At 45.8% G+C, this 70,810-nt stretch overlaps 5 protein-coding genes across 5 annotated transcripts; 3 read left to right on the top strand and 2 right to left on the bottom strand.

Annotated features, from left to right (window-relative positions):
• The first annotated feature begins 6,509 nt into the window (after positions 1–6,509).
• LOC124695634 (protein DGS1, mitochondrial-like) lies at positions 6,510–13,165 on the top strand. Its single transcript, XM_047228460.1, has 12 exons — positions 6,510–6,751; positions 6,835–6,949; positions 7,035–7,238; positions 7,493–7,621; positions 7,739–7,906; positions 8,589–8,783; positions 8,998–9,092; positions 10,589–10,678; positions 11,700–11,772; positions 12,354–12,452; positions 12,799–12,899; positions 12,991–13,165. Exons 1-12 carry the CDS (start codon positions 6,510–6,512, stop codon positions 13,163–13,165), a joined length of 1,686 nt encoding a protein of 561 aa, XP_047084416.1.
• A 593-nt stretch (positions 13,166–13,758) lies between these two features.
• On the bottom strand, positions 13,759–15,170 carry LOC124698378 (annexin D4-like). Its single transcript, XM_047230860.1, has 2 exons — positions 14,884–15,170; positions 13,759–14,799 (listed from the first exon to the last, which is right to left on the bottom strand). The coding sequence occupies exons 1-2, from the start codon at positions 15,050–15,052 to the stop codon at positions 13,889–13,891; spliced, it is 1,080 nt and encodes a 359-aa protein (XP_047086816.1). The 5' UTR covers positions 15,053–15,170; the 3' UTR covers positions 13,759–13,888.
• A 9,378-nt stretch (positions 15,171–24,548) lies between these two features.
• Positions 24,549–26,252, top strand: LOC124702465 (annexin D3-like). The gene is made up of 6 exons (XM_047234607.1): positions 24,549–24,718; positions 24,797–24,942; positions 25,038–25,271; positions 25,379–25,594; positions 25,767–25,853; positions 25,936–26,252. Exons 1-6 carry the CDS (start codon positions 24,643–24,645, stop codon positions 26,137–26,139), a joined length of 963 nt encoding a protein of 320 aa, XP_047090563.1. The 5' UTR covers positions 24,549–24,642; the 3' UTR covers positions 26,140–26,252.
• Positions 26,253–26,366: 114 nt separating this feature from the next.
• Positions 26,367–29,899, bottom strand: LOC124702466 (mitochondrial fission 1 protein A-like). The gene is made up of 5 exons (XM_047234608.1): positions 29,751–29,899; positions 28,738–28,867; positions 27,807–27,928; positions 27,143–27,206; positions 26,367–26,731 (listed from the first exon to the last, which is right to left on the bottom strand). The coding sequence occupies exons 1-5, from the start codon at positions 29,841–29,843 to the stop codon at positions 26,631–26,633; spliced, it is 510 nt and encodes a 169-aa protein (XP_047090564.1). The 5' UTR covers positions 29,844–29,899; the 3' UTR covers positions 26,367–26,630.
• A 3,056-nt stretch (positions 29,900–32,955) lies between these two features.
• On the top strand, positions 32,956–36,564 carry LOC124695635 (haloacid dehalogenase-like hydrolase domain-containing protein 3). The gene is made up of 6 exons (XM_047228461.1): positions 32,956–33,180; positions 33,326–33,432; positions 35,356–35,464; positions 35,548–35,709; positions 35,910–36,083; positions 36,529–36,564. Exons 1-6 carry the CDS (start codon positions 32,956–32,958, stop codon positions 36,562–36,564), a joined length of 813 nt encoding a protein of 270 aa, XP_047084417.1.
• The last annotated feature ends 34,246 nt before the right edge of the window (positions 36,565–70,810 follow it).

Consider the following 70,810-nt stretch of genomic DNA (forward strand, 5'->3'; position numbering starts at 1 on the left):
TACATTTTCCGACACTAATCTATTGACAAGATGCCACAGTGCCAGTTCCCTATTTTCTACTGTTTTGTATTTCATAAAAGTTGTACATGAAATATTCTCGGAATTGGACGAAACAAAAGCCGAAGTTCATATTTTATCGTAACGAAGACGGAGTCAAGAGGAGAGATGAAGAGGCGCCATAGGGCGGCCACACCTTCCCTTGGCTCGGCCTGGCCCCTGGCCGCGCAAAGGGTGGTGTGGGCCCCCCAGGCGTTCACCGAACTCGCCCTTTCGCCTATTTATTCACGATCTTGGGAAAAAGCTAAATACTCGAGTCTCCATCCACGAAAAGTTCCATCGCGACCGCCATCGCCGACCCTAGCTCGAGAGGGTTCTGAACCTCTTCCCGGCACCCTACCGGAGCGGGAGATCATCACTGGAGGCCTCTACATCGCCATACCCTCCTCCGATGTGATGCGTGAGTAGTTCATCTCTGGACTAGGGTCCATAGCAATAGCTAGATGGTTGTCTTCTCCAATTTATGCTTCATGTTTAGATCTTGTGAGCTGCCTATCATGATCAAGATCATCCTTATGTAATGCTACATGTTGTGTTTGCTGGGATCCGATGAATATTGAATACTATGATGAGATCGATTATATACTTGTCATATGTTATTTTTGATCTTATATGCTCTCCGTTGCTAGTAGATACTCTGGCCAAGTAAATGCTTGTGACTCCAAGAGGGAGTATTTTTGCTCGATAGTAGGTTCATGCCTCTAGTTTTTTGGAAGAGTGAAAATAACTTCTAAGATTGTAGATGTGCTGTTGCTACTAGGGAGAAAACAACAATGTTTTCTCTAAGGATAATTCTATTGTTTACTTTACACACATTGCTTAATGCGATAATCTGTTGCTTGCAACTTAATACTGGAAGGGGTTCGGACGATAACCGGAAGGTGGATTATTAGTCATAGACATAGTTGGATTACGGTATATGTATGATGTTGTAATGCCTGAATGAATCTCATAGTAATCATATATCTTGTCATGTATGGTCTGTATTCTGTCAATTGTCTAGTTGTAATTTGTTCATCCAGCATGTTATTTATCTTTATGGAGAGACACCTGTAGTGAAATGTGGACCCCGGTCCTTTCTTTTACACTGATAAAATCATCATGTTCTGTTTACTTACTGTAAGCACTCTTCTCTTTTAATTTTAGTGCAAACAAACATCTCTTTCCATATTATACATTTAATCCTTTGTTTTCAGCAAAACCGGTGAGATTGACAACCTCACTGTAAGTTGGAGCAAAGTATTTTGGTTGTGTTGTGTGCAGGTTCCACGTTGTTGCTGATGCCGGTAGTGCGTCCTGCCACAAGTCAGCTAGCAACACCTTCAGAAGTCACGCCTTTCTCCTACTGGTCAATTAAACCTTAGTTTCTTACTGAGGGAAAACTTGCTACTGTGCTCATCATACCTTTATCTTGGGGTTCCCCAACGGTGTGCAATCTGCGCTCATCACGCGGCGGCCAGCTTCGCGGCGGCGGAGCTTGTGTGCAGCGCCGGGCGCGGCGGGACGAAGAGAGATCGGGTCGCGGCGCTTGTGTTGTTGGCGTCGGCGCCACCGTTAGGGTTTGGTGTATGGGGCGGCGGCAGCAGGAGGAATGGAGTAGGGAGGGGTCGGTGGGGTGCCGGAGGGCGCGTCCATCGCCGGAAATATGTCGGCGGCTGCACGGAGGCCAGGATTGGGCGGTGGGGCGGCGACACGCGAGGGAAGTTTCAGCGCGAGGTTTCTTCACGCGTGCATCGAACGATGCGCGCGTTGCAGCCGGAGCCCAATGTTTAGCGCCTAGGATACGGCAAAACGGCCCGCACCCAAAAAAATTGCAGCGTCGCGCCGTATGCAATGTCTGCTGTAGGGACGATTTCGTGCTCCGGCGCTGCATATCGACGGTTTATATAGCGCGGCCTATATGGCGCGCCTGTTGGAGATGCTCTTAACTCTTTTTGGAATTATATTTATTATAAAGAAGTCTAAATAACCCCTAAGAATCAGGTTTGGGACGGTAACCCCCCAAGTTTAGATTGGGGCAATTTTATCCCCTAAGTATCAAATACCATGCAGTTTATCCCCTTGGATTTTTTGACAGCTGTTTTGGTCCACATGGCAAGTGGTTTTGGTCATGGTGGCATCGCATACAGCGCCACAGCGACGGCATGGCATACGCCCACGAAGATGCAACTTGCCCGCGGGTCCCTCCAGCTCACCAAGTCACCAACGCCTCCAGCTCACGAGGGCCACTCCCACAGCCGCCGCCGGGATGAACTGGATCCCGTCCATCTCGCTGTGGTGGGTGTGGGCGCAGGCGTTCTGCGTCATCTGCTTCGACCTGAAGCGCGGGCAGCCGGTGGAGGTATGCTTCCCGCCTGATGCGCTCACCCACGGCGGCCTCGACCGCCTCGTCGCATTTTCATCTTTCTCGGACGAATAAGAGGGGACGAACTCGATCATGGGCTCATGGCGGTCTTTGAGTACATAGATGACACAGTTACTCCGGTGGGTCTCCAGTGCGCGGGTGCGTGCGTGCTTCCTGAGCCAAGATGGGAGCGCGGGATACAGACACCATGCGGACCGAAAAGTTGCGACTGCTCAAGTGGCACAACACAACAGACATCTGCATAGGCGTGGCGGCTGACCCGGGCATTCCCGAAGTCGTCGTCGCCAAGCCCGAAAAGATCCTTCATCTCGTAGCCCTCCTCCATGAGTTTTGGACAGAACCAGTTGGCCTTAGGAAGAGGCACGATGAGCAAAGGATCGCATCTTCTCTTCTCTAGCTTTTCACCCGTACAGACCGGTGAGGTTCTGGGCAAGCCCCGTTTGGATCCACGTGGCTTGGCGGACGTGGAGGCCGGAGATCACTCTTCTACCATGCTTCTCCAATGGGGACATGTGGGTGCACATCTAGTCCAACACAGAAAGACTAAAGAGGGCTCACCGCCCTCCTGCTGCTCGACCCTCCATCAACTCCCAGTCTCCCACGCGCTACGCCGGATCCCTGATCTTCGTGCAACGTGCGGCGCGCCAGGGCCAATTAGTTCCGCATCATTGGGGTGCTCGCCTGGGTGGTCGGGCTGGAGCGGTGGCTGGACATCGTGCGGCGATCGCGGTGGCGCAATCCTTCCACCACCGTCCACGTGCTTTACCTTGTCCTCGTCTGGTACCCGGACTCCCGGAGCTGGTGGTGCCCACGGTGTCGCTGTACGTATTCCTGATCGGCACATGTGGTAGTCGTTTCTAGGCGCGGCGCGCACCGGCCATCGTGCAGCTATCGCAGGCCAACACGGTGGAGCGAGACGAGCTGGGAAAGGAGTTCGACACTGTACCGACGCCTGACGTCCTCCGGCTACGATACAAGAGTACGGTTGCTGGCCGGGAGGCTACAACGATTCATCGACGACGTCGCGGCGCAGGGCGAGCGGCTGAGGCATTGGTCAGCGGCCGGGTCTTCACCGTCGCTGTGGCCCTGTATGCGATGCCACCGTGGCCAAAGCCACTTGCAACGCGGACCAAAACAGCTGTCAAAACAGCCAAAGGGGTAAACTGCATGGTATTTGATACTTAGGAGTGTTAAATGCTTCAATAAGTTAGGAAGTTATTGTCCCAAACCTGATACTTACGGGAGTTATTTGGACTTCTTTCTATTTATTAGGGCATGTACAATGGTGGAGAAGGTGCGTTTTTTCTTAGTCATCCACGTCGTCTAGAGAAAGCAATAGATATAAATTGTACAACGCATTATCCATTCTTATCATCTCCAGAAATTAATGATAATTAATTTATTTATAGTAAGAAATTAATTCGCTAAGAGAAGACAAATGGTACAACGCATAAAATAGTCATCCCTTATTTTCTAAGGGATCATCCCTTAGCTAAGGGAAGACAACCTTCTCTTTCTTATTTCTCTCTCATCCAACTAAGCAAAAATCCTATGACCGTGTCGAATGGCATTTCTTGGAGAGTATGATGAGGAAGATGGGTTTTGATGAAATGTGGATTTCTTTGATTATGAAATGTTGCTCATCTGTGAAATACAGATTCAAGGTGAATGGTGTTCTCACAGAAGAGGTAATTCCTGGAAGAGGGCTTCGACAAGGAGATCCGATTTCCCCATATCTCTTTCTTATATGTGCAGAAGCTTTTTCGAGCATGCTTAATAAAGCGGAGCAGGATGGGAGTCTGGAAGGTATAAAAATTTGTCCAGGTGCACCGAGTTTCAACCATCTATTGTTTGCAGATGATTCTTTAATCCTACTGAAAGTTTCAGAGGAAAGCTCGCTTCATCTGCAAAATATTCTAAATTTATACGAGGTTTGCTCGGGGCAAACGATCAATGTGGACAAATCATCCATTGTGTTCAGTAAGAATACATCAAGGAGGGACAAAGATCAAATGATGGCTATACTGGGAGTTAGTTGTGAAGGGAGAAACAGCAAGTACTTGGGTCTTCCGGTTTTTGTGGGTAAGTCAAGAGCCAAAACCTTTGCATATATCAAGGATCGGATCTGGAAAACAATCCAAGGTTGGAAGGAAAAATGCTGACGAAAATGGGTAAGGAGATTCTTATAAAGGCTTGTGCCCAAGCAATTCCAGTGTTCGCCATGAGTTGTTTTGATATCACCAAGGGTCTATGTGATCAAATTAATAGTATGGTTGGCAGATTTTTTTGGGCAAGTCAAGACAAGGAAAATAAGATTCACTGGTTGAGTTGGGATAAGCTCACCATGGCAAAAGAGAAAGGGGGTCTTGGGTATAAGGACCTCTATACTTTCAACCTAGCTATGTTAGCCAAGCAAGCGTGGAGGTTACTTACAAACCCAGATTCCTTGTGTGCGCGTGTGATGAAAGCTCGCTATTTCCCTGTTTGTTCAATCTTTGAGGCTCAAGCACAAAGTGGAATTTCGTATGCATGGCGAAGCATCCTGAAAGGCATAGAAGTACTAAGGCAGGGGGTCATTAAACGGGTTGGTAATGGTGAAACAATAAACATCTGGCACGATCCTTGGTTACCTCGACCCTGGAGTCGTCGGCCGATCACAGCCCGTGGACAGCGAGTTGTCAACAAAGTGAGTGAGCTGATGGATCCTGCTGCTGGTACTTGGGACGAGGCCCTAGTGAAGGACATTTTCTGTGCACATGATGCACAGTTGATTTTGTCTATTCCGATTTTTGAAGATACTGTAGATGATTGGGCCTGGCATTTCGATGAGAAGGGTCTGTTCAGCGTTAAATCGGCGTACCACTTACAGAGACAACTCCTTGAAGTTCAGCTTGGACAGGTGGAGAGCTCGGATCAGTCTTCTGGTTTTCAGTGGAAGCAGATTTGGCAAGCAGAGTGTACCCCAAATATTAAGCAGTTTCTTTGGCGTATTGCTCATAATAGTCTGCCTTTTCGACTGAATTTACAACGCCGTGGGATGGATATTGATCCAGTTTGTCCATCTTGTAACCGACTGAATGAAGACGGATGCCACCTATTTTTGCGGTGCAAAGCAGCGAAAGAAATCTGGCGAAGCTTTGGGATGGAGGAAATTAGAAATGATCTGATTCAATGTAACGGACCACAGGAGATGATCAGTCATGTTTTGCAACTCACACGAAGTCAGAAGTTGTTGGTTTTGGCCTTGCTTTGGTGGCGTTGGAAGGATAGAAACAAGGTGGTTGCAGGGGAGAAGCCTAATACTAAAATCAGTCTCATTCATCTGATTAGAAATACTGCCCATGATTTTGATCAGTTCTGTACAAAAGAGCAAATGAAACAACCAAAGCCTCATCAGGTTTGGACTACTCCATTAGGGGATGAGCTTAAGCTGAATACTGATGGCAGCTTCTGTCAGGAAAATCATACAGGAGGATGGGGTTTCGTTGTCCGAAATTCGGATGGTTTTGCGATGGGTGCAGGTGCTGGGTCTCTTTTTTATGTATACGATACCCTGCACGCAGAGGCTGCTGCATGCCTGGCCGGTTTACAATGGGCGCAATCCTGGAGTATTGGTACGATCCAAGTGGAGACGGACTCTCAAAAACTTGTTGATGCCATCAAGACAAATGTTCATGATCTGTCAGTTAGTGGTCATCTCTTCAGAGAGATTAAGTTTTTAGCTCGTTTAAATTTCTCTAGCTTTTCTATTAAGTACTGCCCAAGGGCTTGTAATAAAGTTGCGGACGCTCTGGCGACGTATGGTGCAAAACTTGGACATCAATCCCCAGCTGTATGGCCGGATGATGTACCTGAGTTTGTACGAGTTTTAGTGGACAGCGATCGTGCTGTTTCCACATGTTAATGGAAGTCTGGTTTCCATCTAAAAAAAATCCTATGTGACAGTGTAAGGGAAGGCTGACGTCATCCCATTGTACATGGCCTTATGATGCCTAAGCCAACTCCCCGTCAGGGTCGGTTCGACCGCAAAAGCCCAACGAAAGCATTCAAACAGAGTACCCGCCACCATTGCCGTTCCCCTGATCCTATGGCGACCACGCCGCCGAAGCAGAACCCTAATTCAGGTGACCCGAGCGAGGCCGTTAACTCTGCTGCTGCCTCAGCTCCGGCGGCGCCCGTTCGCATATGGACCTCCCTCTTCGCCGGCCCGCCTCCGAGCAAGGATACCAGACTCCTCGCCGCCGTTTCCGACCACCATCGACGCCTCTTCCGGGGCCGCCGCAGCCGACTCCCTACTCTCCCACTACCCATCTACCGTCCCCCGATTCAGTAAGTATTTGATAGATTAGTTACGTGGCAGTTCTTCTGTGGTAATTCAAAGTTACTTTTATATGACTATACATGTTTTGCAGGGATACCGATGAGATGGCGATAGCTCGTGCCATCTTAGAAGATATTGTGCACCACACTCTGTCTAGTTTGCATACTATTCAGGAAACCTTACTCTATTGGCAGTCGAGAGCTGAGGTACCGAGTTAACCAATGATTTTTTTTTAAACTAGTACATACAGGAGTTTATCTTAATTTTTTCGCCTGGGCTGTTTTTCTCCAGGAAACAAGATTACAGAGAATGTATTTTATGGCATGTCAAAGAGGTCCCAGAGCCTTTGTTGAAGCAGCATGCGGAATGCTGTCTAGACTCAGGAGCAATACGAGTCCTTTCCCGTACCTTTTAAACTCTGCGAATTGTATGCTGACTACAAAACGTGCTCGCCTGAAAAGCATGAAACGCTGCTTGGCAGCTTTTCTTGCTGAGGTTTGTATATATCTGATGCGTCTTTTTTTTAATATAACAAAGCAACATTTATGATACAATTTTGATATTCTGCTTATGTCAGGTAGAGAGTCAACCTTGTAGTTGCTCTCTTCCAAATAAAACTCTTTTCTACTGTAGTGTAGTGAGATTCGTATGTCCAAACCCATGCTTATTCATCTCTGGAAAAATATTGCTTTTCATAAATGAATAGATATTATATACGCAAACTTAACTATTGTTTGCCTTCTCTATAGGTTTATTCAGAAGTTAGTGAACACATGGAAGGGTCACCTGAAAGTTCCGATAAATCGCTGCATACACTATTCATTCTTTTGAACAGGGCCTTCCCCAAACTGGAGGCATCACTTAGAAATGCTAGTGAGGTATGTAGTGTTTACCTTTCATGTATTTGGATGTTATAGGTAAACACATTTTCCACTTTTATATGTAATAATAATGTAATTAGTATGTTCAATAAATAATGATATGAATTTTTTCAGGGGGAAGCCGCATTATTTACACATGATGGAAACTCATCTGAACTTCTCTTTGAAAGATTGCCTGAAGTTGATGTTGAGAGTTCACAGTGGACAGAGGCCTTATCAACGGATGCTATAGGTTTGATCTACCAAAATCTAAAGAAACTAGATAGTTTTGTTTCCTCTCAGGTAACCAAGCCTCCTTTCACAGTGACACATATGATACTTCTACTTAATTCTCAGCCTCTCAGTGCAGTGATCCTTTGTAGTTACGGGGTAAACACAGACGACAGGATGGCCGGGCAGTGACAGTTCTTTAAAAGGGAGAAATGAGACTAGAAAGCAGAACAAACTTTTTTGCTCTTTATTTTCTCAATCAAATCAGGATAAACCCCTCTATTTTATGGGGATGCAATCTCTAGTAGATAGAAATAAGTAGCTAGGAAACAGATAGGTAGGCAGCTAATTCAAAACAATCTTAGCATGGGGATTGTAGCTACTGGTGCACACTCTAAGATTCTAGATTAACGTTACCTGTGTGCTCGAAGGGGTAGTAGGGGGTCAGTTTATAATAACCTGGGTTCTGACGCATGTTCGAGATTTTGTTTTGCATTTTTGTGCTTCTTGTATAAAATGTTTGTATGTATATGCTGGTCCACAAATATTATTCAACGCACACATGCTTTCTTATTATGAAGCGTGGTAGGATTATGGATTTTTTAAACCTCCCACGCCTGAGATATCAATTATAACATGTTCAAACTCAATTTTGAATCTCTCTGCATCTAACAAGTGTATGTTGCTTTGAATTCTACTATATAAAGCAATATGTTGCTTAATTTATCTGAAGTAACTTTTTCTGCAATGATAGTTTTCAGGCCTACAAAAACCAAGCAATTTGACTGTATACTGGATACCCTACACATGTGGGGCAATTGGCCTCTCTGCATGTTCTGTATGGCTTTTACGCCATAGCAACTTAATGGGAAGTTCTGATATGAACAATTGGACTCAGTGTGGGAAGGAGTTGGTCGCTAGATTTCGGGATAAGCATGTTGAGAAACCAGTAAGATATTTTCTCTCTCTATGTCCTTCATTGTTTAGTATGCACCCGCTTTATCATAATGTTCTAAATACTGTTTATTTAGTTTCTATGCGGAACTAACAGATATTAGCAAGCATTGCTAAAAACATGTCTATATTTAGTTCTTTAAATTGGAGATCAGTTGTATTATAGTACTCACATCATGATTATTTAGTTCTCTTCTGAATATCATCAGATTATTCCCCTTAAAGAGCTCTTCCAGACATTCAAACGAACAGATGAACTTGCAATGGAGCAAGAGATCCAACAAACTGACAGATCATTGCGCAGGTTATTCCCCAATGCTGCCACTCTAATGTGTCAAAATCATTGTACATATGTTTTTTCTTGCACCCAATGCATGCATTTTTGTTACAAAAAATAATACAAAGTGTTTCGCATGCCTACCCAGATAAGTATAGAATAAATCATACAATATATGATTTCACTAATGTTCCCAAGCACAAGTATCAGTTTGATTTAGGGCTTGTTATAGAGCATGTTAGGATAGCATGGATCACAAGAGCGCCACATGGATAGCACCCCTGTCCCCTGCCTCATGGGAAGGGAGGACTAAAAGAAATCAGAGACTAGGATTAGATTAATCTATTCACCAAAAAAGGGTATAATCAGACCTCTTTATATAGATGCTATGGACTCCTAAAGATAGAGATGAGTCCCTAAAGATAACAACTAATAAAAATATACTAACTCATGATACAGATCCATGATTTTGGCTGTCTCGCTTAGTTCTTCCATGGGTCACCTTGTATATGCTTATTAGTCGACTGCTGCCCGAAGACTCCATCTATCTCTTGGCTCATGCTAGATGCAGTTTACTCATAAATTTAGTTTTTTCTAAAGCAATTAAATTTAACCAGTTGCATTGCTTATGATGAGTTTTTTTTAGAAAAATAGGAATTTAATTGTGTATCCTAAAAGACTATGGAATAAACGCATTCCTGCAACTGTGTAGTTATGTTTACACTTGTCACACTGGTTAACCAACATTTACTAGTAGAAGGTACGTGCATAGCACGTGGTGTCTTGTGATCAGGCGGCAAAAAAAAAATATTACGATACATATCCCTACAAAAAAACGTGCCAAGGTTTTCTATGTCTGTAGCTGATGATTACTTCACAAAACAGCCACGAAAGATCTTGAGCAAAAATATCTCATCACCGGGTGGAGACGTGCAGGCCCATGGGTTCACGATAGCTCCAGAAGGATAAGGATAACGTCGGCCTCTTTTTGGTGTGTGTTCGTATGGAGCGAATCCAGGAAATCTCAAGTATAGAATAGCTTCAGTTTGCTATTGATAAACAGTAGTGATTCATTCTATGGAACAAATCGATGGCTAATAAGTGCTTCTACATCACGGTGGGTAGTTAACCCAAGTTCAAAAACTGGTGTACTATAGTAGTAAAGATAACTAACTTTTCAATAATGTTGGCATATGAAATTTTGGGCTGAATCTAGTTTTGGAAGCCTTACCTGTTTAGATCATTTTGTACGATTGAACAGTTGACAGCGCCTGATGTTCATTATTAAGGAATAATCTAACAGTTTGTTGGTCCTGGGATTTAAATGTTTTTATTATCTATTCCTGTCCTGCTATTATTGGTATCTGTTAATATTCTTTTGTTCGAATGATGTAATTTAGTTTAATTCGCATTTTTTAACATGCAGAACTTTATTTGCAGTTATGTTCTGAAATGCATTAGAATATCATAAATCATAATATTTTGCATTGTGTAACCCTGCTTGTTAAATGTTGGATTTTTAGGATGTTGTTTGCCTTTTGTGAAAAAAATTCACTTGAAAAGCTGCCCCAAGATGTATCAACACAAGTGCTGGTGGGGACTGCCACGAAGAGGTAAGACTGTTTGAACTTTAACTGTACATATTGTTGTGGTGTTCCTTTTCAGTTTCTGCTGCCTTTTAGAACTAAATAATTTTTGGCACTCGGGCAAAACTTGAAAATTCATGTTTTGAGGGGGCATAAACAAACCATCTGAGGTAGTTAGTTCAAGTGATGGCATAAACAAGCCATCTGAGGCAGAACTAGAAAATTCATGTTTCACTGGCAGAGGAGTTGGGTCCCATGGTGTTTGGTGGCAGAGATCTGGTAGTGTCCATGACGCTAGTGCAGAGGCAGAACGGAGAAGAGGGAGGGAGGGGAGGAAGGGAAACGTTGTGATCCCTAAAAGGAGTTTGATCTGCATTTCCGCATATTGGGATGTTGGCGGCTACTCAACATCAAGTAATAGCCAGCTGAGATAGTGTTAAAGTGAAGGAAGAAAAGAGGGATGGGAAGAAGCACACTGCTGGGCACTCGATAAACTTATTTAGATAGTTCTTTGTTGAGATATAGCGCACCATTTCCCAACAGCCTGAGCATTTGGGTAAATGTAAATTGGTCGGTGCATGCAATTTAATATGGTATCTGAGCTTAGAGATCTCAAGTTTAAGTCCTAGCCAACACAACATAAATAGAAGTTTATTTGTGGTGTGCTTCTATGCCATGTGTACTGTCTAGCCATGAGGCAACTGTTGAAGTAAGCTTAGCTTTTGGGTTAACTGGTCAGTGCATGCAATTCAATACTATTCTTTAAAACCCAAATTGACGATTTACAAAAAATGGCTACACGATACTCTCTGTGGTATTTGCTAGAACACATTTTTCTTATGGGGAACTTGTCTTTTGCAAATTGCCACAATTTTAAAGTGAGTCATAGGCTCATAGCAAAGATACAAAAACAGTGTGTTCAAGCCAATGCCACAAAGGAAAAGTTTCGTGTGGCCAGTTTTCTCTTCTTTTCACGATCCAAGTGATGAGCGAACAGGACGATTGATTGTTTCTTTGGCCATTGAACAATATATGGGGATTAATGCAGATATGTGGAGGAATCAATTCATCCAATTCAAAATGAGTTCAGTGAAGGATTAGCAAATGTCATGCTTCTGAAGGTATCTCACCTTTTTATATTTACGGTTCAAATATTTGAAGTAAACTTGCATTCTTCCATCTTTAATGTTGGACACTTCAGATCCACGAGATGAACCTTAAACTCCTTCTTCAAAGGTAAGTGTACTATTATTGCCTGACAATATGGCTTAAATTACGTACAGGTACTTTCTGGCTTGCCTAAGTTTCGACAATACTAATTGGATCGTTCTATATAGGTCAAGACTCTTACATAAGCAGCTTGGGAGATATGTTGCTACTCTTGCATCTCTACCAGCATATGGTCTCTCTCTTCTGCTACTCCGTTTAGGGCGAGCATTATTGGCTATGGATGTATGTATATGGACTTCTGTCATTATCTTCTTGATTGCGCTATCACATGTGGGGCATCTTTGACAAGAAATTTGCATGTGTCTATGACCTTGATGCTCTTTAACCTATTTGCGTATAATTTTTTTTGCAATCTGTGTTGTGGAAAAGTGTGTGTAAAAAAGTAAATAAAATAGATTGTAGGTGTAATTAAGTTAAATATGACTATTAAATATAACTAACTACTGTGGTAACTACTAAAAAATAAAAATAGGACCGAAGAGGCAGGATTGCACGGCATGAGCGGAAACTACTTCTCATTGGAATAGACCAAATGCTTATGAAGTCTCGGAAATGCATGGTCAATGGAATGGTAATTTTATCCAGATCTTGAACTGGTCTACTCTGGCCTGTTTATTTACTGTTCTCAAGATTTATTAGATTCATTCAGCCTCCTGTTTGTGTTTACTACTACTCGCTGAATATGAACATTGAGTTTCTGGTTGGTATTTGTATTTGACATGCACAAATCTTGTCATTTCACCAAATATGAGATGACCAGAATCACCCTTTCATAGATTGGACACCTCACCCCGAATATCTGAAATAAAATGTTATATTAACGAGAGAATTGTTTCCAAAATTGAATTAAAGAGGAGTATAAGAATATAGTATTCTGCGATGATAGCGATTTTTCCTGAATTTCTTACTTACCGCAGGAGAAAGAGGCAAGCTGTAATTTCGGGTTGATACTGTACAATCTGGATAGTTTATACAAAGGTGTTGAGTCGGATGCCAGACGAACAGGGGAATGGTCAAGGTGAGTCCGATTTCAAAATTTCTTCCTTTTTTCTTTCTTGATATAACTGTCGATTAACCTACATGTGAACCAAATCTGTTTTGTGTTGCAGCGTGAGAGAAGATATAGTTGTACTGACAAAGCCTCATCTGGGAATGGAAGACCAGCTGTTTGCTCTTTCACGTCTGCAGGACATGTATGCCTGCATATTCCAGTCCCCGTGCCCAGGATCTGCTTACCACCAACTGCAGCTACTCAGATCAGAGAGCGACGATATTCAAACTTGAAGCAAATCTAAGCCATCCAATCTGAAATGAGCACTCTGGGCTGATAGCTACAGTGACACTGCTGCATACGAAATCATGGAACTACTAATATTTTATGCTGCTGTACAAATGCCGCAATACTTGTCTACATATACTGTTTAGGCCACGGTGATCTGTACTAATGTGTAGATCATTTCGAGGCAGAAGCTAAAGCATGTGAAGAAGGATAAGATTGGCCTCCCAATGGAGCGGAAAACCAATGATAGTTGAGTTTCCTTTTACGGAACCTCGTCAGAATTAGGTGGAGAGTTCCAGCATTGCATTATAAGAAGAGAAAAAATAGTCTATTTAATAAGGGAAACCGGACCCGAGGAACACAGTTAATTAAGGGAAACCAACCAAAACCCCACACAACACATACGAATACGAATCAAGGCACGTTGTCCGATTAGTCGAGTTAGATTGTTCGGTCTTAATTGATGCAATCGGAGAGAAGAACTTAGATAGATCACCGCTTGCTTATCTCATTGCAGATATTGGAGATTTAGTTTCTAGGAATACACGAACTCAGAAACTTGTTGAGCTATGTTATTCAAAATGGCAAATTCCTTTATTCATGTCCGATACTGGAGATAGCAATTTCGGGGTTGAAGATAATACAAACTGTCGCTGCAAATTGCGATTAATTAAGGCAAGCAAATAGATGGTGCACGTGACTCTGGCTAGTAAGCTTGGATGGGTGGATCACTTGCCGATCATGGCAAGCAGCGCGTCTCTGTAATGGCCGTGGGTGTTCTTGGCGACGGCGTCCACGAGCTTGGCCCCGTGCTGCTTCAGGTAAGCCTCCTTGATCTCCTCCATGTCGGCGTCGGATCGGGACACGACGACCCTGGTGAGCGCCGCCTTGGCCTGCTTGTCGGCGCCGTCCTTGAACGCCTCGACGATCAGGTCGGCGAAGTACTTGGCCGGCGAGTCGAGGCACCTCACGGCCTCCCGCATGCACGGCGCCTCGCCGCCGAACTCCTCCTCGAGCGGCATGCCGCTGATCTTCTCGTAGATCCTGAAGGTGGCCCGGAGCTGCGGCTTGCTCCTGGTGGCGAGCACCCGCACCACCAGCTCGCTCTGCGGCTTGGCGCCGCCGGCCGCGGCGAGCGCGGTGGCCTCCTCCTTGGCGAGGTCCTCGCTGACGCGCGGGCCCTCGTAGCGGTACGCGGCGACGAGGCCGACGAGGAGGTGGGTCTCCTTGTCCTTGAGGCGGTACGCGACGTCCTCCTCGAGGGAGCGGTGGTAGAGCGCGTGGTAGGCGCGGCGGGCGCCGAGGAGCTCGTCGGCGGTGCGTGTGCAGGCGAGCTCGACGAGGACGGCGGCCGGGTGGTGCTTCTTGTGCAGCGCGCGGTGCGCCCAGCGCGCATCGCGCTCCCAGGGGTGCATCGCCCACAGCACCATGAGGTTCTTGAACCGGGAGAACTCCGTCTTGAGGTGCTTCACGTACTCGTCCGAGCACCGCTCGATGGTGACGTTGCTGCCGCCGGCCGCCGAGGGGGTGAAGAAGCCCGGGAAGCCCTGCCGGAACTGCGACCGCTTCTCCGGCTGCTTCCTCCATCGGCCCAGTGCCGACACCAGCGCCGTCTCCTCCACGCCCAGTCCGCCCAGACCTGCATGCAGGAGCAATCGATCGGTCAAGAAGAGACGTCGACCAGAACCAGTTAACTAATTACCGAGAATGTAGTTTCGTGTACCTGAGAAGGCCTTGGTGAGTTCCTGGTGCTCGTCGGCCATGGTGGCCTCCTTGACGACGACGCTAGTCTGCTCCCTCCTCGGTGGCCTCGAGCGCAAGGGCGGCGCCGGTGGAGCTGCGGTGCTGCTGTTGCTGCTCGCCTGTGCTGCGACTGCGAGAAACTGCTGCATCGGGGTGGCCTTTATATACGCTAGATCGCGCACCCAGGCGAGTCACCAAGGCATGGACCAAATGCTTGTTAATTTATACAAGCACTACCAGTACTATACTGCCTTCTCCATCCTTTGTAACATCTCACGCACGTCAATTACAAACTTAATTTTTTCGATCGGTTACTGTGGAGCTCAATACACGGACAAGACATGTAACGCTGCAGAAAGTTAATGGCCATGCGACCATGCCGTTTCATGGCATCGAATTCGCGCTGGCTTTTGTCGTAAAAAACAGATAAAATGGTCGGGGAGAGGCCAGCCTGGCTAGCTCGATCGCCATTGCCATGGATGGAGGTGGAGCCATTCGTGTTGCACGTTTCCTTGTCCAGTAAGCAATGGCGACTGGACAGATAGGTGTGGCCACGATGAATTTAAGTACTCCAACGACCAAGCTAAATAAATTGGTAACACGTGGATTTGCCGTTGGGAAAGCAATAATCTCGCAATGTGATCTGTTCAGATGCCACCTAATGAACTGCGACTTGTTGATGAACGAAGAACATTAAGAAAATGGAGTATGTCTCACACGACTTATTACGGGGTTAATTATTGGTTTGCCACTACATCTCACATAACACTCAGTTTTGTCACTAGAGCAGAATGGTGCTCAGTTTTGCCCGCTTCCGGCGCAGCTGCTCTGTCGAGACCAAACGGTCAGGCTTCAAACGTTTCTGTCTCGTGCCGTTACTGAAAGTGGGGCCGAATCTTACAGGTAGGACCGCACAATGACAAATTGGGTGAACACCGAACTACCCCTGCTCCCGCCACACAGCCACACACCGTTCCGCTGCTCCCGCCACCACCCGCACCCCTGTCGGCACCATCTCCGCCGCTGCGCGGCCATCCCGCGTGGACACCTGCTCCACCGCCACCGCCTCCAGCAGCACCTGCACCCACCATCTTGCGACGTAGTCGCTCGTTCCGCCACTGGGCCCCTCTACTGCTCAACGAAATGGCTAGTGGAGGCGACGACCTTGGCGAGGCAGGCGTCGGGCCGGAGACCCGCCACATCCACGACTAGGTTCCCGAGGGGTAAGCCTTGTTCCAATTGAGCTTTCTTGTGACACGCAACAGTCAATTTGACATGGAGTGCTCATTGCGTTTGATTTTGCTTTTGGTGTGCTCATTGCCTCTCTGTTTTTGGTTGGTTGGGATGGAATTGCGGTTTGCTTTCTTGGTGAACATTAGAAGGGAGCGATTCATAGTGGATGCAAAGGATCAAAAGAAATTCCAATGAGGGTTTGATTATCGGTTGCCAATGGATTGTAATTTGAGTTTTAGACAATTTGGGGAGGTAATTTGCGGCCCATATCCTTGGGGTTTGCATGATGAAGTGAAATTCAAATATTACGATGGGGGAAGTGATTGGGTGAAAGTTAGTAATGATGAAGACCTCGCTACCATGTTTGCTAAGCATTAGGAGAAAGAGCAATTTCATGTGAGGCTGCAAAATGGTGTGGTTGTGCCGGCAGTTGGACCTTCTCGGACAGATTCATGTCGTCGTAATGGAAGCTCTAGCCAGAACAATTCAGTTAGGGGAGCTTCAGTTAGTGCACAGCGACGTGGTGGCTCGTCAAACATGGGCACCGGCAGTAGGGTCCCAAGAGAAGTGGAGCCTGAATACATCGATGATGAAGAGTTGCTATATTCTGATGTTGTGCAGAATTTATGACGGCCATGTCGGGCTGAAAATCGAGATGAGTGTGACAATGAGGCTTTTGTGATTGATGATGAGGAGGTTGAGGACGAAGACCTTCCAGCTATTGAATGGGACCCTGAAAACCCTCAGATGGAAGAAGATGCCATCTTTGCATCCATGAGTGAGTGTAGAAATGCACTTGTGACATACTGCATCAAGGCAGAGCGTACATTTGAAGTTGACAAGAGCGACAGAGTATGTTACAGAGTGCACTATCCGACTGAAGATTGTCCATGGAGGATGCACGCGTCTAAAATGTGAAATAGCACGAATGTTCAAGTCAAAGTGAACCCTTTTAGGCACACATGCCTGGAATCAACCCTGAGGAAGGAAACAATCACTAGAACCAAGTCAAGATGGGTTGCTAAAGAAGTAAAACGGTGGGTGACAGAAGACCATCAAGTGGGTACAAAGGAGTTGCAGAAGAAGCTCAAAGAAAAGTTCAAGATAGAGGTACCATACAAATTGTGACTCCATCTTCTTCTCTGGGAAACATATGCACTGCCTCCCGTACAACAAGTGAAGACGCTGGTGAAGAAAGTGGTGCGGCGCAGGTTCTGCGGCAGGTGGTGCGGCCAAGATGTGTTCTCGTCAAGCTCGTCATGTTTTCTTAGCTTTACATTTTTATTTTTTTCTATGTGGTTCCGTGTCGAGTCGTGTCAAATTGTGTCACTCAACTTATCTATCTAGGGTACCTATCTATCTATCTAGGGTACCCATCTATCTATCTAAGTTATTTCCGTGTAACGGTGGAACTAAGCATCTTATGTATCGACTTTATCTAAGTTATTTTGCGTGATGATCTGGCTACCAATATTTGCATCTCATATATCTTAGTTTTCTATGATTTCGATGTAATATATGGGTGTATGAATCATGAAATCACAAACATGGATCAAAGTATGAACTTTGATGTAATATAAGTAGGGTACCCATATAAGTATGAAACAAAAAATCACAAACAGGCAATGCTTGAAATCAGAAAAATGCACCCTTTTCCCCCCGCAAAAACTATGATTTCGATGTAATATATAAAGGATGTATGAATCATGAAATCACAAACATGGATCAAAGTAAGAACTTTGATGTAATATAAGTAGGGTAGCCATATAAGTATGAAACAAAAAATCACAAACACGCAATGCTTGAAATCAGAAAAATGCACCCTTTTCCCCGCAAAAAAAGAAAGATGCACCCTTTTTTGTTTGATCATTTTTCCAACCTAAACCACAAACACGTAATGCTTGAAATAACAAAGACTCGACCCTTTTTTTGGTTAAGCAGCGTGCATAAACACAAAGTACAAACATATGCGTCCTTACGCCATAAACCAAGTCACGAACTAGAATTAACTATAGCTAGATTTCTTCCTTTTGCTTTTCAATATCTTTCCATCCACTCCACTGGTTACCAGAGCAATCCTTCACGCTACCAAACTAAGCGGTCTTGGGTTCGAGTCCCAGCCGCACCCCTTTTTGTTTGTTCATTTTTCACCCTTTTTTTAAAGACCCTTCTCATCTGCCCAAAGCCAAACCTTTGCCACTAGCGAATTTTCATCAGATTTATTTATTTCAAGCTTGCAAATTCTTGCCAAATTCAAGGTTACAAGTTCATACAATTTTAAGCTTACAAATTCATGACAAAGTCATGACAAAGTCATGCCTTTCCATACAATGTCAATATTAAACCTAGTGCGATGACAATACCACCTACAAATGCACAAATGTAATTGCAAATTTTTTATTGATCTTCGAGCTCTCTAATCTTCTGATTCATCCTCCTTAGTTCAAAAGCTACCTCTCTGTCAATGCGTGCTCCGCCCTCCGTCTCTTCTGCACTAGCTATCGCGGCGACCCGTGTCGTTTTTGGCAAGAAGGGCAACCATTCTTCGTGCTCATCTAGCAGCTGATTCATCAACGTCTGGACCAAAACATCGACCCAAACGAAGAATCATTTTATCTGTAAGCACACCAAACAGATCAACCACATTAAGCACAAAATATCCACAAAATACTGAAATTTCCCCTGTTCTTACCCCTTTCTCGCTGCTGCACACGTAGAACGGACAATTGCAGTTCTTCGATGTGCGTGAAATCCTCCGATCAACGGTCGCCCGGCACCGCGGACAGAGGAGTATCGGCATCTCCATGCGCACTGGAAGAGAGGTGGCGCGGAGCTGGAAAAAGACATGGAAAAGGGAGGTGGCGCGGGATCTGAACCGTGAGGTGCTTGTAGCACACGGCTGCGCCCTCCGCAGCTCCCGCCGTCGGCGGCGTTCCCCGTCAACAAGGCCCTCTCAGTTGCCCGTGTCGCACCTCTGCGTGTGGCCGCCTCCAACCCCGTCGATTTCTGCTCACCGCTGCGAGCTCCGCCGCGCATTCAGGCGATTTAAAATGGAAGAGCTCCAACGGTTGCCTTCTGGGTCCCACGTGAAACGGCCAGCAACGGTCCTCTTTTCAAACGCGTCTCTGCTTGGTCCCACCTGAAACAGCCGAGTCAAGGACGTTGACCTGAATGAAACGGTAAACTCACGGAACGAGTTGTGGCAAAACTGAGCACCATTCAGATCTAGTGGCAAAACTAAGTGTCGCGAGGGTTGTAGTGGCAAGCCAATAATTAACCCTATTATGAATGCATTAGAGGTTTGTTTGACTGGACACATACGGCGATGCAAGGTCGGATTCAAGCACTCAGCGGGCCGATGAAATAAGCCAGACATGGAGTTGACACCTGCTCAGGGAAGGGGGGGGGGGGCTGCGCGTGCGCCCCCCTATGCTCATGATTTTCCTTTGAACACAAGCCATAGCAGCTCCTTATTTATGTGATTTTAGTTAGATCTGCCCCCTTTATACTAAGATTGTTCCCTTATACTTCATTCCTGAGCACCTGCTATGAACTGTATATCGAATTTCAGAAAATTCTGATGAGAATCCACTCAATTACTTACAGTACGTACGTCCAGATCGACCCTGCGGTTGGTGGAATCAAAATATGTTCTTTACCACGTGTGGATGCTGCTGGCTATGCATGGTTGGCCTGCCACGTACTTACCACCCAAAGTAATTATATGTTAAATAGTAAAAGATGGCTTTTCGAAAAGAAAAGACATGTAAAGATACATGTGCATAAAGACATGCTGCAGTATGTGCGATCTATCGTTTGCGCCGGATGTAATTTTTTTACTTACCTTATTAATTGCTTCTTGAGTAAATTTGAAACCGCAGCCTTAATGTTTTCTCAACATAAGAGAAATAGAGGAGATGAAGAATCTAAAACTGCAAACCGCAACTGAAAAATGTAATTTTTTTTAGGATAGCCATGTTGCATACCGTGCTTCTAAGTTTTCACAAAATGGAAGACATGAAGCATCTTATTTTTACGTGTAATTGTGCGAGAGATATGTGGGAAGCCCTTGGACTAAAGGAAACAATACAAGAGGCAATTGTGGTGGACAGATCAGGATCTACGATCTTAGAAGAAATCCTTCGACATAATTTTCGTAAACCTCCAGTTCTAGGGTCCCTTGGCTTGAAGGAGACAATTGTTGTGGCAGCATGGTATATCTGGTGGCAAAGGAGACAGTACTGCAAGGGCGAACATGTTGTTTCGCCATCAAGGCAGCGTTCTCTATTCTCGGTTTGGCCTTGAATTATGGTGGAGCTGAATCAGGAGCGGAGCCACGAGTTGTTGGCTGGGAAAACCAGAACCGAATTGTTACAAACTTAATATTGATGCATGTTTCTTTCCTAATATTGATGCAGCGTTCAGTTGCTGCGGTGCTCCGAGATCACAAAGGAAGAGTTGTTGCTGGTAAAACTTGGATTGAAGATAATTTCTTAAATGCTACTACGTCTGAGGCAAGTGCTTTTTTGAGAGGGCTACGAGGATCTGGGATGTGCTCCAGTTATAATTAAGTCAGATTGCCTAGAAATAGTGCAAGCTTTTAATGGAGAGAGTCTTTTAATGGAGAGAGTGAGGTTTGGAGCCCTTATTCTGCTATCCTCTCTGACTGCTACCTGATGGCGCAAAGAATTGGTAACATCGTGGTGCAACATTGTCCAAGAGAAGCTAATGATGTGGCGCATACTCTGGCTAGATACTCGTTTAATTCTAGCACTATTTTTTTCTAGGACGATAATCCCCCTGGCTTTATTTTACCACCTGTAATGAAAGATGTAACATTCTACTGAACTTGGGCAGCAAGTTTTTTACGCACTCTTTTCCTTACCAGGGTACCTAAGGGGGCTGGAAGATTTTTAATGAGGCGGCCTGCTTGCTTAATATAGTGTGAATTTCAAAAAAGAAAGTTTTCACAAAATGGAACTGTGTTACTGTATCTTGTGCACCTACACAGTTTAATCCAAAAATAAGACATCGTGTTGGTTGCACACAAAAAAAAGTGTGAATAGCGTAGGTTACTATTAACTTAGGTCGTTTTCATTGCGTGGAGGTCCCCCGTGTAGTCATATTTTGGTACAAAATTTTATAGGCAGTCAAGATACAACATAACCCTTTTCTATGATTTTTTTTTCACACTTTTAAAGCTTGAAAGGATGACATGTGAGTGGAGGCATGGAAGTCAGATGTAACAAAATTCGTGAGATGTGGCGCATATGATAGATAGATGACCAGGAGACAAGAGATCTTGCATGTTCTTTATTCTTACATTTGGGTCCATGAGGGTCAGATCACACGTGACAAAAAGACCAACCGAATGCTACCTCGCATCGACTATTCCCAAGTATTTAGTTTGGGTTTTATTTTAAAATAAGGGCAAGAGGAAGGGTTTCATAAAACCATAGATTATTTTTTTTAGGAAAAACCAAAATAGAGTTTTGCAAGAATCATTTTAGGGTTTGAAAATTAGTATAATGCAAGGTGATATGATGCATGCTGGTATGCAAAAAGGAAATAACTAACATATCTAATATGTAGGTTGTAGGGTAAAACTTAGATTGAAGATAATTTCTTAAATGCTACTACGTCTGAGGCAAGTGCTTTTTTGAGAGGGCTACAACACTGGTTGAGGATCTGGGATGTGCTCCAGTTATAATTGAATCAGATTGCCTAGAAATAGTGCAAGCTTTTAATGGAGAGAGTCTTTTAATGGGGAGAGTGAGGTTTGGAGCCATTATTCTGCTATCCTCTCTGACTGCTACCTGATGGCGCAAAGAATTGGTAACATCGTGGTGCAATATTGTCCAAGAGAAGTTAATGGTGTGGCGCATACTCTGGCTAGATACTAGTTTAATTCTAGCACTACTTTTTTCTGGGACGATGATCCCCTAGCTTTATTTTACCATCTGTAATGAAAGATGTAACATTCTATTGAACTCGGGCAGCAAGTTTTTTACGCACTATTTTCCTTACCAGGGTACCTAAAGGGGCTGGAAGGTTTTTAATGAGGCGGTCTGCTTGTTTAATATAGAGTGATTCAAAAAAGAAACTTTGCACAAAATGGAAATGTGTTACTATATCTTGTGCACCTACACAGTTTAATCCAAAAATAAGACATCGTGTTGGTTGCACACACAAAAAAAGTGTGAATAGCATAGGTTACTATTAACTTAGGTCATTTTCAGTGCGTGGAGGTCAACCGTGTGGTCATAATTTGGTACAAAATTTTATAGGCACTCAAGATACAACATAACCCTTTCTATGATTTTTTTTCACACTTTTAAAGATTGAAAGGATGACATGTGAGTGGAGGCATGGAAGTCAGATGTAACAAAATTCGTGAGATGTGGCGCATATGATAGATAGATGACCAGGAGACGAGAGATCTTGCATGTTCTTTTTAATCGGATTAGTTGAGATAACTAGAAGATTAAATATCAAGAAACCACAAATCTTCCAACGAAGTTTTGGGAATTCCACGATTTCAAAAGAACCATCACTAAACCATAATTAATAGGATGAACTATTATTGTCCACCCAATATTGTGTCTAAATTGACAGTTATTCTTACCTTTGGGTCCATGAGGGTCAGATCACACGTGACAAAAAGACCAACTGAATGCTAGCTCGTATCGACTATTCCCAAGTATTTAGTTTGGGTCTTATTTTAAAATAAGGGCAAGAGGAAGGGTTTCATAAAACCATAGATTATTTTTTTAAGGAAAAACCAAAATAGAGTTTTGCAAGAATTATTTTAGGTTTTGAAAATTAGTATAATGCAAGGTGATATGATGCATGCTGGCATGCAAAAAGGAAATAACTAACTTATGTAATATGTAGGGTAAAACCTGGCATGTTACAACCGACCCTACGTACTAAGAGCATGTACAATGGGGTGATGTCAGCCTTCCCTTACGCTTGCCACGTTGGATTTTTGCTTAGTTGCCGCGAGAGAATGAAGAAAGAGAAGGTTGTCTTCCCTTAGCTAAGGGATGATCTCTTAAGACTATTTTCCCATTGTACTACTTGTCTTCCCTTAGACACATAATTTTCTACAAAAATAATTAATTATCATTTATTGCAAGGGATGGAAATAAAAGATAATGCATTGTACCCATTATATTTATCATTTTCTCTAGATGACATGGACTACTAAGAGAAGGCGTGCCTTCCCTATCGTTGTACATGCCCTAACAAAGGATCTCACCCTGAGATCCACGGTTAGGTCAGAAAAGAGTTAGGTAAACTACCGAATCTTCATGCCCCCCCCCCCCCCCCCCCCGACTTGACATGAGTCGAACCAAAACAATGGAGTCCAACATATGAATTATGTATTTGTACCGGACTCGGTTATGTTCAACTCACGTCCGGTTAGTGTGTGATGTGGCAGCATATATCCACCTTTTTATTTGTCCAATGCACTATGATATGTGAGGACTAAAATTTGAATTGTTGTATGCTGAGTTACATCGTAATATTTGGGTGGGTTGTAACAATAACAGTTTGATAGTTGTGATAAGTCAAAATAATTCTGAAGTTGTGGTTCTCCGGAACTTTGGTCTTAGTAGTCGTGGTTCCCTGATATTTACTTGACAAGATACAAAATGTGATTATTTCTTAACTTGTTAACTATAACATTCTAGTTATGTAGGGGGGGAAATTAAAGTTACAGTATTGTGTGTTACTCTTTTCCCAAATGCAACGCTTTTGTGAAATGTGCCAAATTATTTGTTTCTCCCTTTAGTTAATTCACTTTCATCTTTGCCACATCTTGTGGATTGAATTTCACTTCATTGTAGTTTTGGTGTCAATCATTTCCTATAATCCTCGTGGAGCACACACGAATATATTATTCTGCCGTGGCATGCATGCCCAGATTAATATGAAGATGAGTTCCTTTGAGAAAAAGTCCAGTCCTTTTGAAGCCGGTGGGGACGTGCGCTCCACAAATCCATCCGATGCAAACCGATAGATATTTTTTTCAAGTTAAGGATACACGAGCTGTTTTAACAAAATCAGTCCACCATATTTTGCATGTGAAGGAGCGTGGAGTGCCATCTGGCTGCTTTGACAATAGAAGGGTTCATTGATTGATTAACTAGAGCTGTAGTTTAGTTGGCACATGATCTTCTCAGGACCGTATCGTTCAACAGGCCCAATAAGGAGGAAGAAATAGATTTTTTTTCTTTGATTTGAGAAAGAGCAAGGGCAATGCACACTGGAAAAAACATGAACTGTACAGCGGGCCCGACCGTTCGATCTCGAGTCTTGTAGGGTCGCACGCTTGTACCGAGAAGAATAGCTAGCTGCAATCCCTCCCCCTTCCCTCTCAGCTGAATCATCCATTCCTTCCCTCAAAAAAAGAATCATCCATTCCCCTGTACGTTACCGAACCTTCGGGTTGCCATCCCCGAACTGAGAGCCTGAGAGCAGCTAGCACGCGCCGGGAGAGATGGCGACCATCGCCGTCCCGACGCCCCTGCCGTCCCCGGCCGCCGACGCGGAGAGCCTCAGGAATGCCATGCAAGGTAACGTGCTTCTGGTGTCGTGTTAATGGTGACTTTGTCGTGAAGGTGTCATTGATTTTGTTCCGTTTCTGCTTCAAGGTTGGGGCACCGACGAGAAGGCCCTGGTGGAGATCCTCGGCCGGCGGACCGCCGCGCAGCGCGCCGAGATACGGCGCGTCTACGCCAGCGTCTACAAGGAGTCCCTCCTCACCCGCCTCGACTCCGAGCTCTCCAGCCACTTCCAGGTACACTCCCGTCTCGCATTCACAAGCGATCGATGTAAGATCACGATCGATGATGGACTGATCTTCTTGCATTTCCTGCTCGTGGTCTAATCAAGAAAGCGATGATCCTCCTGACGACGGACCCGGCGGAGAGGGACGCTAAGCTGGTGAGGGCGGCCCTGGAGAAGAAGCGGGGCGACGACAAGGACGCGTGGGTGCTCATCGAGGCCTCCTGCGCCTCCACGCCGGACCACCTCATCGCCGTCCGCCGCGTGTACCGCTCCCTCTTCGGCTGCTCCCTGGAGGAGGACGTCGCCGCCTCCTCCGCGTTCCAGCAGCCACTCAGGACGGTAGGTGACAACGTCACATGAGAAATTCACTATTGCAACTAATTCAGAGAGAAATCAATCCTGTCTACCTGTCGCTGCTTAATTGTCCTGCTTCTTCTTGCGTGTAGCTGCTGGTGAGCCTGGTGAGATCGTACCGCTGCGCGGAGGAAGCCGTCGACGCGGACCTCGCGAGGCTGGAGGCGGCGACGCTGGCTGAGGCCATCTGGAGGAAGAAGCAGCCGCACGGGAGCGAGGTCCTCCGGATCGTGAGCACCAGGAGCAAGTCGCAGCTCGCAGCCACGTTCCAGTGCTACAAGGAGGAACATGGCAGCGACATCGAACAGGTTAATTTGTTTACCCACCACAATTATATCAGACTACAGTAGTATTTTTTCATGATACATACAGCTCATTCCACCAACAGCTAGCTTAGCAAGTCAACTGAATCAACCACCAACAGCGAGCTTAGCAAGTCAACTGAACTGAACTGAACCGCTTTGTTGTTGTCCCCTGCAGGATATCGACAACTGCAGCAGCCAGTTTGCGAGGATGCTCAAGATCGCCGTCTGGTGCCTCACATCCCCCGAGAAGCATTTCGCAGAGGTAAGAGTGACCTCGCGACAGCGCTGAAATGGAATCCATCTCATTCCTGCAAAATTCATGACACAAATTCTACATTCGTCAGGTTATCAGATATTCCATCCTAGGACTAGGAACAGACGAGGACGCGCTCACCAGGGCAATCGTGTCACGGGCTGACATCGACTTGAAGCACATCAAAGAGGAGTACAAGGTCAGGTTTAAGACGACGGTGACAAAAGATGTCGTCGGCGATTGTTCGGGGTATTACCTGGATATCTTGCTGGCCCTGGTAGGGAGCGAGGACTGAAAGAATTTCTATTTGCAAGAGGGATGTGTAAAGTTGTGGGTGTTTGTATCAAATAAAGGTCAACAGACTGTACTTATCATCTTGTGTTTGAGGAAATTGTTTTCGATGGTGAACTGCAACTTTGTTCAATGTGCAAAGACCAAATAAGTCTCATCGAGACCTCTTATCATTCCATCTGATGCTATTATCCAATTCTGAACTGTGTTATCAGGAGGCAGAACATCTCGTTCTCTCTTGACATGCATTCATCTATTCAGAAGCACCAACAATACAGAACTGGAGAAATTTTGGAAACCGAGAACTCATGGTGGCCTTGTATCTACCCTCAAGCTTACATTACATACGAAGCCTCTTGTTTGAACACAAGGTAATCGGTCTACCATGAAAAGATGACTGAGTCTGCATATGGTTACAAGTACTAAAGTAGGACAACACAACTTCACATCAAGTTCTTGCTCATCTGATCATCTTATTCACTTAATACTAGAGCCTCATTTCTTCCTGGATGATGAAGCGGCCGCTATGATTCCACCAGCAACAAGCCCCACAAGTCCAAACGCGCCAGTGACAATGGCCATGCCAATCATACCATCTGCATTTATACACCAGCCAGTCAGTCATGTCAATCCTTTGAATGGAACCAAGTGGTACAGGTCAGAAATGGTGTGACAAATAATTAGAGGATGGACCAACATTTATTTTCGTGGCATGTGAATAAACAGAGAGTATAACTCTTAACATGTGCTTTCTTGATCTCAAATTTAATGGGTGCCCCCACTGACAGCAGTGGCTGACGACGTCCAAGGCTTGCAGTATATGTGAAGAGCATTTGCTACTAAAGAACATTTGCCCTGTCGAGTGTATTTGGCATTTACAGTAGCATTCCCAAATTAATAATTACTATACTCATTTATCTAGTCTGAGATGGCAAAAACTAAAGAACACTGTACATTTAGTTATCTAGTCCGAGACTGGACATAGCATGTTAAGTGACATATCCTACCTCTTTTGGTTTTCTCCTCAAGGAGCCTTTGCAAAGTGAGAGCTTGCCTCCAGTCAGGTTGAATCTGGCAAAAACGTGATAGCTCACGTTAGTTAGCAATTTACCATCGAATTCAGAAGTGTGTCATGATTTAAATAAACACTACAGAGTTAAGCTACAGACTAAACATTTATCTACAATTATCATCACCAACAAAAAATTAATAAATAAGAAAAATGACATTACAATCATCAGAACTGGCAGCAACCTGTACTAAATAGAGCAATTATGCATAGCTTTCCAGCATGATATATTTATGTTTTATAAATGTTTTAATAACATGATCATAGTTCATGTATGAGTCCATGTTTTCTTCAAATATAAATAAATAATGACATGGCTTATTTTGATAAAGAAATAACATCAGGATAAAAAGTTAAAACTCCCTCAATTGGTACCATAAAAGCTTTCAAACTGAGTGGAATATAGTCTATAAAACACTTCTCTACAATGACTCAAGTTAGCCTCACCAAGGAAAGATTAATATAGAACAAAAATGAAATTACCCTATAGAAGTTCCGGAACTAAGTTAAATATAGTCCATACCATAACTGTAATGATGATAATAGTAGTTATGAGCTCATGGCTGTAGCAACAAATGAAATGATATGTCAAGTAGTCAAACCTGTATGCATTTTTCGATAAGTTCACGACTTCTTGTGTAATCCCCATTTCTGTAGTGTCCAACAGCCAACAAATAGAGCTTCTCCCTCGTTTGTAGTGAGGTGTTAGACTTGCCCAAAGAAACTGCAAAATGCCAGCATAAATCATGAGCTCTTCCGGAGCGAAAGCAGCGATAAAGAATGTAAGAATACCAAGCAAACAACAATCTTATAGTCAGTAGGATTGGCTTGATTGAAATGAATGTGCTAGATTAGAAGCTTAGGATTGCCTACATTTAGGGGTTGAGTAACATACATTGCTGTTCACTTATATGTGCTGCAAATTCACTTAAATTCTGCACGCTTTTACTTTTAAAAGATGGTGTCACATATTAATGACAGTACAATAAAGTTTCTTCAGACGTGGCTGTTAGAAACCAGACAGAAGCGCTGGAATGGGCATCCGAGGGCTGGACACTTCAAATCTTTTCAAGAATACACGATAGGTTTCTGCAATATTGCTCTAAGAAGAGGAAAAAATAGCACAACCAATTACAGTAACTGATGCTCCAATCAGTCCATAAAGAGAAGATCAGAGCTCCAATTCAAGAAACTTGTACAACACCAAGGCATGCTATGTGGGCATGGCCCTCCAACTTAACAAATGTTCTCAATAGATAGATTGTCCAAAGAATTTAGGATCAACAATTGAAAATTTAAGAAATAGAATATACTAGTACCATTTTGAAACAAAATCAGAATGAATATGGGGAACAAACAAACCGAATAATAATAAGTCAAGTACTACGTGAGTTCTATTTTGTTCACTTAGGAATACAATCTTTTAGTAACAGAATTGTTCAGAAAATGCAGTGAATGTCCGTATCTTGGAAGACGTAAACTACTCATATCATTCAATTCCTGTTATCATCGAAAGGTGTATAGATGCATCACCTTCAAGCATCCCGATGCCGCGGTTGACATCCTCAGGCTGCCCAGAGTGAACAAGCGCCCAGGATAGCCTCATGAGGCTCTCGTTCTTCTGTCCTTCATTTGCAGCATCAGCAACCTCTCTCTCACAACCCTGACACAGAAAACAAGCACAATAATATATTAGACCAGAAGACATAAGGACTAGGCTAGCGTAAGAGTGCATGATAAAGCACAATCCAACTTGATATGGAAGCACATAACTGGATAGTGGTTTGTCTAGCTTCACATACAGTAGCGTGAGGGTGGAGCGAGTAAGCTAATTCTACAATTCAACAGCATATCTAGATCATATTGATCTCAGAATCGAGTGATCAGTTAAAGTAACAAGAAATGTCATAATAATGCTTGATCCTTGAGCACCACAGCTAATGAAGTAACAAAACCGATCTGGAACAGATGAAAGCACACATGAACTGGGGAATTGGGGATTCGCTAGCCCCTGAAATCCACATGACCACACCACAGTTTCCAGACAATTCGCTGAGAATCAAGGGCTACCGTGCCAGCACGTGGTGCCAACACACACCTTGTTTGTTAATCCAGGCACATTCCGTAAATTTGCCCCCGGAAGCACAAGGCACTATGCTCAATCGGTCGGGTAATGGTTTGGGACGCACGGGAATTGGCTCAACTGAGTAATCAAGTAGCAGAATCACATAAAGTCCGATACCTGAAAGCCATTAAAATAGCATAACGAGCACCTATTTTAGATAGACGAAGGCGTGGAGCAAGTATCTAGGGATTCCGCAGCCTAGCAGAGCAAACCCCCAAAATCCCCATGACCGGACGCAAAATTCCACGCAATTCCCCGAAGCGCAGGAACTAACAAGCTGGCACGGACTGCTAAAACGCGCCTAATTCGCGAATCCCCGCACATCCCAGCGGAAATTCGGCGCCCCAGCAGCAGAGCGGAGTAAGAAATCCATGGGGCTACTCGAGGAAGGGGCGCGGGTGTGGATGGGGAGGGTGCTTACGGCGATGATGTCGCGGTCGCAGACGGGGAGGGTGTCGCTGCCGCGGAAGATGGAGCTCACCGACTCGAAGAACTGCCCGACGTGCCCCTCCATCTCGTCTCCTCCTCGCCGCCCTCTCTTTTCAGTTGCTTTTTTCTGGGTTTGTTTGATTTTGTTTGGGCGAGTTGTGTTTTATAGGAGGTTTTTGCTTGGTGAAGGAAATGGAACCTTGGTGACTAAGGAAGAAAGGAAGGTACCCAACCGAAATTGCATGGGTGAACCTGGGAGCAAGCGCACCCTATATGAAAAAAAAATATAATAATTCAGAAAAAGGTCAAAAAAATTCAAATGTTTTTGGGAATCAAAGATGATCATGTATTGTACTCGTATACGAAAGATTCACCATGGAATAACTTCTCTTGTTTCCTGGGTGAAAAAAACAGACTTGAAGGTCCTATATTAAAGTACTATTCACGCTATATTCGTCATAGATTTGTTATTTTTTTGCCTGAAGTCAATGTGAAACATTTTTTGGCCAAACAAATTTATACGAGTACAATACTTGATTATCTTTGATTCCCAAAAGGATTCGAATTTTTTTGACTTTATTTGAAATTACTACATTTTTTAGAGTATATAGGGTGCGCCTGCACCCGAGAGCCAAAAGTCCGGGTCAGGTACCCAACCAACTAGGCTAGTTGAACTAGCCGCCACCGCCAGCCGGTAACAAAGGGAGGAACAGATGCATCCATCCATGGCGTGACGGTTGTGTCAACGAGTCCAAAGGAATTGTGCCAATGATGGGCCAGAAATTTCTGGAAACAGGGACAGAAAAGCTTAAAATGCCAAATTTTCAGACATAATTCAGGTTGCAAAATCTTAAAATACAAGTTCCGAAAATATCTTGTGGTGTCACTGCCACATTTTCCTTAAACTCGCTTTAAAAACGAATTAGGAAAAAAAACTGTACTATGTGTATTGTATCCGCTCCTCTGGGAGCATGAAGACATGAATGAGGTTTTAGGCTCCGTTCGGCTCACGGGAATTTTAGAGGAATTCCGTAGGAACGCTGTTCCTATGGAATATTTTCCTTTGCATGCGTTCGGAACGCAGGAAATGTGAACGGTATTTTGGAGGAAAACTTCCGTCGTCACACTCATTCCACGGAATTGAAAACATCTACCCATAGCTCATGTTTGCGCGGAAGCCCGAGGAGGAGGTTCGCTGCAGCCATGTGATCCTGAATAAATAAATCCATTCAGGTGGTGTGCGTCAGATAGAGGACAAGAGCAATCACTCTGCAGCTTTATAAACAATTCAAATAATTCTGCAGTTTCCACTACCCATCCGAACAGCAATTCCTATAATTTTCCCGTGGTTTCTCGATCCTCAGTTTTGCATCCACTATCCTTTCATATTCCCTCTGTTTCCTTACATTTCCATGTTTTCTATACCCACGCTCCGAACGGGCCCTTATCCTTCATTCCAATTACTTGTTCTCTTCCTTCACCCGAGAATTGCATTTTCCCTCACTGATCAGATCTCACGCTAGGTACGCTGGTGATTTGTAGGTAAATCCACGACGCAGGCCTTAACTTGGCACGTATAATAACATCATGTGCATAAGATTATCGTCGATGCAAGAAAAAAAATAGTCCAAGAAGTGAAAAATGTGGACGAGTCGATCTTCATTCCTCCACCCCTACTGACCCCGCCTTCCTCCCTATGTCCAGCTTTGTTATTCGAGGAGGGCTGCTATGAAACCAAGAGCGAAGCTGTAGCTTAAGTCAACCTGATGCACCACTTTTATTCGGCGTATGTTTTAAAAGAACCATATACTATACTATAAAAGTGTGTCATAACTTCAGGCATACATTATATGACATAATAAGAGAGAATGTATATTGGCATAGATTTAGCAATCAAAAATAAAAATTTCTACTATAATGATGAAACAACGTACAAAATTAGTTAGAAAAACGTCTTGAATTTCAAAATTCCAAAATGCATCACGAAAAGCCAAGGCTTGAAGAAGAAGATGTAGAATTAATTTTGTATTCAAGTAGCTAATGTTTTTTACTTTCCCTTTGTAAAATTGAATCCCTAAAGCTATTGTGACTGACTCTTCGCCTATAGTCGATAACTCAATGCTCACCACTTGTTCAACTGAAAGGGGTACTTTTATTTTCCCTCGGTTGACCAAGTACTCAATTCGTAGTATTTTTTTTGGATAGATAGGATGATGATTGCCAATTGTAATAATGCAGTGCATTTTGAAGGTGGGTTTTTCCAACGAAGGTGTTCGACGAAGAGGAGTCTCACAACGACGACATCATTGCAAGTGCGATGCTTATTGATATGAAGCATCATTTTGCAAGAAGAAGTGTCATGGCCCATTATATTTTCCAAAGGGGGGGTATTTGCTAGGAATTAACACCTTGTGCATCCCGAAATACTTGTACTCATGAAATACTTTCGGAGGACACACTACATTGGGGGAGTGTTTTGGTGTCCTCATCCCCTGAAACAAAGTTCAAGAGTAAGTTAGCCTCGAGGATATTTGTTTATCGTTGCCAAAGTTTGGAGAGGGGAATACGGAAGCAAAAGTGGGTATTGATGCTATTAATTATAGACATTAAAACTATCTATATTTGAATTATCCTAACAAAATTAGGATATATGTAGCCAATGGTAAGGAAATCTCTTATCGGTGTCAACTCGGTCGGCTGACGATTAACGACTGGCAAATTGACCGATTAATCGGGTTAAAATGAGTTAATTGACCGATAAATAAGTTTATCGGTTAATTGGCGATCACCGAGTAGCGATTAATCGATGAATTAATCATTGAATTGGATGATTTTTTTGAACGGTAGCGAAAGAAAACAGAGGATGCTGCAAATGGAACCATTATCTGAGGCTCAAGAAATAGAGAAACCCCAAAGACTAGTTTCATAAAATTTAAAAGTTAAACACCGTGGCATGCTCAGCTAGCAAATTTGTCACCAGCAGACTTCCTTGGAAACGACGTGTTCTAGATGGTTCTCAAACCGTGTAGCAGTCCCAAAACCGGGAAACCGCACGGATTCCACCACGGTTCTTGCCCGAGAGTTGAAGAATCGAGCAAAAGCAGAGAGGAGCCTCACTCTGTCATCGACCACCCTTGCGCACACGAATCTCATTCGGCCAGGCCGCGGATTCACCCGCATTTCCTTCCCCGCAAAAAATGTCGGCTGCAGCGAGGGCACGCGCGCCGGCGCTCTTGGCGGGCCTGCGGCGGCTTGGGACGTCGGCGACTGAGGCCGAGAGGGAGCGCGGGGCGAGGTGGGAGCTCTCGGCGGCGCGGGAGTACTACGACTACCGCAAGTCCATCTACGGCGACGTCACCCACCGCGCGCTCCTCGTCGACGCCGTCGGCACCCTCGTCGTCCCCGCTCAGCCCACCGCCCAGGTTAGTCCGGCTCCGGCGGACCGTTCCCCTTCCCCTCCTCACCAATGCCGATCCGGTGCACTGTTGCGTGCGGTGTCTGAATGATGGAAAATTGGATGGATCTGTGAATGCTTGTATCTGATCGGCTCGTTCCGCTTCTGTTTAGGTGTACAAGAGCATTGGCGAGAAGTATGGTGTGACATACTCCGAAGAAGAGATCCTGGCGCGATACCGGTGGGCTTATGGGCAACCATGGGGCGGATCACGGCTCAGGTGTGGATTTCTGACACATATACGCGTCCTAATTACTCGCTTGTGTAATTTTGTTCTGAACATTTTAAAGTGCAGACACACTTCTTCAGCCTAGTGCTCTCATTAGACACCGCTAGTTTGTCACTTGTACATCAGCTGCTTTTAGTTCAGGTGTTAATTAGTGGCATCCCTTGTTTTGCAAATCACAAATAAAAAGGAAACTGATGGAAAATTAGCATCTCTAGATTTGCAAATTACAATGATAGGGACTATGCTTTTGTATCTGGGGGCATAATCGCCTGCACCTTTAATGGACTCATCGACAACAGAGTATACCAGGTTCTTTAGTTGGTGGTGAAGTCAATGCTTGTGTATATGATGAAGTCCCTATTGCTACTCTTATTGTATGTCTTGCACTTGAGTTATAGTTTGGCTGCTGTATCCTAGTTTTGCATTTCATTGCTGTGCAGTGTTTATACTTTTCTCTTACAGGATATCATATTACCATGTAAACAAATTTCTCTCTTTTTTCTTCTTAATCTGTTAACGTCATCAACGTTACTGGCAGAGGTTTAAGAGGTGCGTTCAGAAGCGTGTTATTTTTTTTTCCATTTGGCCATACAGAAACTTATTTTTCCATCCTTATGTGTGTCGCATTTCTAGTTATTTCTTTTCTCAAATGGCTCTTAAAATCTATTAGTGGAACTTCTATACTGCAAATTCAGCTGAATGGTGTTAAGTGTTAACGGACGCATTCAGCTATGGTCTCAAGACCCTGCAAGCCCTTCACTCTGACCGTCTTAAGTCGCCAAATCCATGTGCTAATTCCAACGAATTTACATCAATTTAGCTTGGACCTCTCATACGTCTTATGGGATAACCATCAAGGACTTGTTCTTCTACATGCCTGCACACTGCTGCAGTGACAGAGCTTCTCCATAGTCAAGGTGGACCGTGACCTCTTCTACTCTTGAAAAAGGCTTAGTAAAATCCTTAAATATACAACTTAAGTATCAATCAATTTTCAAAATTTAAGCACAGGTAGTCTGCTTGGCCTCCTCGTATTTCCTGCCAAGCTCCGCCACCGCTTCTGCACTGCAGCTCTTGCTTATGCATGGATCCCACGCGCAATCGACACACCCCTTTGCCTCTTTCTGTTAATACGTTTGTAACTTCCTATAGCTCTCGCTGTCATTCTCAGTTCTCAATATCTTGCTATTTTATATAAACACAGAACCTCGTGATTGAACATATAGCAATGGCTAGCTAAACTTGCATGTTAATTACCACCGGTGCTGTGGCTTCTGAATTTCTCATAAGTCTTCTTCATTTCTTTCACCAAGGTCACCATGTGTAATACAGGCATATGGACGGTGCTGCGACCTCCTCCAAAACTGCCGATTCCATTGCCTCTTAAGCCACTGCATCGTCCGCCACCACATAATCCTCATCCTCGACCATCCCTGTTTCCTCCTATGCCATTTATATGGCGAACATCCGGTCACGCATTTGCCATTTGCAATCCAACAACTATACCAACTTACCAAGTGGTGCACATTTTGTTTTGCCACCCTCTATCGGCATAGTCAGTGCCTTAATCATCAGGCTAGGATCTTTAATAATGTCTAAAAGGTTCAGTTATGGAGTTGCCAGAATTTCCAGCATGATAGAGCTTGTTTTGTTAAAGCTTGACACAGTTTCTGATCTTATGTGCCTCCCTGGTTCATGCAGCATGTTAAATGCTAAGCTCTTTATGTTCTTCCACTTATTCATTCTTCCTTTATTACTTATTAGCAACACCACTTTTTGGATCCCTGCACTCATTTAGAGGATCTTTAATCGCTTGAGCATAACCCCTTCCTTTGTTGTGTGTGGTATGTTACTGATCTCAGGTCCTATCTGTTGACCGAAGATCTCATTCTATTTATTTCCTACTTGGTCCAGATATGTCGATGACGGAAGAACCTTTTGGCAACACATAGTCTCATCTTCTACAGGGTGTTCAGACTTGGAGTACTTTGAGGAACTATACCAATACTATATGACAGAAAAGGTGAGGCTTAACTGTGGTTAACAAGTCAAACTAATTTTCTTTGCCTGATAGACACAATGAGAAATTATGTTTATGCTTGCTAGGCTTGGAAGCTTTGTGATCCTGATGCTGAAGATGTGTTTCAAGCTTTAAGAAAGGCTGGTGTTAAAACTGCTGTTGTCTCCAATTTTGATACCCGTCTACGGCCACTTCTACAGGCCTTGAAATGTGATTGCTGGTTTGATGCAGTTGCCGTGTCTGCTGAGGTATGTTGACTGTTATTGCAAAATGGCTTAGATGTTAAGGTTCAGCGCTCTCTGTTCCTGTACAGCTGCAAGTTAGCATGTTTATGTTATATTCTGCCTATGAGCTATGTGTAGTCAGTTATTTTTTCTTCCAAATTCCGTGTTATCATTATTTCTAGGAAAATCTTCTGTGTAATTTCTTCTCAATACTCTACAAGCAGGTTGAGGCAGAAAAGCCAAACCCAAAAATATTTTTGAAGGCCTGCGAGCTTTTAGATGTCAAACCTGAAGAAGCTGTGCATGTTGGGGATGATCGTAGAAATGATTTATGGGGAGCTAGAGATGCAGGATGTGATGCGTGGCTTTGGGGCAGTGATGTTTATTCTTTCAAGGAGGTATTTCTGTTCTTCTCCATCCCAACATTGACCATTTTATTCTCGTGGAAATTCTTTCAGGAGCAGAGTATCTTATACATCTCTTCACTAGGAAAATGATGGTCACATTTGTGGTTAGTTCATTTGTCCCCCACAAAATAATACTAGTAGTTTGGATACTAGGGACATGTTAAGTTTGCCAATTACGCAAAAATGGATGGATACTCTAACCTGTCACCATTGCGGTAAACTTCCCCTTTTCTTTCCGGAGGAGCACACCCACTTGAGGCTCAGATGAAGCCAGGAAGAAGGGTGTGCCAACAGCCAAGAGCTTTCTGTCCTTGGATTCAACTCGCATCAGTCCTTGTTTGTGCTACTTTACTCGGTTGCAACTCAGATATACACAGTAAATGCAACCTGCCTAATTCGTATCGTTGCTTATACCGGACCTTTGATCATGATGCAGGTTGCCGAGAGGATTGGAGTTGAGGTGAAGGGATAACTGGCACTGGTTATCGTCGCGGGCAAAGGGGTTTCCTGGAGTGTGGTCGTGATGCACGTAGGTAAATAGGAGTGACCCATCCTTGCTGCTCTAGTGTCTGATGCACAAATAAATCATGTTCGTTCAGTAATTTAAAAGCGATCGAACATTTTCCGTGTGTTAGTTGTCATTGTGCACTTGGTGTGTTTAGCTACTGATGTGATCGTCTCTTCTGATCTTCAACAAGTACTGTTGGTGTACCTCTTACCTGGGGTGTGCCGTTTCTTCCTTCTCCTTCTTGAAGCAGAAAAAAACCCTTCTATTTCTGTGGGTAAAAACCAGCCGATCGAGTTTAGGAACCATCGCGTCAACTGCTACAAACAGAAATTTACAGAACGATCCCATCATCAACAGATAATTACGTTTAAAACCTGAGTTTGAACTTGCTCTTGCAGCTTGCACCACAGACCACGAGTCCTTCCCGAATGGCCATTTGGAGAAAGGCGACCAGCGATTTCATTCAGCTGACGACATGATATTGACATCCTCGAGTCTTGAGAGCTTTTTCAGCACCTCTCCTGAGCAGATTGTCTGCCGAGGTTCCCGAGGGTTCGTGTCCTCAAAGTGGACCAAACACAGATCCGTAACTTGAGTGGCAGTTTCATGTCGAACGAGAAATATTTGTGCGAAAACCAGGGATTTGGTTGCCCGCCCACATGCCTAGCTTTTGTACTCCAAAGGGCAGGTTGGTATAAATGACAGCTGCCAGTACAATAGTTTGTACCATGGGATTCAGGAACCAAATCAAGGAATGATGACTCAAGGAACCGGTACATCAGGAGTCCAGGAAAGCCGATTAGGAAGCGGCCACAAAACCCATCCAAGATTTCGTTCCCCTTGTTGGCCGATGGTCTGCTTGGTTTTTGGTCGCCTTGGGGCCCTTGCTGACGGAGGGTTTTTGTTCTTTCTTTAGGTTGTTTTTAGTGCATTTTTGGGATGGTAGGACGGTGGCTAGATCCTGAAGTCAGAATGAGGTTCTCTTTGATCCATTCTTGCTCCGGTGGTGCATCTAGCACCGCTCGAGGACGCGCCAAGTCATTGTCCAGCGGATCTTCTGGAACTCGGTCGGTTTTTGTATTCGTTAGTGTGGTTTTAGGTTAGCCTCTTTCGATCTACGGTTCTTATTATTGATGATGGTTGCTGCTCTTGTCTTGAATCTTAGCACAACGAGTCTCCATATGTTTATTGCTTTGGGCGCGCCGGACAGGGCGGGGAGTGGCGACTCCAACGCGTCATTGAGACACTAACGACGCGCAATCGTCGTCTACCTCACGACGGAAGTTATGGGGCGTAGTTTTCACATAGGCGTAGCGACACGTCCTGTCGCGCCTAGCTCTTCGTGTCAGCGCTAATGCGCACCACCGCTCCCTCGCCTCCCCCCGTCTTATAAAAAAGGGTGCTCGCACATCTCCCCTCACACAAACCCTAGTGCCTCAATCCCCAACCCTAGCCGCTACCATCTCGGGAGTCGAGGGCCATTCCATGTCTGGTAGAGGTCGAGGTCGAGGCCGCGGCTGTGCTGGAGTAGCAACACCTGCAAGGTCACCGTCGCCTGCGCCGTCGTCGTCTTTCGAGTGGGAGTGGGAGTTCGAGTTCATCGTCGTCCTCAATGACGACCCACTCGGCATCCAGAAGCTGCCGGACAAGTTCATCGAGTTCGTCGCCAGCAACGAGCCGGCTGCATTGTCGCTGTGGGAGGCTAGTTGCGGCTTTTGCCGGTGGCCAGCGGACGTGCTCTTCGATGGCGTGGCAAGATGTACCTCCACACCGTCTGGGAGAAGTTCGCGCACTCCCACGACCTCCATGCCAGTTGCGTGCTCATATTCTGCTACCAAGGCGGCGAGGAGATGAGCGTTAAGGTGTTCGACGACGTGTCCTGCCACCGGCACTACCACAACGACGACGAAGAAGACGATGATTGAATAGTTCTTCCTGCGCATTGAAGAACAACAATGGGGCACTCTCAGAGGCAGTTGGATTTTTCGGTTTGAGTGACTGAGAGCATTCTTTCTTGGCAGCGAACACATAAAATCTGTGAGGCCAACACTAGTTAGATTTTCTCATTTTGCAATGTTTTAGCCATGTTTCAATAGTTTGTGTAATGTTTTTCTCCCTATTTAAATGAAAATAAAACAAAAACCAAAAAGAGTTATTTAATGTAAAAACAAGTTTGGGGAACGTGTTTGGGGGCGCGGCTGAGGACAGACTCGCCCAAACATGACACGAAACGGAGGCATTTCCCAAACATTTAATCCGGCGCGGTTGGAGAGCCGTTTTGGAGACTAGGCACCAATTAGCAATTGCAACACCGTTTCACCGCGTGGGGCGCATGCTAGCTACCAACCTACCCTTTGGTGACCTGCACACTAGAGAATTGATGAACAGGTGCATCTAGTTCTACCTGTGATAAATAAGACGCACACGTGCGGAAATTCAATTCGGCTCCCGGGTGCGTATGCTCCCTCTACCAACAAAACATATTTCGAAGTGTGGAAAAATTTTGACAAAAATTCTACATGTACATCTCCATAATATATGTGTATGCGTCAAGTTTCACGAAAAAATAATATTTTTTGTGGCCTATGTAAAAAAGAGAAAACTTATCCTGTGAAAAGCATTGTTTTCAGCACTGAATTTTGTCTTTTTTACACACGTCACATGATAAGTTCATTTTTTATGAAACGACTTTGTGAGCGCGTAGCACGTGAAGATGTACGTGCGGATTTTTTGTTTCAATTTTTTGAACTTTAAAATATATGTAAGATGTATTTCAAAATATAGGGAGCATATGCTCCCATGTTCCAAAACATCACTCCCGCACACGTGTGTCTAAGGTAAAATTTGACTAAAAAGTTTGATCAACAAACTCTTGATTATATTGTACATAATAAGTATCGTCAGATTTGTATTAATGATGCTAATTTATACCAACAATATCTATATATCTAAAGTAATTCTTGGTGAAAGAAAAAAAACACGAAAACGAGGATGTCTTATTCATTGAAATAAAGGGACTATTATATATCCTTGCAGAAATAAAATAAAAATAGCGAAAAACGAACACAGATGCCCACGTATACCTAGATACACTCACCCGTGTGCACATGAGAACCTTCGACTGACTGGATCGAAGACATCATAGACGCATCACTATCAATAGGATTTTTTTTTTTTGAAACGGAGGCAGAAGCTTTGCCTCGTCTATTAATTAAGAAGAGTGTGCTCAGTTTTTAGGAGAAAACCAAGCCAAAACCTACAACAACAGGGCCAAGCCCACACAACAACATACCCACACACCCACAATCAAGACACTCCAACACCGCGACACTAACAAACACTCAAACACGATACTCCAACATCGAGCCGTAAAGGACAACCTACGACATAGGGGGCACCCGTTAGCCAACTGCAGGTCCAGGGTAGGCAATAGCCAAGGTAGCGAGAAAATCGCAAACTTCTCTGGCGACAACCGCTCCAGGCACCGCTGTCTCCGAAACCTCATCACCAATAGGAACCACTTGCCTGTCAAACTCAGGCGAGATAGAGACTGCACGGCGTCAACAATATCACACTTCTCAAAGCCAAGACACGACGGAGAAGTCACATCCGAGGACTCGTGTGAGTCGGGCCTCACTTCCTCGACGAAAGGAGGTGTAAGCACACCGCCACACAACTCCATGAGATCAGGCAAGATATGCATGACCGGAGTCGTGATTGCCGAGCTCGCCCTAGCTCGAGGAGAGAAACAACCATGAAGGCCCGCTCCGCTCATGCCCACTTTGCCAACAACAGGAGGAACCAATGGATCAACAGTCTGGGAGAGCCTACCCAACACAGCTTCCGCGCGCTCCAGAAAGCCCCCAACCGCAAGCATCCAACCATGCAAGGAGTCAACAACCTCTTGAAGAGGACGGACGGCCTCTTGAAGCAACTTAGTTTGCACCTCCGGAGCAGATTTTGTATCCGCCGAGGCCAAAGAGCTAACGGGAGCAGCAACAAGCGATGCCCAGGATCGACGACAAGGCACAACGGACGGGAGCAAGACCTCAGTCTGGGCCCGGCGAGGAGCATTCGCCTGGCGGGGTGACAATGCGACATGGCCGGCCAACCAACTGAGAGGACGCCAAGCGTTGCGACAAACACGCGCCCGATGACCGTTCTCGAGGCATCGAGAGCACCTGAAGGGTTCACAGCAAACCGCAGCGCGGTGACCAGGAGCAAGACACCTGCAACATCTACCCTTGAGCCAAGAAGGGACAGGGGCGAGCAAAAGTTGGGGCTAGCGGAGCCGGGCGACGCAGGCAGCGCCGCGGCAACACCTCCTGCCAACCATCACGCTCGCCCGCCACACTATCCGCCTCAACGCCATCAACCGCAACAACAGCAAAGTTGAAGGTCTTGGTGGCCGGTGGCGTCTAGGGGACCAGTTCCTCTTCGCCTTCCTCGTCGATGTTGTCCGCAGCGGACGCCCAAGATGGAGGCCATGGCATGGCAGCGAGGGGCGGCGCCCCATTTCCCGCCACACTATCGGCAACAACAGAACACGGTCCATCAGCCCCGCAGCAGACCTTGATGACATCCGGCGGCGTCTTGGGGGCCAGTACTTCAACATCGTCCTCTTCGCTGTCCTCATCATCAGCAGCACAGGATACCCACAATGCAAGCAACGGCGAGGCGGAGGGGCCACTCGGAGACGGAGCAGACGGCGGCGCAGAAGGCGGAGTGGAGAGGGCAGGAGCAGCAGGGCCGGAAAGCTGGACCGATGAGGGCGCAGCCGTTAGGACCTCCAAGTGCAGCCCAGCTCCTCCAACACTCGGAGCAGCGCACGACGGCAGCAGGCCGGAGACTGCATCGGCGCCGAGCAGCCGACCATGAGCAGGCGCTGCAGGGACGGGGACGTCCGCGTACGACACCAACGCGCCACAATTCTCCACGCGAAACCGTCCAGCCGGGGGCAGCCTCGATGACCTGCGAGAGGCAGCAGCAGGCGGGGCTGTTGCGGTCAGAAACCCACCGGCGGGCAGCGACTGGCAACACCGTAGAGCCGGGAACAACTAGGGCTGCGGCTGGCCCCAGTCCCTCAGAGCGACGGCCCGCAAAGCCTTCTGGTCACACGTCCGATGCTGTCGCAAGGGCGTGCCACCCGACCTATACCTGGTCGGGAAGGTGTTGGATTATGCCTCGCTTAGTTTCCTGCAGGGCATACACGTAAACGTTAAATACGAGCCTCGATCGGCTCTCAGGTTGTCCTGTGAATCAGCTCAAAGAGCCGATCCACCCATGATTCGTACGAGGTGTACGAATATATGGTGGTCCTGCTTGATCAAGATAAAGCTAAAGCGATCTACGACGATTTAGGGTTTTCACCGCATAATCGGATCATCCTACTCACGATTGGGCCTCGCGCTCGCGTACGGTGATCGTAAGCCGATCCTAGACAGGGCCTAAAAACCAACACGAGGTTGATCCCCGGAACATCCCTGTCTAGGGCTAGCAAACTACACCCTACACGCCGATGGATCCTCCAACCCTTTGTAAGGCCTAACTATTGCGGATATTAAACTAATCCTTGAAGAACAAGGAGCAACCGTAACGGATCGGATCTACTAAACAATGATCAAGCGGGGTGCCGCCCCTACACCTAAGATATGTGTAAGGGCGGCTAGATGTATAAGGGTTGCACTACGAAAGCATATGATACGAAGAACAATGCTAACCCTAACACATCTAAGATAACTACGTTGCTCGCCATCAAAAAGGCTTCAGCACGAGCAACGCATGAACAACGTAAATAAGCTTATGCTGCCTAGATCGCAAGATGCGATCTAGGCAGCATGGTGCTTACCAGGAGAAACCCTCGAGACGAAGGAGTTGGCGATGCGCCGAGATTGATTGTGTTGAACATTGGTTGTTGTCTTTTCCATAAACCCTAGATACATATTTATAGTCCAAGGGACTTTCTAATTCAGGCGTGCACCTAACCGTGCACGGGTAAAACTCTACCTCCTAACCGACACATATCCTACTATGGTACAGATACACGGGCAATTAGCCCAAATTTGGTACACAAGGCCGATTCATGTATTTCTTCTATGTATATATCTTCAAGCCCATCTCCAATCACGGCCCACCTCTGACTCGGTCAAATTCTGGTGATAACAGGGGCCGCCCGGGGTCGAGGAGGGAGTGGGGGGGAGTCCCGGCGACGAGCTTGCGCGCGAGGAGGAGCCGGCGACATGGCGGCGCAACAGAGGAGGGAGGCTGCTGCGACCCAGCGGCGGCCGCGGCGAACCTCGGGCTGGGCGGGGAGAGGACGCCGAGGAGGAACCGGATCTGGCCGCGGCGGAGCTGGACGGAGGCCGGAGATCAAGGCGGCGGCGGCCGGGGGGGCTCCGTCACGGACATGGTCGCGAGACCTGCTGGTGTCAATATCGTTGTAAAGCTATGTATCAACAGGATTATCACCTCCGCTGAATAACATTTCATTTTTATGAGAAGCCATTGTGTCAAACATGTGATTCGAACTCTGATAAACTTAGGGTACCATTGCCTTCCTAACCATCCACAACCGGTCTCAAAAATTTACTAATCCCAGCTACCTAATGTCAACCACTAATCACACCTAATTGTCAACAACTAAATATCCTAACTAATTGTAAACACGGATGGACTCAACCTTATGTGTGAAAACGCACTCGTGCCGTCCTTGTCAATGATCTGAACATAATCGGTTGGATCACGATGCATGCATGATTAGCACAACTCAATGTTTTCCTAACGCCACGAAAGGTGATGAATCGAGGGATTGACCAGTCAACTGTACCCATGGATGGAGCCAGGAAAGTGATATAAGGGGGACCAACTTCATGTAAAAATTCTTAGAGGGGGTCATATAGCTAAATTTAGGTAAAACTGCAGGTCAAATCATTATATTAACAAAAACATTTTTAAAAAAAAAATCCATCATGAGGGGGGCCATGGCCCCAGCCAGCCCCTGCTGGCTCTGTCCCTGTACATACGTACGCATGCAGTTGGATGTCCCAACTGATCGATTAAGTCATCTCTAACGGATGATATATAACAAATCTACCGCCCTAAAAATTGTAGGACACAAATGAACAAAATATAGGGTAGCAAAGCCGTTTTTTTTTTTTTTTTGCTTTTCAAGACGATGCATTTTAGGGCATGGCTCTAAAATGACATCAGCACCACAGCACTACGGCTGCTCTTTGATTGAGCATGTCTCGACTGAGGAGATTGAGTGGGGACGCAGGGTGGTTCGGGGGATTCGCGAAGTACAAAACGGTGGTGGCACCGCGACCTATTTGTCGTCGGAAGGGGTCCGGCGATGAGCTTTCGCGGTGGCAAACTATAGCTCTCGTCTGGACGACGACCAGAAGTGAGAGGGAGAGGTAAGGGAGTTGACGGGGACCACAAGCTCACCCAGAGTGTGACGTTGTGCTCAGTGAGAGGGGTGGATGGAGGCGGGTTGATTGACGATGGCCAAAGTTTGAAATGATGGCGGCACGGGCAACAAACTAGGGTGCACCGTACCGATTCCTTCAAGTGGGTGGCACGGTTCGTCCCTGCGGAGCTCGTGGACGACTTGCAACGACGGGGTGAATAGAAGCGAGCGGGTCGACGAAAGTTGTCAAAGTGGGACGGTAGGCAAGGTGATGTACGTGGGCATGAACATTCAGCGTGGCGATTGAGGTTGTGCGCACCGTGGGGATTTATTTTGCATCACCCTCGTGGTGATGCCATTTGCATCATTTGGGCCAAATTTATACCACGTGAAAAAAAAATCAACACCAAATGCTAGTATAAAGCATCTGTTTGGAGACTCTTTTTTTACCCATGCAAAAAAATAGTGCCCCACCCCAATTTTTAGATCTATGATGATTAGGAGGGCCCAGCGCCACATGCAAAACGTGTGCTCGAATTCGCTGCAGCAGAGATATATGCATGCAGCGGAGTATCTGCCGGTGAGCTTCCAGCTGGCGCTAGTTCTGGGCCCCGTTTTTTTTAGATAGAAGGCACGAAGTGCCCGACTTTAAATTAATAAAGCCCTCAGGTTCGGTAACAACAGGTTATTACATGCTGCGGCATACAGCTTCGCCAAGATAAACATGCTGCGGCATACAGCTTCGCCAACACGGAAATTAAACAGCCGGACGCGGAGATCTTCCCCCGGAGGAGTTCTCGATGATGTCGCCTCGGACCTTCTTGACGGCGCACTTGGTGCGTGGGCGGCGTGAAGAAGCCTGAGTTTGGTGGCCACCGTCCCGAGTCCCGGTCTGTCCGGAGGTTTGGCGAGCGGCATCCGGAGCTGCGGGAAGAGCATAGATTTGAAAATAATGTTAGCTGGATGTTTCATCGGCTTGGATTCAATGGTTAGCTTATTTCTGAAGTGCCATAAAGCCCAAGATTGGGCCAAGAACAACAGCCAAACTAAGCGTCTAAAGCTACCCGAGAGACTAGACACAATGGCATAGAGCTGTTGAAAGTTTGTCGGACACCAACTACACCCTAGTAATTGGCGAAAGGCACTCCAGGCAAACTTGGCGGGGAGCGAGGTAAAGAATATGTGGGTGGCGTCTTCCTCCACACCGCACAGCGAGCACCGGCCATTCCCTGGCCCATGCCTCGACGCAATATTAAGGCTAGAGGGGAGTCCGTCCGGGATAAGCTGCCAGGAGAAGATCCTAACTTTGAGAGGGATTTTGGCTGCCCAGACGTCTTTGAAGTGAGCAATGGAGGCCCCGGCCGAGAGCTTCCTGTACATCGAGTTAACCGAGAACTTTCCAGATTGTTCCAACTTCCAACTGATCCTATCCTGCCCCTCGGATAGAACAGGCATTCTCAATAATCTCTCGGAGGCCGTGCCATTCCTGCAGGGCTTCCGCATCCAAGGCCCTGCGGAACCCCATTTGGGTGGAACCACCGCAAACACTGGAACACCGAGCAGCCCTGATTCAAAGCGATGCTTCGAACGGCCTAGGGAACTTGTCTTTGAGGGCTCGTCGCCGTGCCAAACATCCAGCCAAAAAAGCGTTCTCTGACCATCTTTGACGTGGTAAGAAGCTCCCAGCTTAAAGAAGTGTTTGATCTTATGCAGGCTACGCCAGAACTGCGAGCCCCCCTGGCCCGAGCCCGCAAAAATGTTGTCGACAGAGGTATATTTTGCTCGCAAGATCCGGGCCCGGATGGGATTGTCCTCTTGAAACAGCTTCCACACCCACTTGAGCAAAAGGGCGATGTTCATCTTCTTGGAGTTAATAAGCCCTAAGCCTCCGCAAGCTTTTGGTCGACAGATCGCCGGCCAGTTGACCAAGTGATATTTTCTTTTAGGCCCCGCGCCTTCCCAGTAGAATCTGGCTCTGTGGGTATCAAAATTGGCGTGAACCCCATCCTGGAGCAGGAACATGCCCATAGCAAACATGGGGAGGCTACCCAAGCAGGAATTTGAGAGGATAAGTCGTCCCCCTGACGACATGAACTTTCCCCACCAAGGTTCTACCCTCCGCGCGAGCTTATGCACCAAAAACAGCCATTGTTCTCTGGTGAGCTTACGGTCCGAAATAGGGAGACCGAGGTAAGTAAAAGGGAAAGCACCAAGCTTGCAATTCAAAGCATCGGCCACCCTCTGCTTTCTCTCGTTGCTTGCCCCCGACACAATGACTTCCGACTTGTGGTAATTGATTTTCAGCCCAGACATGTCTTCGAAGCACATGAGGAGGAACTTGAGATTTGCGATATGCTCATCATTGTCTTGGATCATGATCAAAGTGTCATCGGCGTATTGGAGGTGGGAGATCCCTCCTGGGATAAGATGCGGAATGACGCCAGACAGGTGACCCGCTGCACACGCTCTGGTGAGAATTAAAGATAGGGCTTCAGCCATGAAATTGAACAGCAACGGCGAGAGAGGGTCCCCTTGACGCACTCCCCGCTTGTTTCTAAAGAAGGGACCGATCTCCCCATTGATCGATATCGCGGTTTGGCCACCAGTGACCAGTTGGCTAAGCCGGTGGACCACCCCTGGGTCGAAACCTTTACACCTGAGAACCTCAAAGAGGAAATCCCAGTTAACCCTGTCATAGGCTTTCTCGAAGTCGAGCTTGAGCAGGATACCACCAAGCTTCTTGGTTTTTAACTCATGGACAATCTCGTGGAGGGCCAGAATGCCATCGAGAATGAATCTGCCCTTGATGAACGCTCGTCCGGTTTGGACCGATGATCCTATTGGCGATGGGGTCCAGCTTTGTGGCAAAGGCTTTGGAAATGATCTTGAAGATAACATTGATAAGGGCAATGGGCCTGAACTGGGTGATCTTGTCCGCACCAGGTATCTTTGGGATGAGCGAGAGAACCCCAAAGTTGAGTCTCGCCACATCGATCCTCCCCAGGATGAAGTCGTTCAGAATGTGGAGCACCCCGTGCTTGACCAAGTGCCAAAACTTCTTGAAAAAATGAACCGGGAACCCATCCGGCCCCGGAGCTGTATCCGATTTCATGTCCAAGACAATCTCCTCCAACTCTTTCTCGGTAAAGGTGCGCAACAACAAGTTGTTTTCTTCTGCGGAAACCCTCTGCTGGTCGTTCCAAGAGTTGGGGTGCAGCCCACACACCCTCTGAGCCTCCGAGCCAAGCAGCTCTCTGTAGAAATCGTAAATGTGTCTCTGAATAAGGTGCTTGTCAGAGATTTGCCCTTGAGGCGTGATCAGGGAATGGATGTAGCATTTCCGGCGGCGCCCATTCGCCACGGCGTGAAAGTAAGCCGTGTTGGCATCCCCTTGGAGGGACCATCTAACCATGCCTCTCTGCCGCCAATATTCTTCCTCCGAACGAAAAACGGCTAACAGCTGCTCTTCCAAGTGGTAGCGGAAGGCCCATTCCTCTTCCGAGATACCCACCGCATCTGCTTTCTCATCCAGGGTCTTGATCCCATCGACGAGCCGCTGTTTGTGGACACGGTTCTCCCTCCCTCTGTTTGCGTTCCACCCTTTGAGTTTTTGCCTGAGCCCCGTGCTCATAAACTTCCACCAATCGACAATGTCTCTCCCTTGCACCCTAGACAAGAGGCTATCCCAGCAATCTTGTAAGATCTGTTGGAAGCCCTCCACTTCCAACCAGCCGGATTCGAAGAAAAATCTGTTGCTCTTTGGCGGCACCCCGTCGCCCGAGTCAAAGATGAGAGGAGTGTGATCCGAGCCCAGGCTCGTTTCAGCACTCAGAGTGCAGAGGGGAAAAAGAGGTTCCAACATCGGCGAGAAGAACACCCCTGTCCGGGACACATCTAACCGGATTCGGTTGCTTATTCGTCCGGGTATACCGCGCCCCGGTGCGCGGTATTTCTCGCAGCTCCCGATCCGCGATATGATTGTTGAAAAGATCTAATCTTGGCCAGTTGATCCTGTCATTGTTCTTGTCCTGCTCCGTTCTGAGGAGATTGAAGTCCCCTCCCATGATAATGGGCAAAGTGGTGTTCAGCACTTTGGTCGAAAGCTCCTGGAGGAAGGCAGCCGAGAGCGCATGGTCAGCCGGACCATAGACTCCAAACACCCTTATCGCGGTCCTAGCAGGTCTGAGGATGACGTCGACAGAAACAAAGTGACGGCCCGTGTCAATCGCTCCGATCTCAAACAGGCTTTCCCTAAAGCCCATTAGCATACCGCCTCGATCGCCCCGATGCGGGCAACCAGCACCAAACAAAAGTCTCTCCCACTTCGAGGCTTCGAGCTCCTCGGTCCGTAAAGTCCTCGCTTAATAGTTTCTTGAAGACACACGATGTCGATCCTGTGTTTGCGGAGGTAGTCTTTGAGCATGGTCCGGCGCCCCCTAACGCCGAAGCCACGGATGTTCCGAACATGGCTCTCATTGGATAACCACCTTTCTACCCCGTGCTTGGCGGGTTAAGACACGCTTCCCCAAGGAGGGTTGCTTCTTCTGGATCTTCCTTGCCTTGACTTGCCGCATCTGCTTCACTGGTGAGCTTTCTCCAACAGGCCCCCCTGTTGGAGAGGAAGAGGAAGGTTGGCTCGCCTCCCGTTCTTGCGACAGCTTGAGTTCTTTAGCTAAGCGCTGCTCTTCTTCGATTCTATCTCTAGCCATTGCCAAGTCTGCCTGTACGAGTTCCTTCGTACGGATCACAGAGAGAAGAGGGGCGGGGTTGCCAGCCGCGGAGGGAAACAGCACACAACTATCACGCGCCACCGCCAACAGCTTATCATCAGGGACTGATTGTAAAACGGCAAAGTCAGAGATAGACTTGGAGGACGTACCTGGCACTTTGTCTTTCGCGCGCTGCATGGCCTTCTCCAAGATCGGAATGGACGCGGACCCTGCGCCCCGTGCGCTGGTTCTGGCCGCCACCGGTGGGTTGGACTTGCTTCGGGGGGCTCTAGTAACAGAGGCTGCCAGCTCCGCGATCACCGCACCGTCACGAAGCGGCTCCTCCTCCGCCCGCTCCTTGTCTTCTGGCCGCTCCTCCGAGAAATCCAGATGGACTGCGATCTCTTTACGCGCCGGGCTCAGCCTGAGAGAGGGGCGGTCGGCGTTGGATTTGCTGCGGCGTTCCCTAGCACGCATCGCCTCCGGGTCCGATTCCCAGGAGATAGGGCTCTCAATACCAGCTTCCTTGCGATCCTCCGCCGACAGGGCTTGAGGTTTCCACGGAGAGGGACGGCTACGGATAGGAGAAGCTTCCTCTTCCTGCAGAGAGGGAGAGTCCATCATGATCGACGGGGAGGGCGGGCTCTGTGTACCCCCAGAGCCGGCCGATTCCACCGCAAGCTTTTCCGCAGAATTCACCTGCTGCACGATCTTAGCCAAAGACGGGAAGATGTCTCCTTTGCCGGCTAGGTTGGAACCGTACTGACTGAACGCCGAAGCAGGAAGGAGGGGGAGAGAGGTCCCGCCAGCCGCCTTGCGAGAGGGAGGGGCAGACGCGCTGGCGCCGCAGACTCCAGCCTCCTTGTTCTTCTGGATGTGCTTCCCTCTGCGCCCATCCCAACCATCTCCCTCCGATTCCTCTGGGTCGTCCTCCTTGTCTTCCGTGCGATGCGGCGGAGGTGGGGGAATTCCTGCTCCCGCAGAACTGGAGGGTGCCACCTCTGGCACCACGCGGACCTTGAAACCTTGCGAGTTGACAAACAGGGTGATGAAAGGAGGGAGCCTCGCAGACGGTTTGAAGCCTATCAGTAGGCGAATTGGCTCCGAAGAAGAGCACAGCGAGCCCTCGTCCACCGCGATAGGTCTGCCAAGCTCACGGGTGGCAAGAAGGATGCGGACAGCCTGTCGGTAAGGCGGCGGGACGTCGAAGAGCTTGACCCAGACCTCCAAAAGATGCTCCGCCGCCGCCGGATCCCCGGAGTTGTTTGTCACGATGATATGAAGCTTGCTGGAAGGGAGGGTGAGCCCTCCACCCCTGATGGCCATGCGCAGACTTTCCTTGGAGGGGAAGAACATCGCAAAGTCAGTATCGTTGATCTTCTGGACATGCCACTCCCATTCTTCATCAACCAAGTCCTTGAGCTCTGCCTCCATCTGTTCCGCCGAAAGAGATCCCTTCTCTAGAATCACGAGAGCAGCGTTGGGGGCCGGCGGAAGCAGCTCCTCTTCAGGCACATCGCAGCAGGTGAAGCCCACCCCATCACAGCCGTAGCCCGCCCAGAACGGCTCAGAGGCCTTCGCTAGCGAGGCACACATGGCCGAGACGTGACCCACCGTCTTGCACTTGAGGCAGAAGGGCTCGCTCTTGCAGTCCGCTTGGAAATGCCCTGGTTGGCCGCAGTTGAAGCAGATGGTGGCCGCGTTGGCTCCTCCCTCGGAGGAAGACCGCGCCTGAGAGGACCGCTCCCCTTGAGCGGAACTCTGCCCCCGAGCAGCTCCCCGGCCCGAATCGCGCCCCCGCAGATTCGGCTGTGGGGGAGGAGGCCGCCGCTGCTCCTGGCTCCTGCGATCCCGCGGTCGAGCATCAACCTCGCGGTGGCGGTTATGCTCCGCGTCCCACGCACGCTGCTGACGCCGCTGCTCCTCTTGCTCCCTATCAAGCCGCTGTCGCAGATCCTGCTCACGCCGCCATCCAGCGTCGCCGCCCAGCTCTTCGAAGGTGCGCTTTCCACGTCGGTCGCGGTCCATGGCCACCAGCTGGAGGGAGGGAGGACCGGAGTGGTTGGGGGAGAGGACGAGAGATCTGGCTCTGGAACGGTGGCGGCGGATGTCTCGAGGGGCTGCTGGAAACCCTAGTTCCCGATCTAGGGTTCCAAGCGGTAGCCAGAACCACTTAAGTAGGGGAGCGCCCGAAGTGGAGTGGAGGTTCTGGTCGATCTGAGGCGTTGCTTGATGAAACGATTCCACGTGGCCAGCATCCAACGGTTCAGCCACTAGCTCGCCCGGGCCAGCAGACTCACCAACCTGGGCCGGCCCAGCAAGACCGGCCCACTCCAGCGAAAGCGAACGGGCCGGCCCAGCCCCAGACGCCGCGCCAGACGCGCCCCCAAGCGCCAACCCTAGCAGCTCTCCCTGGTGGGGCGCCTCCTGCGCCGCCGGTGGCGAGCCACCCAGCGGCACCGCCATCTCGCCCACGAGGAAAGAAGCTGCCGACGGCCACGACGACGAACCTGCCAGCGGCAGACAACCCGGAACCGCGCGCCCCCCGCGGGTCGAGGAGAGAAAGGGGAAATCCACCCTGGATCCCAGATCCGGCAACGCCGGAGAGGAGGAAGGCGCGGGCGCCGCCGCGACATGGAGGTTCTCCTTCCCCAGCGGAGGCTCTCCGTCCCCCACGGAGGTTCCGAAAAACGCCTGGAGGAGCGGCCCTGGCTCCCCCACCTGCGGCGGCTCTGCCCCCATGGCAGACTCCGACTCTGACTCCGACCAACCCAAGGCCGCGAAGCTGTTTGCTACGGCCAGCTCCGCCGCCGAGCGAGCAGCCGGCTGCGTTGCATGGCGCCGACGAGGACGGCGGCCGCGGGGAGAGGGAACCCTATCCCTGCCCCGACTCCGGTCGCCACCCGCGTCGCCCAGCCTGACCCTCACGCGCGCCGTGAGACACATTTTCTCTTCTATCATATCACAAGTGCATAAGTCAGTTCTGGGCCCCGTTGAGCCGACATGGATCGATCAGAGACCAGGTACGACGCATCGTCGATCGCATGGTGCCGCCACTGCGACCATGCATCGCTGTTCCAAGGAGTTGTGCGTGCGTAGATCATGGAAGCTGTTCCCTCCGTTCCGATTATAAATGTTCTATCTTTTCCTACATCATAGTATTGCTTATATATATATTTCTAAAGTCAGACTACTTTATGAAAAAATATTAGCATGTACAATTTTAAATGAACACCGTTAGATATATCATGAAATATATTTTATATGATATATATGTAATACCAATATATCATCGTTCTTGATTTTCTAAAAGTTTAATCAAACTTCACTTAACTTGATTTTTTAAATGAGCCGTATCTACTAAAATGGAAGGAGTATATATCTAAACATACTTCAGTGCATTCACTCGTTTCAGCCCGTATCTACTTCACGCCAAAATATCCAAACCCTCTTATAACTTCGATGTAAACCCTCTTATAACTTGAAACAAAGGGTGTGTACCTATTTAGTTGTTGTCAGGAGGGACCACAACTGTGGGCTTTAGAAGAAAAAAATCGTTATTCCAGTTAATCTCTTATCGATCATATATACTCCTATCGCCGAAGTTTCACACCTATGTGCTGTACAATTTCAGTGTCGTTGGGAAGTGCTTGGTAATTAAATGGCTGGATGTTTTGAAAATTTCAAGCTACCAAGGATTAGCAAACGGAAAAAAATGTGTACTTGCAGAAAAATAAAAACAGGTAAGGAGAAACGAAATTGCTGTGCGTACAACCTTTCTCATCCGATATGCATGCATCCAATCCTTTCTGTGCACCGTCAGATGGCTGATGGCGTAGCAATCAGTATGCACATGGCTTTTGATTTCTGTGTCGTAAGGGCATCTCCAGCGGCGCGACGCATTTCGGACGTTGAAATGGACGCGTCATGTCCGTTTGCGTCGGCCGAAATGGTCGAAATCGTCCGGGCGTCCGTTTGCGTCGGGGGTGGCTCCAGCGGCGCGACGCATAAATTTTTTTTTCATTCATGCAACCATAATTTACGTTAAAAAAAAACATAAAAAAGCCATAAAGGCGCTGCCTACTGGTCGTCGTCGCTGACGAGGTTAATGAACTCCGGCGTCGGCCATGGAAGCTCGTACGCCGGCGGTGGAGGAGGTACCGCCGCATGGGCAGGAGGCTGTGGCCAGGGATCCCACGCCGGAGCAGCAGGCGGAGCGCGATCGTTGGAATGCGTCGGCGTAGCCGGAGGAGTCGCCGGCCTCCCCTGCGCGAGCGCTGACTCCCGCAGCTGGATTGCGAGCCCCTCCCACAAAGCGAGCTCGTTGAGCTCGTCCTGCGCGTTGTTGGCCAGTGGCATGGCAATGGCCTCATCCTCGGAAAGGTCCGGCGGCTGGGTCTCCGGATCCCACGCCGGCCCGCCGTCGTCGTGGTCGTAGTCGACCATGTGGACGTCCTCGTCCGCGTCCTCCTCGTCGTCCGCGTCCTCGGCGTCGTTCTCTTCTTCTTCTTCGGCGATCTCTCGGTCGAAGAAGTCCACGTCGCCGAGGTAGCCAGCGCGGCGGCGCGCGTCGAACTCCCACGTCCCGAATGAAATCCAGTTGTAAGAGTTCAGCGCGTACGCCTCATCCTCCCGCAGATCCGGCGGCAAGATCTGCCGGCGGCGGCGCACCTCGTCCCGCCGCTCTCGGCCCTCGCGCGGCACGGGGGGCCGGCACGCGCCGCGAGTTCAGGTACCAGCCCCCTCCCGGCAAGTTCGCGTCCGGCCATGGCACAGGCCGGTTTTCCTCCCATAGCTGCCGCGCGAGCTCAACGCGGACGTACCGGCCGACCCTTGCCTTCTTGCCGGAACGCGAGCCGCTTGCCTCTTGGTCGTTCTTCATCTTGCGGACGGCCAACATTTCTTTCCCATGGCATCGGTGGGGTGGATACTGGGGGATTTGGCAATGGTTTGGTCGTCGAAATGGACGCCGGCAGCGTCCATTTAAAAGGCTCCGACGCCATATCGCCTTCAATGGCCTGCCAGTGCAACGTCTACTAGCTGCGCACGCTCGCGGAAGCCGAGACACGCCATTAACGCGGCCCTGCGAAGGCTGCAGCGCGCCACCCGGAAGTAATGCTGCGGAACACGAAGCAGTTGTGCCGCTGCCAGGCGGGCCCGTGCGAGGACCGAGCGGACACTTTGCGTCCGCCGAGACGCAAACCTGGCGCATATTTGGGCCAAGTTTGCGTCTCTGCGGACGGCCCGGTCGCTTTGTGTCGCACCGCTGGAGGTGGTGCACGACGCATTTTCGGTCACGGCGGACACTCAGCGTCCGTTTGCGTCGCGCCGCTGGAGATGCCCTAGACGAAGGGAGATCGAGAGGGGCTTATTTCAGCATACACCCACACGGCCTCATCCATCGATCCGCCAAAGCAAGCAGCATGACAGTAGCAAGTGCTCTCGAGTCTCAGAGCATCTCCAGTCGCGTCCCCCAAACCGTCCCCCAAAGCGATTTGGGGCGCGCCGGACAAAAAAAGCGTTCCAGCCGCGTCCCCCAAAGCCCTTTTTTGTCCGGCGCGCCCCCATTCGGTGTCCGGCGTCCCGAGCCCGTCCCCGTCCCACAGGGGACGCACCGGGCACGCCGGACACAACGAAATGAGAGGCGAGGAGGCGCGGGGCCGACCCGTCAGCGGCTCGGACGCTCAACCGCCACATACGTAGCGACGGTGCAGTTGACGGGAAGCGGAACCGTCGCATTGGCAAGCGCGTCGACGACGCGCCAACCCCGCCGGAATGGAGCGCCGACTCCTCGGAAGAGCAACCGCTGCTCTCTTCGACTTCTGCGCCGCCGTTCATCCGCGCTCAATAAGACCCGTACGTACGCCGTACGCACGCCACCATTCATCCAAGCCTTCACCCGACACCTCCAGCGACGATGAGCTACATCTCCCAGCTCCCGTCCGACACCTCCGGCCGAGGGAAAGCCTGCGTGGCTGGCGCCATTGGTGGGAGAGAGCCGGGACGCCGAGCAGCGGCGACGATTCCCCGCCGCCAGTTGACAGCGAGGAGGAATGGCTGGGCTGGGAGGAGGAGGAAGAAGAGAGCGAGGCCGCGGCGGCGGCGGTGGCCCGTGCGAAGGCGAAGGCGGCCAAGGCGAAGGCGGCCAAGGCGAAGGCTTCCAAGGCGAAGGCCGCCAAGGCCAAGGCCAAGGCCAAGGCCAAGGCGAAGGCCAAGGCCAAGGCGCAGCCGACGAGCACCGGCGACGACGACGCGTCGAGCGCCGACACCGCCTCTTCGGAAGAGGTGACGAGCAGGAAGCGCCACCGCGATGACGACGACGAGGCGGGGCCATCAGCGAAGAAGAAGAAGTAGATAGTTTATATGTATTTAATTATATTTTTTCGAAGTTTTATATATAATTTGTTTATGTTCAACCGATTTGAATATTATTAAATAGTTTCTTTCTAGCCAAAAAAATACTTTAAATGTTTGGGGGCGGCGTTTGGGGGACGCGGCTGGGGAGCGACGTCCCCCAAACCGCGCCGGATCGAGCGTTCAAAGACTAATTCATTGTTCATTACGTGTAGGACTTCTACTAGCTACTAGTTGCAATCAAAGTTCCAAAGTTCCTTCGGTCATCTGCTCACATCTTTACCACGAATTAACGGCACACTTTGAACGTGTCCATAATTTTTTTTACCGCTTCATTGTGAACACGTCCTTGTTTTTAACTCTCCACATTGAAATTGTCCTTGATGCACCTCTTCACTTTGAACATGTCTCTATTCATATATCTAAGATTTAATCGTCATCGATGCGCCAAGTTGATGATCTGATGTTGCTTGTCCCAATCGATCTGGCGGAAGTGGCGTGTTCCGGATGGCTCCGCTGGTGCTCCACGAGGCGTTCGATGATTGGAGTTTGCCGAATCGGGTGGAATTCGATCGTGCGCACCCATGTTTTACACTGACCGTTTGGTTTCAGAGGGAGCATCTCGAAGCTTTGTTGGCTGCTAATATCATGGAGCATGTTCTCGTTCTATGATGCTGGCAAAGAATGACATGGAAGCCGAGATCTGGGGTCTAGCAACGGCGGCTCGAGTCTTGATGGTTATGAGAAAATGGCTTGGTGATTTGTGATTTGGAGCAGCGGCATGCAAACAGGGCGACTGCACAGGAGAAGGTCATAGTCCTACCACTCCGGGTGAAAACCCAAAGTCTGGCATTAGTTGGGTGTGCCTCGCAATGGCCTTGTTGGAGGCAATTTTTTTGAGAGCGAGGACTTTTTTCAGGGTGAAAATCTAAGATCTATGATCGAGCAATGATAGTGTTTGTGCACTGTTTTCTTCTTGGAAACGTCGCTTTTGAAGAAGCTGGACTTCAGATGTTGTCTGGGTGGTGTTAGTACTGCTGTTTCAATGAATGCATTAGTGTAGCGGCGCTTTTTTTTTTCTAGTTCTTCTTTCCTTTTTTGGCTGTGTGCATCCGTAGTGCCGCTAGGGCAATGCGTTGTTGCAGAGGCTAGGTGTAATTGTATCTTCGCGATATTAATATATACTCTTTATCGAAAAAGATGTAGTCGTCATATATATAATAGACAATCAACTAGAGAAAGGTCACCTTAGCCCTAGCCATCTCCACCCTCTCCCCATGCCCCGTTCCGACTTCCCACCCCCTGGGACTGATGGCGCGGTTAAGCTATATCATGCTATACGATGACGATTGGGGCTCTCTCTCTCTGGTTACTTAACTTGTTGTGGCGGTTGTCTGACGACAAGGATGCCAACTAAGTGCACGGCGACGTTCCACCTCGTAGCAGATGTCCCCCCCCCTGATGGCGTGTATTTCACACGTTCGTTGGGCAACCCCAAGAGGAAGGTATGATGCGCACAGCAGCAAGTTTTCCCTCAGAAAGAAACCAAGGTTTATCGAACCAGGAGGAGCCAAGAAGCACGTTGAAGGTTGATGGCGGCGGGATGTAGTGCGGCGCAACACCAGAGATTCCGGCGCCAACGTGGAACCTGCACAACACAACCAAAGTACTTTGCCCCAACGAAACAGTGAGGTTGTCAATCTCACCGGCTTGCTGTAACAAAGGATTAACCGAATTGTGTGGATGATGATTGTTTGCAGAGAAAACAGTAAAAATAAGTATTGCAGCAGATTTGTATTTCAGTATTAAAAGAATGGACCGGGGTCCACAGTTCACTAGAGGTGTCTCTCCCATAAGATAAAAGCATGTTGGGTGAACAAATTACAGTCGGGCAATTGACAAATAGAGAGGGCACAACAATGCACATACATGTCATGATAAGTATAGTGAGATTTAATTGGGCATTACGACAAAGTACATAGACCGCCATCCAAGCTGCATCTATGCCTAAAAAGTCCACCTTCGAGGTTATCGTCCGAACCCCTTCCGAGTATTAAGTTGCAAAGCAACGGACAATTGCATTAAGTATGGTGCGTAATGTAATCAATAACTACATCCTCGGACATAGCATCAATGTTTTATCCCTAGTGGCAACAGCACAACACAACCTTAGAACTTTACGTCACTCGTCCCGGTGTCAATGCGGGCATGAATCCACTATCGAGCATAAATACTCCCTCTTGGAGTTACTAGCATCAACTTGGCCGAGCCTCTACTAATAACGGAGAGCATGCAAGATCATAAACAACACATATGCAATAACTTGATAATTAACATAACATGGTATTCTCTATCCATCGGATCCCGACAAACACAACATAGAGTATTAAAGATAGATGATCTTGATCATGTTAGGCAGCTCACAAGATCCAACAATGAAGCACAATGAGGAGAAGACAACCATCTAGCTACTGCTATGGACCCATAGTCCGGGGGTGAACTACTCACTCATCACTCCGGAGGCGACCATGGCGGTGTAGAGTCCTCCGGGAGATGAATCCCCTCTCCGGCAGGGTGCCGGAGGAGATCTCCAGAACCCCCGAGATGGGATCGGCGGCGGCGGCGTCTCTGGAAGGTTTTCCGTATCGTGGTTTTTTCGCATCAGGGGTTTCGCGACGGAGGCTTTAAGTAGGCGGAAGGGCAGAGTCGGAGGGCTGACGAGGGGCCCACACCATAGGGCGGCACGGGCCCCTCCTTGGCCGCGCGGCCCTATGGTCTGGCCACCTCGTGGCCCCACTTCGTATGCTCTTCGGTCTTTTGGAAGGTTCGTGGCAAAATAGGCCCCTGGGACTTGATTTCGTCCAATTCCGAGAACATTTCGTTACTAGGATTTCTGAAACCAAAAACAGCGAAAAACGACAAGCGGCACTTCGGCATCTTGTTAATAGGTTAGTTCCGAGAAAATGCACGAATATGACATAAAGTGTGCATAAAACATGTAGGTATCATCAATAATATGGCATGGAACATAAGAAATTATCGATACGTCGGAGACATATCAAGCATCCCCAAGCTTAGTTCTGCTCGTCCCGAGCAGGTAAAACGATAAAAAAGATAATTTCTGAAGTGACATGCCATCATAACCATGATCATACTATTTGTAAACATATGTAGTGGATGCAGCGATCAAAACAATGGTAATGACATGAGTAAACAAGTGAATCATAAAGCAAAGACTTTTCATGAATAGTACTTCAAGACAAGCATCAATAAGTCTTGCATAAGAGTTAACTCATAAAGCAATAAATCAAAGTAAAGGTATTGAAGCAACACAAAGGAAGATTAAGTTTCAGCGGTTGCTTTCAACTTGTAACATGTATATCTCATGGATAATTGTCAACATAGAGTAATATAACAAGTACAATATGCAAGTATGTAGGAATCAATGCACAGTTCACACAAGTGTTTGCTTCTTGAGGTGGAGAGAAATAGGTGAACTGACTCAACATAAAAGTAAAAAGAATGGTCCTTCAAAGAGGAAAGCATCGATTGCTATATTTGTGCTAGAGCTTTTATTTTGAAAACATGAAACAATTTTGTCAACGGTATTAATAAAGCATATGAGTTATGAAAATTATATCTTACAAGTTGCAAGCCTCATGCATAATATACTAATAGTGCCCGCACCTTGTCCTAATTAGCTTGGACTACCGGATCTTTGCAATGCACATGTTTTAACCAAGTGTCACAATGGGGTACCTCCATGCCGCTTGTACAAAGGTCTAAGGAGAAAGCTCGCATTTTGGATTTCTCGCTTTTGATTATTCTCAACTTAGACATCCATACCGGGACAACATGGACAACAGATAATGGACTCCTCTTTAATGCATAAGCATGTGGCAACAATTATTATTCTCATATGAGATTGAGGATATATGTCCAAAACTGAAACTTCCACCATGGATCATGGCTTTAGTTAGCGGCCCAATGTTCTTCTCTAACAATATGCATGCTCCAACCATGAAGGTGGTAGATCTCTCTTACTTCAGACAAGACGGACATGCATAGCAACTCACATGATATTCAACAAAAAATAGTTGATGGCGTCCCCAGAAAACATGGTTATCGCACAACAAGCAACTTAATAAGAGATAAAGTGCATAAGTACATATTCAATACCACAATAGTTTTTAAGCTATTTGTCCCAGGAGCTATATATTGTAAAGGTGAATGATGGAATTTTAAAGGTAGCACTCAAGCAATTTACTTTGGAATGGTGGATAAATACCATGTAGTAGGTAGGTATGGTGGACACAAATGGCATAGTGGTTGGCTCAAGGATTTTGGATGCATGAGAAGTATTCCCTCTCGATACAAGGTTTAGGCTAGCAAGGTTATTTGAAACAAACACAAGGATGAACGGTGCAGCAAAACTCACATAAAAGACATATTGTAAACATTATAAGACTCTACACCGTCTTCCTTGTTGTTCAAAACTCAATACTAGATATTATCTAGACTCTAGAGAAACCAAATATGCAAACCAAATTAGCAAGCTCTAAGTGTTTCTTCCTTAATGGGTGCAAAGCATATGATGCAAGAGCTTAAACATGAGCACAACAATTGCCAAATATCAAATTATCCAAGACATTTTAGAATTACTACATGTAGTATTTTCCAATTCCAACCATATAACAATTTAACGAAGAAGAAACTTCGCCATGAATACTATGAGTAGAGCCTAAAGACATACTTGTCCATATGCTACAGCGGAGCGTGTCTCTCTCCCACAAAGTGAATGCTAGGATCCATTTTATTCAAACAAAACAAAAAACAAAAACAAACCGACGCTCCAAGCAAAGTGCATAAGATGTGACGGAATAAAAATATAGTTTTAGGGGAGGAACCTGATAATGTTGTCGATGAAGAAGGGGATGCCTTGGGCATCCCCAAGCTTATACGCTTGAGTCTTCTTAGAATATGCAGGGGTGAACCACCGGGGCATCCCCAAGCTTAGAGCTTTCACTCTCCTTGATCATATTGCATCATACTCCTCTCTTGATCCTTGAAAACTTCCTCCACACCAAACTCGAAACAACTCATTAGAGGGTTAGTGGACAATAAAAATTCACATGTTCAGAGGTGACACAATCATTCTTAACACTTCTGGACATTGCATAAAGCTACTGGACATTAATTGATCAAAGAAATTCATCCAACATAGCAAAAGAGGCAATGCGAAATAAAAGGCAGAATCTGTCAAAACAGAACAGTCCGTAAAGATGGATTTTATTAGGCCACCAGACTTTCTCAAATGAAAATGCTCAAATTGAATGAAAGTTGCGTACATATCTGAGGATCATGCACGTAAATTGGCTTAATTTTCTGAGATACCTACAGGGAGGTAGACCCAGATTCGTGACAGCAAAGAAATCTGAAACTGCGCAGTAATCCAAATCTAGTACTTACTTTACTATCAAAGACTTTACTTGGCACAACAAAACATAAAACTAAGATAAGGAGAGGTTGCTACAGTAGTAAACAACTTCCAAGACTCAAATATAAAACAAAAATACTGTAGTAAAAACATGGGTTGTCTCCCATAAGCGCTTTTCTTTAACGCCTTTCAGCTAGGCGCAGAAAGTGTAAATCAAGTAACATCAAAAGATGAGGCATCAACATCATAATTTGTTCTAATAATAGAATCAAAAGGTAACTTCATTCTCTTTCTAGGGAAGTGTTCCATACCTTTCTTGAGAGGAAATTGATATTTAATATTACCTTCCTTCATATCAATAGTAGCACCAACGGTTCGAAGAAAAGGTCTTCCCAATATAATGGGGCAAGATGCATTGCATTCAATATCCAAGACAACAAAATCAACGGGGACAAGGTTATTGTTAACCATAATATGAACATTATCAACTCTCCCCAAAGGTTTCTTTTTAGCATTATCAGCGAGATTAACATCCGGATAACAATTTTTCAATGGTGGCAAGTCAAGCATATCATAGACTTTTTTAGGCATAACGAAATACTTGCACCAAGATCACATAAAGCATTACAATCAAAATCTTTGACTCTCATTTTAATGATGGGCTCCCAACCATCTTCTAGCTTTCTAGGAATAGAAGTTTCAAGTTTTAGTTTCTCTTCTCTAGCTTTTATGAGAGCATTTGTAATATGTTTTGTGAAAGCCAAGTTTACGAGCGCTAGCATTGGGACTCTTAGCAAGTTTTTGCAAGAACTTTATAACTTCAGAGATGTGGCAATCATCAAAATCTAAATCATTACAATCTAAAGCAATGGGATTATCATCCCCAAGGTTGGAAAAAATTTCAGCAGTTTTATCACAAGCGGTTTCGGCGGTTTTAGCGGTTTCGGGTAATTTTGCGCGCTTTGCACTAGGAGTAGAAGCATTGCTAACACCAATTATTTTACCATTGATAGTAGGAGGTGCAGCAACATGTGAATCATTAGCATTTCTAGTGGTGGTAATAGTCCAAACTTTAGCTACATTTTCCTCTTTAGCTAGTTTTTCATTTTCTTCTCTATCCCACCTAGCACGCGAGTTCAGCCATTAATCTTATATTCTCATTAATTCTAACTTGGATGGCATTTGCTGTAGTAACAATTTTATTTTCAATATCCCTATTAGGCATAACTTTCGATTTCAAAAGATCAACATCGAGAGGCAAGACTATCAACTCTAGAAGCAAGAATATCAATTTTATTGAGCTTTTCCTCAACAGATTTGTTAAAGGTAGTTTGTGTACTAATAAATTCTTTAAGCATAGCTTCAAGTCCAGGGGGTGTATTCCTATTATTGTTGTAAGAATTCCCATAAGAATTAGCATAACCGTTACCATTATTATAAGGATATGGCCTATAGTTATTACTAGAATTGTTCAGATAAGCATTGTTGTTGAAATTATTATTTTTAATGAAGTTTACATCAACATGTTCTTCTTGGGCAACCAATGAAGCTAACGGAACATTATTAGGATCAACATTAGTCCTATCATTCACAAGCATAGACATAATAGCATCAACCTTATCATTCAAGGAAGAGGATTCTTCAACGGAATTTACCTTCTTACCTTGTGGAGCTCTTTCCGTGTGCCATTCGGAGTAATTAACCATCATATTATCAAGAAGCTTTGTTGCTTCACCAAGAGTGATGGACATAAAGGTACCTCCAGCAGCTGAATCCAATAAATTCCGCGAAGAAAAATTTAGTCCTGCATAGAAGGTTTGGATGATCATCCAAGTAGTCGATCCATGGGTTGGGCAATTTTTAACCAAAGATTTCATTCTTTCCCAAGCTTGAGCAACATGTTCATTATCCAATTGTTTAAAATTCATTATGGTACTCCTCAAAGATATAATTTTAGCAGGGGGATAATATCTACCAATAAAAGCATCCTTGCATTTAGTCCATGAATCAATACTATTCTTAGGCAGATATAGCAACCAATCTTTAGCTCTTCCTCTTAATGAGAAAGGAAACAATTTTAATTTTATAATATCACCATCTACATCTTTATATTTTTGCATTTCACATAGTTCAACAAAATTATTAAGATGGGTAGCAGCATCATCGGAACTAACACCAGAAAATTGCTCTCGCATAACAAGATTCAGTAAAGTAGGTTTAATTTCAAAGAATTCTGCTTGTAGTAGCGAGGTGGAGCAATAGGTGTGCATAGGAAATCATTATTATTTGTGCTAGTGAAGTCACACAACTTAGTATTTTCAGGGGTGGCCATTTTAGCAGTAGTAAATAAAGCAAACTAGATAAAGTAAATGCAAGTATACTAATTTTTTTGTGTTTTTGATATAGAGTGCAAGACAGTAAATAAAGTAAAACTAGCAACTAATTTTTTTTTGTGTTTTGATATAAGTGCAGCAAACAAAGTAGTAAATAAAATAAAGCAAGACAAAAACAAAGTAAAGAGATTGGGAAGTGGAGACTCCCCTTGCAGCGTGTCTTGATCTCCCCGACAACGGCGCCAGAAAATATGCTTGATGGCGTGTATTTCACACGTTCGTTGGGCAACCCCAAGAGGAAGGTATGATGCGCACAGCAGCAAGTTTTCCCTCAGAAAGAAACCAAGGTTTATCGAACCAGGAGGAGCCAAGAAGCACGTTGAAGGTTGATGGCGGCGGGATGTAGTGCGGCGCAACACCGGAGATTCCGGCGCCAACGTGGAACCTGCACAACACAACCAAAGTACTTTGCCCCAACGAAACGAGTGAGGTTGTCAATCTCACCGGCTTGCTGTAACAAAGGATTAACCGTATTGTGTGGATGATGATTGTTTGCAGAGAAAACGGTAAAAATAAGTATTGCGGCAGATTTGTATTTCGGTATTAAAAGAATGGACCGGGGTCCACGAGTTCACTAGAGGTGTCTCTCCCATAAGATAAAAGCATGTTGGGTGAACAAATTACGGTCGGGCAATTGACAAATAGAGAGGGCACAACAATGCACATACATGTCATGATAAGTATAGTGAGATTTAATTGGGCATTACGACAAAGTACATAGACCGCCATCCAAGCTGCATCTATGCCTAAAAAGTCCACCTTCGGGTTATCGTCCGAACCCCTTCCGGTATTAAGTTGCAAAGCAACGAGACAATTGCATTAAGTATGGTGCGTAATGTAATCAATAACTACATCCTCGGACATAGCATCAATGTTTTATCCCTAGTGGCAACAGCACAACACAACCTTAGAACTTTACGTCACCTGTCCCGAGTGTCAATGCGGGCATGAACCCACTATCGAGCATAAATACTCCCTCTTGGAGTTACTAGCATCAACTTGGCCGAGCCTCTACTAATAACGGAGAGCATGCAAGATCATAAACAACACATATGCAATAACTTGATAATTAACATAACATGGTATTCTCTATCCATCGGATCCCGACAAACACAACATAGAGTATTACGGATAGATGATCTTGATCATGTTAGGCAGCTCACAAGATCCAACAATGAAGCACAATGAGGAGAAGACAACCATCTAGCTACTGCTATGGACCCATAGTCCAGGGGTGAACTACTCACTCATCACTCCGGAGGCGACCATGGCGGTGTAGAGTCCTCCGGGAGATGAATCCCCTCTCCGGCGGGGTGCCGGAGGAGATCTCCGAATCCCCCGAGATGGGATTGGCGGCGGCGGCGTCTCTGGAAGGTTTTCCGTATCGTGGTTTTTCGCATCAGGGGTTTCGCGACGGAGGCTTTAAGTAGGCGGAAGGGCAGAGTCGGAGGGCTGACGAGGGGCCCACACCATAGGGCGGCGCGGGCCCCTCCTTGGCCGCGCCGCCTTATGGTCTGGCCACCTCGTGGCCCCACTTCGTATGCTCTTCGGTCTTCTGGAAGGTTCGTGGCAAAATAGGCCCACGGGACTTGATTTCGTCCAATTCCGAGAATATTTCGTTACTAGGATTTACGAAACCAAAAACAGCGAGAAAACGACAAGCGGCACTTCGGCATCTTGTTAATAGGTTAGTTCCAGAAAATCCACGAATATGACATAAAGTGTGCATAAAACATGTAGGTATCATCAATAATATGGCATAGAACATAAGAAATTATCGATACGTCGGAGACGTATCAAAAAGCCACGGTACGAGAAACCTTCCAGAGCCGCCGCCATCGCGAAGCCAAGATCTGGGGGACAGGAGTCTCTGTTCCGGCACGCCGCCGGGACGGGGAAGTGCCCCCGGAAGGCTTCTCCATCGACACCACCGCCATCTTCATCACCGGCTGCTGTCTCCCATGAGGAGGGAGTAGTTCTCCATCGAGGCTAAGGGCTGTACCGGTAGCTATGTGGTTAATCTCTCTCCTATGTACTTCAATACAATGATCTCATGAGCTGCCTTACATGATTGAGATTCATATGAGCTTTGTATCACTATTCATCTATGTGTTACTCTAGTGATGTTATTAAAGTAGTCTATTCCTCCTCCATGGTGTAATGGTGACGAGTGTGTGCATCATGTAGTACTTGGCGTAGGTTATGATTGTAATCTCTTGTAGATTATGAAGTTAATTATTGCTATGATAGTATTGATGTGATCTATTCCTCCTTCATAGTGTGATGGTGACGGTGTGCATGCTATGTTAGTACTTGGTGTAATTGCAATGATCTATCATGCACTCTAAGGTTATTTAAATATGAACATCGAATGTTGTGGAGCTTGTTAACTCCGGCATTGAGGTGCTCTTGTAGCCCTACGCAATTAGTGGTGTTCATCATCCAACAAAAGAGTGTAGAGTGGTTTTATTATGTGATCAATGTTGAGAGTGTCCACTAGTGAAAGTATGATCCCTAGGCCTTGTTTCTAAGCATCGAAACTCCGTTTATTTACTGTTATGTTGCATGTTTACTCGTTGCCATATTTTATTCAGATTGTTATTACCACTCATATACATCCATACTACTTGTATTTCACTATCGCTTCGCCGAACTAGTGCACCTTACATTTGAAAAGTGTATTAGGTGTGTTGGGGACACAAGAGACTTCTTGCATCGTGATTGCAGGGTTGCTTGAGAGGGATATCTTTGACCTCTTCCTCCCTGAGTTCGATAAACCTTGGGTGATCCACTTAAGGGAAACTTGCTGCTGTTCTACAAACCTCTGCTCTTGGAGGCCCAACACTGTCTACAAGAATAGAAGCACCCGTAGACATCAGACCCTGGGCGTTGATTTCGTCCAATTCCGAGAATATTTCCTTACTACGATTTCTGAAACCAAAAATAGCAGAAAACAGCAACTGGCTCTTCGGCATCTCGTCAATAGGTTAGTGCTTAGGAAAATGCATAATAATGACATATAATGTGTATAAAACATGTGAGTATCATCATAAAAGTAGCATGGAACATAAGAAATTATAGATACGTTTGAGACGTATCAAGCATCCCCAAGCTTAGTTCCTACTCGCCCTCGAGTAGGTAAGCGATAACAAAGATAATTTCTGAAGTGACATGCTATCATAATCTTGATCAATACTATTGTAAAGCATATGAGATGAATGCAGCGATTCGAAGCAATGGTGAAGATAACGAGTAAACAACTGAATCATATAGCAAAGACTTTTCATGAATAATACTTTCAAGACAAGCATCAATAAGACTTGCATAAGAGTTACTCATAAAGCAATAGATTCAAAGTAAAGGCATTGAAGCAACACAAAGGAAGATATAAGTTTCAGCGGTTGCTTTCAACTTCAACATGTTTATCTCATGGATAATTGTCAACACAAAGTAATATAACAAGTGCAATAGGTAAACATGTAAGAATCAATGCACACAGTTGATACAAGTGTTTGCTTCTGAGATAGAAAGAATAGGTAAGCTGACTCAACAATAAAGTAGAAGAAAGGCCCTTCGCGAGAGGAAGCATGGATTACTATATTTGTGCTAGAGCTTTTCATTTTGAAAACATAGAAACAATTTTGTCAACGGTAGTAATAAATCATATGTGTTACGTATAAGATATCCTATAAGTTGCAAGCCTCATGCATAGATTACCAATAGTGCTCGCACCTTGTCCTAATTAGCTTGGATTAACATGGATTATCATTGCATAGCATATGTTTCAACCAAGTGTCACAAAGGGGTACCTCTATGCCGCATGTACAAAGGTCTAAGGAGAAAGCTCGCATTGGATTTCTCGCTTTTGATTATTCTCAACTTAGACATCCATACCGGGACAACATAGACAACAGATAATGGACTCCTCTTTAATGCATAAGCATTCAACAACGCATAATATTCTCATAAGAGATTGAGGATTAATTGTCCAAACTGAAACTTCCACCATGGATCATGGCTTTAGTTAGCGGCTCAATGTTCTTCTCTAACAATATGCATACTCAAACCATTTGATCATGAAAATCGCCCTTACTTCAGACAAGACGAACGTGCATAGAAACTCACATGATATTCAACAAAGGTAAAAGTTGATGGCGTCCCCAGAAACATGGTTACCGCTCAACAAGCAACTTATAAAGAAATAAGATACATAGCTACATATTCTATACCACAATAGTTTTTAAGGCTATTTTCCCATGAGCTATATATTGCAAAGACAAAGGGTTGAATTTTAAAGGTAGCACTCAAGTAATGTACTTTGGAATGACAGAGAAATACCATGTAGTAGGTAGGTATGGTGGACACAAATGGCATAGTTTTTGGCTCAAGGATTTGGATGCACGAGAAGAATTCCTCTCAATACAAGGCTAGGCTAGCAAGGTTGGTTGAAGCAAACTCAAGTATGAAACGGTGCAGCAAAGCTCACATATGAACATATTGTAAGCATTATAAGACTTTACATCGTCTCCTTGTTGTTCAAACACCTTAACCAGAAAATATCTAGACTCTAGAGAAACCAATCATGCAAACCAAATTTTAACAAGCTCTATGTAGTTCTTCATTAATAGGTGCAAAGTACATGATGCAAGACCTTAAACATGATCTATATGAGCACAACAATTGCCAAGTATCAAATTATTCAAGACATTATACCATTCACCACATGCAGCATTTTCTGTTTCCAACCATATAACAATGAACAAAGCAGTTTCAACCTTCGCCATGAACATTTAAGAATAAAGCTAAGAACATATGTGTTCATACGAAACAGCGGAGCGTGTCTCTCTCCCAAACAAAGAATGCTAGGATCCGATTTTATTCAAACAAAAACAAAAACAAAAACAAAAACAAACAGACGCTCCAAGTAAAGCACATAAGATGTGACGGAATAAAAATATAGTTTCACTAGAGGTGACGCGATAAGTTGTCGATGAAGAAGGGATGCCTTGGGCATCCCCAAGCTTAGATGCTTGAGTCTTCTTAAAATATGCAGGGATGAACCACGGGGGCATCCCCAAGCTTAGAATTTTCACTCTTCTTGATCATATTGTATCATCCTCCTCTCTTGACCCTTGAAAACTTCCTCCACACCAAACTCAAAACAATCTCATTAGAGGGTTAGTGCATAATTGAAAATTCATATATTTAGAGGTGACATAATCATTCTTAACACTTCTGGACATTGCACAAAGCTACTGAAAGTTAATGGAACAAAGAAATCCATCAAACATAGCAAAACAGGCAATGCGAAATAAAAGGCAGAATCTGTCAAAACAGAACAGTCCGTAAAGACGAATTTTTCAGGGGCACTTAACTTGCTCAGATGAAAACGCCCAAATTGAATGAAAGTTGCGTACATATCTGAGGATCACGCACGTAAATTGGCAGATTTTTCTAAATTTTCTACAGGGACTACTGCTCAAATTCGTGACATTAAGAAATCTGTTTCTGCGCAGTAATCCAAATCTAGTATTGACTTTACTATCAAAGACTTTACTTGGCACAACAATGCAATAAAATAAAGATAATGAGAGTTTGCTACATTAGTAACAACTTCCAAGAATCAAATATAAAACAAAGTGCAGAAGTAAAATAATGGGTTGTCTCCCATAAGCGCTTTTCTTTAACGCCTTTCAGCTAGGCACAGAAAGTGTGAATCAAGTATTATCAAGAGACGAAGCATCAACATCATAATTTGTTCTAATAATAGAATCATAAGGTAACTTCATTCTCTTTCTAGGGAAGTGTTCCATACCTTTCTTGAGAGGAAATTGATATTTAATATTACCTTCGTTCATATCAATGGTAGCACCAACAGTTCGAAGAAAAGGTCTTCCCAATATAATGGGACAAGATGCATTGCATTCATTATCCAAGACAACAAAATCAACGGGGACAAGGTTATTGTTAACCATAATGCGAACATTATCAAGCCTCCCCAAAGATTTCTTTATAGCATTATCAGCAAGATTAATATCCAAATAACAGTTTTTCAATGGTGGCCAGTCAAGCATATCATAAATTTTCTTAGGCATAACAGAAATACTTGCACCAAGATCACATAAAGCATTACAATCAAAATCATTGACCCTCATCTTAATGATGGGCTCCCAACCATCTTCTAACTTCCTAGGAATAGAAGTTTCAAGTTTTAGTTTCTCCTCTCTAGTTTTTATGAGAGCATTTGTAATATGTTTTGTAAATGCCAAATTTATAGCACTAGCATTGGGACTTTTAGCAAGTTTTTGTAAGAACTTTATAACTTCAGAGATATGACAATCATCAAAATCTAAACCATTATGATCTATAGCAATGGGATCATTGTCCCCAATATTTTGAAAAATTTCAGCAGTTTTGTCACAAACAGTTTCAGCAGTTTTAGCAGTTTCAGGCAATTTTGCACGCTTTACACTAGGAGTAGAAACATTGCCAACACCAATTATTTTGCCATTGATAGTAGGGGGTGTAGCAACATGTGAAGCATTATCATTACTAGTGGTGGTAATAGTCCAAACTTTAGCTACATTATTCTCTTTAGCAAGTTTTTCGTTTTCTTCTCTTTCCCACCTAGCATGCAGTTCAGCCATCAATCTAATATTCTCATTAATTCGAACTTGGATGGCGTTTGCTGTAGTAACAATTTTATTATCATTATCCTTATTAGGCATAACTTTCAATTTTAAAAGATCAACATCAGAGGCAAGTCTATCAACCTTAGAAGCAAGAATATCAATTTTATCAAACTTTTCTTCAACAGATTTGTTAAAAGCAGTTTGTGTACTAATAAATTCTTTAAGCATGGCTTCAAGACCAGGGGGTACACTCCTATTTTTGTTGTAAGAATTCCCATAAGAATTACCATAACTATTACCATTAGCGAAGGATATGGCCTATAGTTGTTACCGGAATTATTCCTATAAGCATTGTTGTTGAAATTATTACTTTTAATGAAGTTCACATCAACATGTTCTTCTTGGTCAACCAATGAAGCTAAAGGAACATTATTAGGATCAACATTAGATCTACCATTCACAAGCATAGACATAATAGCATCAATCTTATCACTCAAGGAGGAGGTTTCTTCAACGAGAATTTACCTTCTTACCTTGTGGAGCTCTTTCCGTGTGCCATTCAGAGTAATTTATCATCATATCATCAAGGAGCTTTGTTGCGGCGCCTAAGGTGATGGACATAAAAGTACCTCCAGCAGCTGAATCCAATAGGTTCCGCGAAGAAAAATTCAATCCTGCATAGAAGGTTTGGATGATCATCCAAGTAGTTAGTCCATGGGTAGGGCAATTCTTCACCAAAGATTTCATTCTCTCCCATGCTTGAGTAACATGTTCATTATCTAATTGCTTAAAATTCATTATGCTACTTCTCAAAGATATAATTTTAGCGGGAGGATAATATCTACCAATAAAAGCATCCTTACATTTAGTCCATGAATCAATACTATTCTTAGGCAAAGATAGCAACCAATCTTTAGCTCTTCCTCTTAAGGAGAAAGGAAACAATTTTAATTTTATAATGTCACCATCTACATCCTTATACTTTTGCATTTCACAAAGTTCAACAAAATTATTAAGATGGGCAGCAGCATCATCGGAACTAACACCGAGAAAATTGCTCTGTCATAACAAGATTTAGTAAAGCGAGGTTTAATTTCAAAGAATTCTGCTACAGTAGCAGGAGTGGAGCAATAGGTGTGCATAAGAAATCATTATTATTTGTGCTAGTGAAGTCACACAACTTAGTATTTTCAGGAGTATTCATTTTAGCAGTAGTAAATAAAGCAAACTAAATAAAGTAAATGCAAGTAACTAATTTTTGTGTGTTTTCAATATAG

This window comes from Lolium rigidum, chromosome 3, assembly GCF_022539505.1.
Source record: "Lolium rigidum isolate FL_2022 chromosome 3, APGP_CSIRO_Lrig_0.1, whole genome shotgun sequence".
NCBI classification, from domain to species: domain Eukaryota; kingdom Viridiplantae; phylum Streptophyta; class Magnoliopsida; order Poales; family Poaceae; genus Lolium; species Lolium rigidum.

Bases quoted from the DNA above. Each gene is read 5' to 3' on its own strand.
- LOC124698378 (XM_047230860.1), bottom strand. From the start codon at position 15,052: ATGCAGCAGTTTCTCGCAGTCGCAGCACAGGCGAGCAGCAACAGCAGC. The intron at 14,800-14,883 runs GTACACGAAACT...TCCTGCATGCAG, and splicing joins ACTCACCAAGGCCTTCTCAG to GTCTGGGCGGACTGGGCGTG.
- LOC124702465 (XM_047234607.1), top strand. From the start codon at position 24,643: ATGGCGACCATCGCCGTCCCGACGCCCCTGCCGTCCCCGGCCGCCGAC. The intron at 25,272-25,378 runs GTAGGTGACAAC...TCTTGCGTGTAG, and splicing joins TCCAGCAGCCACTCAGGACG to CTGCTGGTGAGCCTGGTGAG. The intron at 25,595-25,766 runs GTTAATTTGTTT...TGTCCCCTGCAG, and splicing joins ATGGCAGCGACATCGAACAG to GATATCGACAACTGCAGCAG.
- LOC124702466 (XM_047234608.1), bottom strand. From the start codon at position 29,843: ATGGAGGGGCACGTCGGGCAGTTCTTCGAGTCGGTGAGCTCCATCTTC. The intron at 27,929-28,737 runs GTGATGCATCTA...GGCATTTTGCAG, and splicing joins CGGCATCGGGATGCTTGAAG to TTTCTTTGGGCAAGTCTAAC. The intron at 26,732-27,142 runs GTAGGATATGTC...GTATAAATGCAG, and splicing joins TGAGGAGAAAACCAAAAGAG to ATGGTATGATTGGCATGGCC.
- LOC124695635 (XM_047228461.1), top strand. From the start codon at position 32,956: ATGTCGGCTGCAGCGAGGGCACGCGCGCCGGCGCTCTTGGCGGGCCTG. The intron at 33,181-33,325 runs GTTAGTCCGGCT...GCTTCTGTTTAG, and splicing joins CCGCTCAGCCCACCGCCCAG to GTGTACAAGAGCATTGGCGA. The intron at 35,465-35,547 runs GTGAGGCTTAAC...TATGCTTGCTAG, and splicing joins AATACTATATGACAGAAAAG to GCTTGGAAGCTTTGTGATCC.
- LOC124695634 (XM_047228460.1), top strand. From the start codon at position 6,510: ATGGCGACCACGCCGCCGAAGCAGAACCCTAATTCAGGTGACCCGAGC. The intron at 7,907-8,588 runs GTAACCAAGCCT...CTGCAATGATAG, and splicing joins ATAGTTTTGTTTCCTCTCAG to TTTTCAGGCCTACAAAAACC. The intron at 12,453-12,798 runs GTAATTTTATCC...TACTTACCGCAG, and splicing joins AATGCATGGTCAATGGAATG to GAGAAAGAGGCAAGCTGTAA.